Raw genomic sequence first — 72,089 nt, 5'->3', positions numbered from 1 at the left:
CCCAGACGCTGCATCCTTGCAACTCGTTTGTGCTCGCATTGCCATCACAGTCGGTATTCTGTGGTGCTACGTTTACGATGCGCGGCCCATCACAAATGGTTCACGATTATACAACGTGTATGATAAGACAATCACACACATTCGCTTTTCCCAAACCGTATGCAATAACTAATTAAGAAGATTAGCTAATCGTCGTACGAGTGTCGGACAGGATCACGAAACTTCGGACCATCGTAACATCGTCGTACACGACAACTATCGCACACGCTATTCTGTGGTGCAACATTTACGATGCATACCACATCAGAAATAGTTCATGGTTGCGAATCGTGTATGATAAGGCAACTATCACAAATGTTTAGTTTGCCCGCACCGTTTGTGATATTGTCTGACATCGCACACGCTTTGCAAACGGCAACTGTGTGCATGCTTGCACACGTTTCCTCTCTGTGAACCGTGTCGGATTATGGTCTATATCGCAAACGTTTGTGCTTTACCAACCGTGTGTGTGCCGTAATGACCTGGAGAGCGTAATTTCACCATAATTTAATTGCTGCTATTTCAAATTGTACCGGATTTGAATTTGAATGTATGCTATAGCTTTATTCATATCCATCAGGTTCAAACAACTAATGCATTATTCGATTCGTAGGTACATATGTTTAAGAATTACATAAGAACCAAATAAATAATGATGAACCACAGTTTTATACTTGTACTATTAAAGACGGTAAAGAAGGAGGCGAAATACATTCTGGTTGCCGAACAAGGTGAAGCGGAATGCCCATATTGTGCCCTCCTCCATGTAGAAGGCACACACGACTCTAGTCCAACCTCTTGTGATGGCCGACAGCCCATCCTTCACGGTATTCATGAAAATATCTAGATAATCATCGTGTTCTGGTAGAAATACTTTGGCCTTTGCTTGCCCATCAATCATGTAGTTTGAGAGGTAATCTTGAGTAAACTGCTTTGGGAACCACTGCAAAGGAAAAAGATTCAGACATTGTAATCTAACACAACTCATTATGAGTGGTAAAAAGAAGGCTGCAGAGTTCTTACTTACCATCCTACAGTTCGCTATTGTCTTGGATAAAGTGTAAACAAATAGTTTAATTGCCATCTTTTGACCCATTTTACTAACAATCTTTATCACCTTCCTTGCTTGATGCTGGTTCATCAATATCTCATTGCCCCATACTTAGAAAGGGTCGAAGCGCAGATCTTTACCAATGACATATGTACCTAAAAAGCACCAAGTTAATATTAGAAGCTAAACAACAATTGCACAATGATGTAGTACAACACCCTTTTATAATATCTTATAACATCCAATATACTCACATATTAGATGAATTAACATCTTATATTATGGGCCGGAAGGAGTTTATTGCATTTTTACAAATTATCGGCTGATTAACTGCTGCTGTATCCATGGGTTAGAGTTAGTTTGAGCTAGTCCGGGCTCAAATAGCCCTAAAATATATCCAAACATGCAGGCTAGTTTGAGCTAGTGCATCTAACCCACCCAAAAAAACTATCCCACCCAAGAGGTGCTAATTGGAGCTAGTTCTCCTAGTGCATTTATTGTCATTCGAACCCTGTCATCCAAACACCTCTTTGGATGGAGTTAGTTCAGGGTTAGTCATGAGCTAGAAACTAACTCTAACCTCTAGCTAAGTTGAGTATCCAAACAGGGTTGTGTTGTTGTTATTGCTACTACTACTCTTCTACGTATATCTAGACATCACCAGAACATTAAGGTAACACTCTTCCTTGTTGCTATGTAGCCTAGGATTGCATATTTATACATTAAGGACAGTGCATGTTGCTATGTAGCCTCAGATATACTACATATGGCCCTAGTTAACCTAATGATAAATGGGTTATAGATATATTCAGTTAAAAGTTCGATTCACCGATTAGTCCATTATCAGCCCCCGACCTATATGGTACCAGCTATCGATATCCTGAACAGTGAGTATATATATATATATATATATATATATATATATATATATATATAAAAGCCATGGGATGAAACTAACCTCGATGGAAAACAGCAGTCATTCCCAAAATTGCCCTATGTAGGTACATCGAGAGGCATGTTAAGCACAACAGGCTAAGCATCAACCAAATATATCCACGGCAGACAAAATAATCTCCAAAAGATAGATTCAGTGTGCAGGTTTAAGCACGCTAGTAAAGCAAAACAAGTGGAAAGGTGTGTTAACTGCAATAGTCCTAACATTTAACAACAAGCAAACATAGTCATTCAAACTGGTATTGTGCCGGTCTAAGAACACTGGTTATTGTTAAATAAAAATGGAAAGGCATGTTAACTACAAGATGCAGCAACCAAATGTAGTCATTCATGTTGGTATTGTTGAAACTGGTATTGATGAAATTGAACTACACAGTTCATACTTGCACATATAGAACATCACATTGTGAATAACTGGGATAAACAAGGCATACTACAAACAACCAAAGATAGCATTTGAAACTGGACATATGCTAACTACAAACAACCGAACAATCAAAAAACTTTAAAAGAGGCATATGCTAGCTATAACAGGCTTAACAACAAGCAAATATATGCATTCCTATCGGTATGTTTAAAACTAGATTGATGAAATGTACTGCACAATAAATAATTGCACATATAGAGCATCACAATGTGAACAACTGAAATAAACAAGGCATACTACAACAACCAAATATAACAATTAAAACTGGACATATTCTCACTACACTACAAAAGGGACTCGACAAAACAAATCATGGGTTCCCCCCTGTGAAGAGGCACGTTAAAACAAATCATGGGTTTCCTCACTTGTCACAGATGGGCTCGTTCCCATGGGAAGAGCACGGACCCTGGATGCGCTCCATGTTGTCGCAGATGGGCTCCTTCCCCTTGGAAGAGCACGACTATAGGGTGCCCTCCCTGATGTCGCAGACGGGCTCTTTCCCCTTGGAAGAGCCGGAGAGGGTGCCCTCCTTGTGGTCGCGTCGATGAGGTTTGACTTGGAAGCTGCGGATCCCAAGCCAGCGTCGCAGAATGTGTCCTTTAGAAATGACAAAAGGGGCTCGATGGTGATGTAGGATGGAAAATTCTTGACAACGAGCCATAGGAGATCGGCGGCGGGGCCATGGATGAGATCGACGGTGGTTGAACCCGAGGGGTTGGGGGTGGGCCACTTAACCTGTGACATAGTCAGCGTCAGGCCGTCGCTGTCGACGACCTCGATGTCATAGCCGGCGTCCGCGACATACCCGCATACTCTAGCTTGCTGATTGAGTGACTACGGCCAGTAATGGTCGTCTGCTTCCTCGACGACGTCGGGCGAAGAGACCGCGATAGACCTCTTTTGGGCCAGTCGCTCCTCGAGCTCCATGGGAAGCGTAGCCGGGCTTAGGCTGCGACGCTCTGGAGTGGGGGATGGGGATCTGTGGGAAAGGGGGCGTTTGGCAGGTGTCATCTAAGAAACTCAGGGCGGCCTGGGTATGGAGATCGGTGGGTAAGCTGCACGGGCAAACCGGCAGATGTTGACAATCGGGGCCTTGCGGTGGCGGCGGCGACCTTGCTAGGGTTTCGAGCGAGGGAGGGTGTGTGTGTGCGCGCACGCGCCCGAGGAGGTTTTGGTGTGTGTGTGTGTGGAGGGGGGCGGGGGTGTGTATGAAGAAATGACGTGGCTACTGAAAATTTTACTACGCGGGAGTCAAACGCAAGAGTGAAATGCCGGGGCTATAGAAAATTTGGATGATGGTGCATCGCACACAGTACGGAAATAACAAGCGTGTGTTATGAAACAGAAAAACCCTCGAGGCGGGCAGATATTTTCGAGGGATGCAGGCGGGAGCGGGAATAAGAAACATCACACACGGTCGAAACATAATAACCGTGTGTTATCAAATAGAAAAGCTGCAGGCGGGTAGATATTTTTGAGAGGGGAAGCCTCGTGGAGCCCAATGTACTGTGCGAATGTGTGTGAGAGGGGCACCGGCGTGGCACACGGTTAGTGTGAGTGAACCGTGTCTGTTGCGTCACCGACTTGTCTAATGTTCATAAATTTGGCGAAAAATGACACAGGAGAGGGTCAGAACACGAACACACTTGCATGTGGACTAAATATACGTATGAAAACGGTGGTTCGATGTTCAAATACCAAATGCAACTTCGATGTGGCACCTATCTCGCAAAGCGCATGGTATTGCTTGCCCTCCCCCCTCGTGTCGGTAGGAAGGGAATCCTAAGCTATGAATGCATGCCCCCCACGGAGGTTCACCTAGAAAAGTGCAAAGTAGCAGGCCCCCCACCACACACACACCCACTTTCAGTCGGCGGGCCAAAGAGGCATCTCACCAAGATGGATCGTAAAATGGACCAAGAATAATCCACCTTGGTCGTACAACCTCTCTCTTGTTGTTGGTCAAAGTGATGGCCGTCCATGCGACCCTGGAGATGGGCTAGCTCCCCAATAATCACGCAAGTAGCTAGTCCCCGAAGACAACCACTGCCTGCGTGTGGCCCAAACATATGTATGGAGAGGTGTGTTTGAATACACAATGGAACAACTTTGATGTGGCACCATGCTTTTGAACCAGAAATCTCCACACTGAGTGAGGGTTAGTTGACGATGCATATGTATGTCACACCACACTTCAAGCCGATGATGGAGATTCATGCATGCATGCGTGCATAGTATGCGCTCAAACTTAATTAGGTCTGAATCTCACCATGGCCTATACGACGATAACACGAACCAAAGGAAGAATCTGCCATGGTAACCTATCTTGTTGTCAGTCAAGGTGATCATGGATGTCCATGCGGGCCCATGAATATATTGGCTTGTCGCCGATAACCATGCGAGGGAGTGTACCGTCCAAAGACAACCACTACATGCATATGTATGGAGGTGATGCGTGCATGCATGTTGAATACCATTTCACAACATTGATGTGGCGCGCGCATCGAAAATCGTACTACAGTCCCCACACAGAGCGAGATCGGTTCATGACGTGTCGTGTTACTAGCCACTTCGACTCAATGGGAGGGATTCATGCGTACACATGCATGTGCGTGCTCAAACTGTATCATGTCATCCCAGAGCATGACCTATATATATATATACTGTATTACAAATAAACAAAAATCCCCTCCTAAGTCAAATTAACCTCTCTCGTTGTCAGGCAAAGTAGTGATGGACCAAGCGGGCCCACAGATGGAAAGCATCGATATTGCTAATAACCGCTTAAGTGGGTGCGAGAGGACAACCACCATCGCTTTCCATGTGGGCCAAACATATGTTGAATACCCAAAATGCACAACTTTGATGTGGCACATGCCTCGAAAACTATAAAGTCCCCACACAGAGCGAGGTTCATGAAGCGTACTATATATGATGGTCCCCGCCCTTACCCCTCTTCAACGCATACTATATGCTCCTACCGTAATACAACCCAAAAAGAATCTTCCTTGATGGTGAAATTAATTAACCTCTTCCGATGTAGGTCAAAGTGATGCATGCATCGACAATGGCCTCGTGGGCCCACAGATGGAAGCCTCACACGTGAGTGTCCTAGGATAACCACCGCGTGCATGCATGTGGCCCAAAGAGGTGTTGCGTGATGTTTGAATAGCCAATTTCACAACTTTGATGTGGCACGTGCCTCGAAAACCGAAAAGTCCCGACACTGAGTGAGGTGTACTTGTTCACGGACGTGTACGTATAGTATATATGCTAGTCCCCTCCCACCTCTTCGACGCGTACTATATACTCCCACCATAACACAAAAAAATATATTCTACCTTGCTGGTCAAATTAACCTCTCTGCTGGTTGTTCGTCAAAGTGATGGACGACGACCTCGCGGACCCACAGAAAGCGTCACACGCGAGTATCGAGTGTCGTGTAGGACAACCATCGACTACATGTGGCTAAAAAATGTATGTATGAAAGGGTTGTGTAATGTTTTAAATAACAAATTCCCGACTCTGATGTGGCACCTGCCTCACAAAATGGCCAACCCACCCGGTGGCTCACGACTCGTAGTGTACTGCCAGCCACCCGCCACCCCCTAGACGCACACACACACCGCGAATCCACCGCAACTACGATGCATGTTAAATTATCCCGTGATGAACATATGTTACCAAAGGAGGGACGTTTTAATTTTGAAAAAAACAGAGATCATTAAGACATTTTAGTACATTGATTGATTTTCTAGGGGTATAATGTGCAAAAATCAAATTTGAGCTATATGCACACGTGACAGTGCACCTAAATGGATGGCAAAAACACATGTGTCTCACTGGGTGCATGTTTACTCCCCTCTTGATTTTTAAATTCTAGTACACCCAAAACTTATTTGAAATTCATGAAACTTATCATGTTGTCATCTGGACACCAATACAAAGTGGCATTGTACTTTTTTTGTCAAATTTGAGACCAGTTTTGATGTAATCTTTATCTTCTTAGGAACGGGAGATTGTTAATAATTGGGAACCAATATCCCAAACGGATTATTTATTCATACCGTGAGCATTAGACCAACAATTGATACGTGCCATGCTTCGGTTAAGCAATAAAGCAGCAACATTAATCACCCAAATAGAAAAACAATGCCGCCACGCAACCCGTGTGTCGTGCGAGTAGGCGTGAGTTGACGGGATGCATGCGAGCAGTCCGCCGCACAGGCAGACCAGGAGGCATGCGTGCAGGTGTGTGAATTGATGGGAGGCATGCTCGCTGCACAGTGTCATCGGGAGGCGTGCGAGTAGCTGTGTGAAACGATGGTAGGCGTGCCAGCAGTCCGGTGCACAGGCTCACTGGGAGGCGAGCCAGCGGTTTGACCGCGACCCGCCTCTCTCCCACTACTCCATATTAATGGCGTGCCCAAGCGGCCGCACCCCCCATCCTCGGCACACACACACACACAATCCTCTCTGTCTGCTTGCATCCTCAATGCCGCTCTCAGTCCTCGAAGCCGTCAGTGTATGAGGATGCCGCCAAAGCGCCCCATCGGAGGGAGTGGCGACGCTGGGGCTGCTGAAGCACCGGAGCACGGCGCGGACATGGAGACAGAGCTTGCCGTCACCAGCGGCGACGTATCGCTGCACCCTGACATCGTCGACGGCATCGAGCTTCCATAGCCGGAGGCAGAGGTCCACACCTACTCCGATGACGACCCCGGCAACGACTCCGACCACCACTCCGGCGACGACTCCGACGACGACGGACAACTGGTTAGTCATCTATATCCATTTATGTGTCAAATAGATCCTAGGGTTTCTCTGGTTACTCCTGCTCCCCCCCTTTGGAAGAGAAATCCTATGGTTATGTTCTCCCAATCCATGAAATCTAAGTAAGTTTCGTTAGATCCGTGTAGTGTAGTGTATTGATTGTTTGAATGGTACAAGTGATAAGTTATTAGTTGTTTCATCTGTGCAAATGATTTCTGCTAGTAATCCGACTAGGGTTAGTGTTTGTGCTAATAATTCCTAGCCAGGACGTGACAATTGATTTTGAGTGACCTACATATATGTTTGTGCCATTATTTTCTTCAAGATTGGTCTGTACATAGGCGACTGTGCTTAAAAATCAAACCATAATCTCTGGATATTTATAAAAAATAGCCATAAATTCCTAATCCTACTGCACGGCATGTAAACATTGATTTGGTGCCAAATTTTGGCAACTGCCAAATGTTTGCTAGAGATTAGTTTGTAAACATTAATTTGATGCCACACTCTTTTTTACTATTTATATAGGTGCTGTCTGACGATGGGGACAGCGAGTATGAAGATGGCCAGAGGAGGTACAAGAGGCAAATCCCGAGGGAGCTTTATGTGGGAATGCGTAACAGGCATATTAGGACCTGGGACGGCGGCTATCGATGCCCATTTTGCACCACAAGCTTCATGACGCGTATGAAAGTGTTCTGGCGCATGCAAGAGGACGAGTCGTTGGCTCCTTCAATCAGAAGTATTCTCACAGGATGGCGCACGGCGCGTACGCCGAGTACTTGGAGAAGCTTCGAGATCGTGCCGGCACATGATATGAGATGTGGGATCGAACTATGTACGCTTGAGTATGCTTAATGACGGTTGAACTATGCTTGTGTACGCTTATTATCTATGTCTGAGTATGCTTAATCTATGTTTACTTATGTCTAAATGTGGGATATGGATGCAATCAGTTCGGTTGATGGAATCTACCCCCGTCCTGGTTTATTGGTCCCCTTTGTAATTTGTGTTAAATTTTGACCAAAGATTTAACTGAAAACATGTTAGTGCACGTCAGCAAAAATTATATCGTTGGATGCGTATTTGAACATAGTGCTCAATGATATAATTTTTGATGACATGCATCAACATTTGTTAGTTAAATATGTGGTCAAATTTTGGTACAAATTACAAAGGGGACCAATAAACCAGGACGGAGGTAGTACGTAAACCACAAACGGTTCCCAAAACTGGAACCGTGTGCAATGACTTTCATTTTGCCTGTTACTTCAATCACACACGGTTAGCTCTAGCAAAACGTTGCCTCCAAAATTCTTTGTGGGACAGAAAACCCTCACTGCCCAGTTCAAAAAAGAAAAAAGAAAACCCTCACCATCCTCACGTCACAAAAACCGTCACCCCGCACGCCACCCCCTCCGGTCCCCATTCACACCTGCGCAAGGTCCTTTGCGTCTATGCATGGCACCGCCTATCGCGGCGGCAATAACTTAGCTCGACGCCTGCCGCTACCGCCAGGCTGCCGGCAAATCCCACCGCATTTTGCCACTTCCGCTTGCCGCCGCTTATCGCCATCGACTTTCTTGACGCTACTCGTGGTCGACCCAGCTCCGCCTGGTTGGGGAATCCACCGTACTGAGTGTTTTTTCTCATGGACAACAAGGTAACTAATTTAATGAGATATTATCTCATCTCTTATCCCAGTTCATCTGCCTCCTTTAATCACCTGCCGAAATTGTCATGAATTCATTTTTATTCGAGCTGATTTGAGGGCTTTCTTTCATTCATAGAGTGTACAGTGCGCGGACACATCAGGACTTTGCGGCCTCCGCCAGACATCGATGGAGTTCCGTCTCACCGTACCAGATGACTTGAGGATGCGCGCGGTATGTTCAATCTCACCCTAAATCGGTTGGCAAGGCCTACTTTCCTGAACATATACTAAATATTGCTACATTTGGATAAAAGGTGCCACATGCACCATATACGTTAAAGGGGATTTTTTTCCTCTTCTTTCTATATTAGGAAAATTAATGATGTATTGTTCTTTTGATTACTCTCATATTTCCATGACATCATGTTTATCCTATTTGTTTAATTATAGATTTTTGTCCTTCGATTTGAACTGTTGTATAGTTCTTTCAATTTCGGCCCATATTTGCTTGTTACCATATTTTCTTTAACAATCCTACCATTTTCTGAGCGCATCTCTTGCTATGCAACATAATCTTTAGTGCACAATCTTTCCCTTTACATAAATCAAGACTACTGGGATGTCATACTAAACACAAACCATGGATTTACAATCGTTGCTACTGTAAGACTTGATGAACGCGGTGACTCCTATTTTGGCACTGGCCTTAGGAAAGAAATTTCTAAGTTTTATGTACTGAAAGCTGGCACTAAAATTGCACTGCACATAAAAGGGCCTGGTCATGAGATATATGCTAACTTCCTTGACGATATCATCCGTCCAGACTTTGTTCGAAGTAAGTTTTCTTTTCAAGTATCTGCATGTTGACTTACCCAGCAATATCAAATGAATTGTGTAGTATTTAAGCAACCAATTGTTATTCCATTTTTCTTACTCTATTCCTACCTACTAACTTATAGTTATCAATACACTTTTTCTATTGCCCTGTTTTAACTAAATATTCCATGTACCCCCACTTCTATCAGAAAGCGCCGCTGACAAGGAGACTCCGGAGGTGGAGAATGGGGCTGCCAACAAGCGGCGGCGGGGCGAGCAAGAACCGCAAGCGACTCCAGCAGGCCTAGACTTCATCAGCAGCCTCCCCGATGATATGTTGACATTCATCATCTCCCTCCTCCCAATCAAATATAGGGCGCGGACAACCATCCTTTCCTGGCGGCGGTGCCCCCTATGGAACTCCACCCCTCTCGACCTCATCGACACCCACGAGCTCTGCCATGGCTATCGCAAAAGCTTGGATGCGTTCTCTAAGATCCTCGGCAGTCACCCTGACCCAACCAGAGGCCTTAGAATGGGAAAGTTCCATTCCAACAGCAAGGACCGAGCCAAGCTTGACGACTGGTTCCGATCCCCCGCCCTAGATTAGCTCGAGGAGCCCACTTTTGATGATGGGCATATGCGCTCGCTGCCAATGTCCACGCTCCGCCTCGCGCCCACGCTGCACATCGCCAAGTTCAGGAACTGCGATTCCCCCCCTTAATGACGCGCCCGCTCTTATTCTACCACGACTAAAGCACCTCGAGCTCATCGCCGTCTGCCTCCCAAACGGTGACATGGAGGGCCTGCTCCGTGGTTGTACTGCGCTCGAGTACCTTCGTCTTCAGGCGATCAATGGGTTGAGTAGCTTCCACATCACCTCCATGACTCTCCGGACTATTTATGTGTGTTGCTGGTGCAGCAGGAAGACATCACAAGATGTGTACCACGGTATGGTCATTGAGGACACACCTTCACTTGAGAGATTACTTGTAGTTGATCAAGAAGGTCCAACATGAATCAATGTCATTTCTGCACCAAAATTGAGAGTGGTGGGCTACTTGTCTCACAAATACTCTGAACTTGTTATTGGATCCACACCCGTTCAGGTACAACAGCCGCCTTCTACCTCTCCTTCTAGAAATTAACATTATTTCTGATTTTGAAGATGTATGTTCGTCTGTCATCCAGAAAATGATTCCGACAAGCTTGACCCCGAAACTGCGCACAGTGAAGGTTTTGGCACTAGAATCTATCGACCCCAACCTGGAGCAAGTTGTCAGTTTCCTGAGATGCTTTCCGTGCCTGGAGAAGCTATATATCGAGGTGATGTTCCTTTCCTGTTAAATGTTAACCATAAGGGAGTTCAATTTGTGACACCTTTTTCCAAGTTTACAATGACAATGTACTATGATTTCTGGAGGATTTTTTGGAGGATTTATGTACATACTTGTCCCCCCCCATATTGGTTGCTTGATCCATATGGTTACAATCCATAAGCATTTCTCCTTTGGATTCATCTGTACTAGTTTTCTCAGGGAACTTTTCATCCACTCCAACCTCTTGTAAAGAAGGCTACATTTTTCTAGATTGTAATCAAATGCCCATGTTAATCATGTTGGATCGAAGATGGCATGTTAGTGCATTTTACAAATCCTGCAAACCAAATAGGCCTGTAGTAGTGTTCAAAACTGCATGTAGGCACTAACACGTTTTGTTCTTTTGCAGATAAGATTAGGCCCGGTGGTCGATAATGTGATACAATATAACAATCACGTTGAATGCCTAGATTCGCATCTCTCAGAAATTACTTTGAACTCCTACCGAGGGACCTTACCGGAGATTATATTCGCCAGGTTCTTTGTTGTCAGAGCAAGGGTGCTGAAGGTAATGAGGTTTGCCCTATATTTATTTCGCAAAAATGAACGGTTTGTTGATTAGCGCCGCCGGCTACGGCAGAATTGAATAGGCTCCGAAAATGCTGAATTCCTCAAATGACAGAGTAATTGGAAGTCATCATGTCAACCCCATACGTGACTTCTCAGTGGCTGACCCCTTTGCAAAATTATGAGGTTTCGAAACCAGACTTAGAAGTGGTAATATTAGTTTGAACCTCTCTGATATCCATGTTCAGTGGATCAGTGCGAGTGTTTGTAGCTGATGAGTTGAATTTCATTTCTAATATCAGTTTGAACCTTGTAATCTTTGAATTTGAGCCATATAACTCTGGAATTTGAACCTTGTAATATTTCGAGCTTTTGTGGTACAATCGTTGAAATGGCATCATACGAGACTCGTATATTGGTAGCCCTATTTTGACCTTAATATGAAGTGGACTTAGATTTTATTAACCATTCTCAAATCTGTTTACCTTGTCGATCTCATAGCACACGATTTGTATAGCTAACTCGACTGCGATCTTCGACGTTATTGCACACATTTGGTTTCTTCAACCGTGTGCCCTATAGAGCACAGAATTAATTATCGCACTCGAGTGTCCACCATCACCCTTCTGTGTAACTTTGACCTCATCACCCACGGGTAAACTTATGACCGAAATCATTCCACACACTTCGTTTTTACAAAGCCTTTTGCCAATAAACGCCCATGATTTGTCCATCTTCTAGCCGACGCGTGGCCAAATTAGCCGGGCGGGAAGCTTCTGCAGTAAACTGCGCAGTAGCGCGGGAACAGGCTCACCGATGATACATTTGGCGCCTCTTCGAGCCCACGCGTGGTCAAACGAAACGCGTGCGGTGCGGTGTTGTCAAGCGTGCACTGGAATCCTCCGCTATGAACACGATGACAAGACGTGACAATTACAGGCCGATCGGCCCCCATTTATTACAGCGGCCATTTAACCCTTGTGTCTTTTCAACCTTTCGATCACGCCCCACCATTGCAAGAAGCACACCCCACCACGCCAAATTCTTAGAGGGTATCTTGCGCGGCTCCAATGGCACTTCGAGCGGCTGCCGATGACGAGTGGCAGTTCACCATGCATGCCGTGGTGGACACCCATAGAAGGTTCACGGAGCTCTCGGTGGTGTACACCAACAACCCGGTCTGGGTGGAGCACTCCATCCACATCATGGAGTTGTTGCTTGCCGAGAAGAAGTACAAGGTGGTCGGGTTCGACCTCAAGTACATCCGAACTCGTGCCGGGTCTTATCCCAAGGTCGTCGTCGCCCAGATCTGCGTGCGCAACCACGTCCTCGTCTACCACTACTGCCTAGCCACAAGGCCTTGCGAGCGTTTTGCCAGGTTTGTCAACAGCCCCCACTACATGTTCGCTACGGTGGACATCACCAGCGATGTAAAGGTGCTCAAGAATTCGAGCATCGCCTGCAAGAATCTTGTCGACAGCCAGGGCCAATACAAGATCTGGGGCAGCAAGGAGCATGAGAAGGACTCACTGGTTCACCTCGCCGAGGCCATCATTGACCCCTACTACAGAGACATGAAGGATTCCTGCAACAAGGACAAGCGTGCCTGGCACTCGGCCTGGAAGGAGAAAGTTGACAAAGCTCACGTCGTGTATGCGGCCAAGGAGGCGTACACGAGCTACGACATGTACATGTGGGTCGTTGACATGAGGAAGTGCCTCCTTACCCAAAACGGCCAGGGATCCAGCCGGAAGCAGAGCAATGGCAAGTGTCGTCGCAACAATAAGTAGATGATTATATCCTCATTTCTCCTAGTTTAGTATGCATGTAATTGCTTACTTTGATGTGTGGAAATGCTATGTGTGTAGTCACTTGTGTAATTGTATGCTTAATTTGGTTTTGCAATGCTGCCTTTTTAAGTATATATGTTGACGCTCTGCAGGCAGAGCAAATCACATCGCACACGGACTAAACAATGGAACCCGTCGGTGATTATTTCATCAATCACTGACAATTGTATACCAGCAATCGTTTGCTCACAACACACAGGACTTGTTAACAGGAATCATTTGTGTTGTTATCGGTCTTCCCACACATTTCCGACTACAGACCTATTTGTCGCGTATCACACACATCTTGTTATATTGAACCATTTCTGTTATCTTGGCTCAATGCAAACAGTTCATCCAAGTGAACTGTTTGCCCTCTATCGCACACACCTTGATCTGGCTGACCGTTTCTCTTGTTCCGCCTAATCACAAACAGTTCATCCAAGTGAACCGTATGCCGTATATCACACACACCTTCATTTGGCTGCCCGTTTCTGTTCTTCTGCCTCATCGCAAATAGTTCATTCAACTGAACTGTATGCCCCTCATCGCACATGCAACTAAAATCTGAACCGTGTTTGATGTATCCTTCATCGCAAATGTTTTGCATCTTTTTTGACGGTTATTTTACATCACCGTTTGCGATTAATGCATCGCACACAGTTTCGTCAAAGGGTCTTTGATCGTAGTGTCACGTTAGTAGCATCTTGCAGTAGTGACCGCCTCTTCGCTCTATAAATACCCAAATATTCCAGAAACCCTAGGGGAGCAGATGAAACAACATTCCAGCCGCCACAAGTTCTAGAACCTCGAGATCCAATCTACACCATCATGGAGGGGTTCATCATCCTTATTCGTTCCTCTCTAATGATGCGTGAGTAGTTCCCCATAGACCTACGGGTCCTTAGGCAGTAGCTAGATGGCTTTCTATCTCTTTTTTTGATTCTCAATACAATGGTCTCTTGGAGATCTATTTGATGTAATGACCTTTTGCAGTGCGTTTGTTGGGATCCAACGAAGATCGAGTTTATGATCAGCTTCTATCCATGAATATTATTTGAGTCTTCTTTGATCTCTTATATGCATGATTACTTATAACCTCGTGTTTCCTCTTCGAATCTTTGGTTTAGTTAGGCCAACTACATCGATTTTTCTTGCCATGGGGAGAGGTGCTTTGGGATGGGTTCGATCTTATGCTGTCCTCACCCAGTGACAGAAGGGGTAGCGCGGAACGTATGTTTCGTTGCTATTAAGGATAACAAGATGGGGTATATTCCTACATGAATAGATCTTGTCTACATCATGTCATTGTTCTTATTGCATTACTCCGTTTCTTCATTGATGTTGGCTTGAACTACATCAGTATTTCTCCAAAGAGGAAGGGATGATGCAGCACAGCAACAGTAGGTATTTCCCTCAGTGATGAGATCAAGTTTATCGAACCAGTAGGAGAACCAAGCAACACTACGTAAACGGTACCTGCACACAAAGAACAAATACTTGCAACCCGACGTGTTAAAGGGGTTGTCAATCCCTTTTGGGTAACGGTGCCAGAAATTGTCACGTGGATGAGAGATTAATTGTAGTAGATTGGATAATAGTATTTTTGGGTTTTGGCAAATATATATCTGAAAATAAAAGCGAATAAAAATAGATCTCGAAGGCAAATATGATAAAGAAGAGACCCGGGGGCCGTAGATTTCACTAGTGGCTTTACTCAAGAACAATAGCATACGGTGGGTAAACAAATTACTGTTGGGCAATTGATAGAACCTCAAATAATTATGACGATATCCAGGCAATGATCATGATATAGGCATCACATCCAAGATTAGTAGACCGACTCCTGCCTGCATCTACTACTATTACTCCACACATTGACCGCTATCTAGCATGCATCTAGTGAATTAAGTTCATGGAGAAACGGAGTAATGCAATAAGAACGATGACATGATGTAGACAAGGTCTACTCATATAGGAATAGACCCCATCTTGTTATCCTTAATAGCAACGATACATACGTGCCGTTTCAACTTCTGTCACTAGGATCAAGCACCGTAAGATCGAACCCATCACAAAGCACCTCTTCCCATGGCAAGAAAAATCGATCTAGTCCGCCTAACTAAACCAAAGATTTGAAGAATAAATACGAGGCTATAAGTAATCATGCATATAAGAGATCAAAAGAGTTAAATAACTTTCATGGATAAAAACGTAGATCTGCTCATAAACTCAAAGTTCATCGGATCGCAACAAACACACCGCAAAAAGAGTTACATCAAATAGATCTCCAAGAGACCATTGTATTGAGAATCAAAAGAGAGAGAGGAAGCCATCTAGCTGTTAACTACGAACCCGTAGGTCTACAATGAACTACTCACGCATCATCGGAGAGGCACCAATGAGGATGATGAACCCATCCATGATGGTGTCTAGATTGGATCTATGGTTTCTGGAACTTGCGGCCGCTGGAATTGTTTTTCGTCGCCTCCCCTAGGGTTTTGGGAATATTGGGGTATTTATAGAGCAAAGAGGCGGCGCGGGAGGCAGCTGAGGTGGGCACAACCCACCAGGGCACGCCTGGGCCCCCAGGCACGCCCAGGTGGGTTGTGCTCCCCTCGGAGCCCCCCTCTGGTACTACTTTGGCCCAACAGGTGTCTTCTGGTCCAGAAAAAATCACCAAAAAGTTTCGCTGCATTTGGACTCCGTTTGGTAATGATTTCCTGCGAAGTAAAAAAAATGCAAAAACAGCAACTGGCAGTGGGCACTATGTCAATAGGTTAGTCCCAAAAAATGATATAAATGTTGCTATAAAATGGTTGTAAAACATCCAAGAATGATAACATAACGGCATGGAACAATAAAAAATTATAGATACGTTGGAGACGTATCAACATCCCCAAGCTTAATTCCTGCTCGTCCTCGAGTAGGTAAAAGATAAAAACAGAATTTTTGATGTGGAATGCTGCCTAACATATTCTATTGGGAATCGTTGCATGGAAAACAAAAAAATCTACGCACACGCAATGATATATCCATGGAGATGTATAGCAACGAGGGGGAGAGTGTGTCTACATACCCTCGTAGACCGTAAGCGGAAGCGTTTCACAACACGGTTGATGTAGTCGAACTTTCTTCGCGACCCACCGATCGAGTACCGAACGTACAGCACCTCCGAGTTCTGCACACGTTCAGCTCGGTGACGTCCCTCGCCTTCTTGATCCAGCAAGACGCCGAGGTAGTAGATGAGTTCCGTCTGCACGACGGCGTGGTGACGGTGATGGTGAAGTGATCTACATATATATAGGTGGAGGGGGGGGCGCCGCACTCGGCTAGGCAATTGTCTGGTGTGTGCTCGGGGCACCCCTCCACATATATATAGGTGGGAGGGGGAGGGGAGAGGCCAGGAGGCGCCCCAAGTAGGACGAAATCCTACTTGGGCTCTTCCCAAGCGGCGCGCCCCCTGCCATATATATCGGAGGGGGAAGGAAAGAGGGGGAGGGGAAAGGAAGGGGAAATCCTATTCCCTTTCTTTCCTTTCCTCCTTCCCCTTTCCTTCTCCACCTTGGCCAGCCCATATGGGGGGGCGCACCAGCCCCTTGTGGCTGGTGCGTTTCCCCTCTTGGACCATAAAGCCCGTATCTTTTGCCGGGGGTACCCGGAACCCCTTCCGGTGACCCGATATGTACCCGGTACCCTCTGGAACACTTCCGGTGTTCGAATACCATCGTCCTATATATCAATCTTTACCTCTCGACCATTTCAAGACTCCTCGTCATGTCTGTGATCTCATCCTGGACTCCGAAGAACATTCGGTCACCAAATCACATAACTCATATAATACTATATCGTCATCGAACGTTAAGTGTGCGGACCCAACGAGTTCGAGAACTATGTAGACATGACCTAGACACCTCTTCGGTCAATAACCAATAGCGGAACCTGGATTCTCATGTTGGCTCCTACATATTCTACAAAGATCTTTATCGGTCAAACTGTTATGACAACATACGTAATTCCCTTTGTCCATCAGTATATTACTTGCCCGAAATACGATCGTCGGTATCTTCATACCTAGTTCAATCTCATTACTGGCAAGTCTCTTTACTCGTTCCATAATACATCACCTCGTGACTAAATCCTTAGTCATTTGCTTGCAAGTTTATGATGTGTATTACCGAGAGGGCCCAGAGATACCTCTCCGATACTCGGAGTGACAAATCCTAATCTCGATCTATGTCAACTCAACAAACACCTTCGGAGATACCTGTAGAGCATCTTTATAATCACCCAGTTACATTGTGACACTTGATAGCACACAAGGCATTCCTCCGGTATCCAGGAGTTGCATAATCTCATAGTCGAAGGAATATGTATTTGACATGAAGAAAGCAATAGCAATAAAACTGAACAATCATTATGCTAAGCTAACGGATGGGTCTTGTCCATCACATCATTCTCCTAATGATGTGATCCCGTTATCAATTGACAACTCATGTCCATGGTCAGGAAACCTTAACCATCTTTGATCAACGAGCTAGTCTAGTAGAGACTTACTAGGGACACGGTGTTTGTTTATGTATTCACACATGTATTTAAGTTTCCGATCAATACAATTCTAGCATGAATAATAAAACTTTATCATGAATAAAGAAATATAAAATAACAACTTTATTATTGCCTCTAGGGCATATTTCCTTTAGTGTCCCACTTGCACTAGAGTCAATAATCTAGTTCACATCGCCATGTGATTTAACACCAATAGTTCACATCGTCATGTGATTAACGCCCATAGTTCACATCGCCATGTAACCAACACCCAAAGGGTTCCAAGGTGTGATCATGTTTTGCTTGTGAGAGAAGTTTAGTCAACGGGTATGTCACATTCAGATCCATATATTTGCAAATTTCTATGTCTACAATGCTCTGCATGGTGCTACTCTAGCTAATTGCTCCCACTATCAATATGTATTCAGATTGAGACTCGGTGTCATCCGAATTGGTGTCAAAGCTCTCATCGGCGTAACCCTTTACGACGAACTCTTTATCACCTCCATAACCGAGAAATATTTCCTTAGTCCTCTTAGGTAACTAAGGATAAATTTTGGCTGCTGTCCAGTGATCTACTTCTGGATCACTATTGTACCCCCTTGCCAAAATCATGGCAAGGTACACAATAGGTCTGGTACACAGCATGGCATACTTTATAGAACCTATGGCTGAGGCATAGGGAATGACTTTCATTCTCTCTCTATCTTATGCTGTGGTCGGGCTTTGAGTCTTACTCAACTTCACACTTTACAATACAGGCAAGAACTCCTTCTTTGACTGATCCATTTTGAACTCCTTCAAAATCTTGTCAAGGTATGTACTCATTGAAAAAATCATATCAAGCGTCTTGATCTATCTTTATAGATCTTGATGCCTAATTGTAAGCAGCTTCATCGAGGTCTTTCATTGAAAAATTATTATTCAAGTATCCTATTATGCTATCCAGAAATTCTATATCATTTCCAATCAGCAATATGTCATACACATATAATATCAGAAATGCTACAGAGCTCCGACTCACTTTGTTGTCAATACAAGCTTCACCGAAAGTCTGTATAAACCATATGCTTTGATCACCTCATCAAAGCGTATATTCCAACTCCGAGATGCTTGCACCTGTCCATAGATGGATTGCTGGAGCTTGCACACTTTGTTAGCACCTTTAGGATCGACAAAACCTTCTGGTTGCATCATATACAACTCTTCTTTAAGTAATCCATTGAGGAATGTCGTTTTGATGTCCATTTGCCAGATTTCATAATCATAAAATGCGGCACTTGCTAACATGATTCGGGCGGACTTAAGCATCGCTACGGGTGAGAAGGTCTCATCGTAGTCAACCCCTTGAACTTGTCAAAAACATTTTGCGACAAGTCGAGCTTTGTAGATAGTAACATTACCATCAGCGTCAGTCTTCTTCTTGAAGATCCATTTATTCTCTATGGCTTGCTGATCATCGGGAAAGTCCACCAAAGTCCACACTTTGTTCTCATACATGGATGCTATCTCAGATTTGACGGCCTCAAGCCATTTCTCCGAATTTGGGCATAGCTTCTTCATAATTCGTAGGTTCGCCATGGTCTAGTAACATGACTTCCAGGACAGGATTACCGTACCACTCTGGTGCAGATCGCGCTCTCGTTGACCTACGAGGTTCAGTAGCAACTTGATCTGAAGTTTCATGATCATTATCATTTGCTTCCTCTCTATTTTGTGTAGGCATCACGGGAACGGTTTTCTGTGATGTGTTACTTTCCAATTCGAGAGAAGGTACAATTACCTCATCAAGTTCTACTTTCCTACCGCTCACTTCTTTCGAGAGAAACTCCTTCTCTAGAAAGGACTCATTCTTAGCAACAAAGATCTTTCCTTCGGATCTGTGGTAGAAGGTGTACCCAATTGTTTCCTTAGGGTATCCTATGAAGACGCACTTCTTCGATTTGGGTTCAAGCTTATCAGGCTGAAGCCTTTTGACATAAGTGTCGCAACCCCAAACTTTAAGAAATGACAGCCTAGGTTTCTTGCCAAACCACAGTTCATACGGTGTCGTCTCAACGGATTTGGACGGTGCCCTATTTAATGTGAATGCAGCTGTCTCTAATGCATAACCCCAAAACGATTGTGGTAAATCAGTAAGAGACATCGTAGAACATACCATATCTAATAAAGTACGGTTATGACGTTTGGACACAGCATTGCGATGTGGTGTTCCAGGTGCGTGAGTTGTGAAACAATTCCACATTGTTTTAAATGAAGGCCAAACTCATAACTCAAATATTCGCCTCCGCGATCGGATCATAGAAACTTTATTTTCTTGTTACGATGATTATCCACTTCACTCTGAAATTCTTTGAACTTTTCAAATGTTTCGGACCTGTGTTTCATCAAGTAGATATACCCATACCTAGTCAAATCATCTGTGAAGGTCAGAAAATAACGATACCCGCCGTGTGCTTCAACACTCATTGGACCGCATACATCGGTATGTATTATTTCCAATAAGTCATTAGCTCGCTCCATTGTTCCGGAGAATGGAGTCTTAGTCATCTTGCCCATGAGGCATGGTTCGCAAGTATCAAATGATTCATAATCAAGTGATTCCAAAAGTCCATCTGCATGCAGTTTCTTGATGTGCTTCATACAAATATGACCTAAACTGCAGTGCCACAAGTATGTTGCACTATGATTATCAACTTTGCATCTTTTGGCATCAATATTATGAATATGTGTATCACTACGATCGAGATTCAATAAACCATTCACATTGGGTGTATGACCATAGAAGGTATTATTCATGTAAATAGAACAACAATTATTCTCTGACTTAAATGAATAAATGTATTGCAATAAACATGATCTAACCATATTCATGCTCAACGCAAACACCAAATAACATTTATTTAGGTTCAACGCTAATCCTGAAGGTAGAGGGAGTGTGCGATGGTGATCGTATCGACCTTGGAAGCACTTCCAACACACATGGTCACCTCGTCCTTAACTAATCTCTGTTTATTCTGCAATTCCTGTTTCGAGTTACTAATCTTAGGAACTGAACCGGTATAAAATACCCAGGGGTTACTATGAACACTAGTAAGGTACACATCAATAACATGTATATCAAATATACCTTTGTTCACTTTGCCATCCTTCTGATCCTCCAAGTATTTGTGGTAGTTCCGCTTCTAGTTACCATTTCCTTTGCAGTAGAGGCACTCAGTTCAGGCTTGGGTCCAACTTTGGGCCTCTTCATGGGAGCGGCAACTTGCTTGCCATTCTTCTTGAAGTTCCCTTTCTTTCCCTTGCTCTTTTTCTTGAAAACTAGTGGCCTTGTTAATCATCAACACTTGATGCTCTTTCTTGATTTCTACCTTTGCCGATTTCAGCATCGCGAAGAGCTCGGGAATCATTTTTGTCATCCCTTGCATATTATAGTTCATCACAAAGTTCTAGTAGCTTGGTGATAGTGACTAGAGAATTCTGTCAATCACTTTATTATCTGCAAGATTAACTCCCACTTGATTCAAGCGATCGTAGTACCCAGACATCCTGAGCACATGCTCACTGGCTGAGCTATTCTCCTCCATCTTGTAGGCAAAGTACTTGTCAGAGGTCTCATACCTCTCGACACGGGTATGACTCTGAAATACCAATTTTAGCTCTTGGAACATCTCATATGCTCCGTGGCGTTCAAGACATTTTTGAAGTCCCGATTCTAAGCCGTAAAGGATGGCGAACTAAACTATTAAATAGTCATCCTATCGAGCTTGCCAAACGTTCATAACGTCTACATGTGCTTCTGCAATAGGTATGTCACCTAGCGGTGCATTAAGGACATAATTCTTCCATGCAGCAACGAGGATAATCCTCAGATCACGGACCCAGTCCGCATCATTGCTACTATCATATTTCAACTTAGTTTTCTCTAGGAACATATTGAAAATAGGCGAGCTACAACGCGAGCTATTGATCTACAAAATAATTTGCAAATACAATCAGGACTAAGTTCATGATAAATTTAAGTTCAATTAATCAAATTACTTAAGAACCCCCACTTAAATAGACATCCCTCAAGTCATCTAAGTGATACGTGATCCAAATCAACTAACCCATGTACGATCATCACGTGAGATGGGGTAGTCATCAATGGCGAACATCTCTATGTTGATCATATCTACAATATGATTCACGTTCGACCTTTCGGTCTCCGGTGTTCCGAGGCCATGTCTGTACATGCTAGGCTCGTCAAGTTTAACCCAAGTATTTTGCATGTGCAAAACTGTCTTACACCCGTTGTATGTGAACGTAGAGTCTATCACACCCGATCATCATGTGGTGTCTCAACATGACGAACTGTAGCAATGGTGCATACTCAGGGAGAACACTTTTACCTTGAAATTTAGTGAAGGGATCATCTTATAATTCTACTGCCGTACTAAGAAAAATAAGATGCATAAAAAGATAAACATATCACATGCAATCAAAATATGTGACATGATATGGCCATCATCTTGTGCTTTTGACTCCATCTCCAAAGCATCGTCATGATCTCCATCTTCACCGGCTCGACACCTTGATCTCCATCGTAGCGTTGTGGTCGTTGATATGTCTCCAACGTATCTATGATTTTTTATTGTTCCATGTTGTTATATTATCATTCTTGGATGTTTTACAATCATTTTATAGTCATTTCATATCATTTTTTGGTACTAACCAATTGACATAGTGCCAAGTGCCAGTTGCTATTTTCTGCATGTTTTTTCCATCGCAGGAAATCAATACCAAACGGAGTCCAAACGCGGCGAAACTTTTTGTGGATGTTTTTGGAACCGAAGACATCCAGTGGGCCAGAGAAGCACCTGGGGGGTGCTCCTAGGGGAGCACAACCCACCAGGGCGCGCCTGGGGGCCCAGGCGCGCCCAGGTGGGTTGTGCCCACCTCCGGTGCCCCCTGAACCGCCTCTTTGCTCTATAAATACCCCAATATTCTAGAAACCCTAGGGGAGTCGACGAAAATCAATTACAGCCGCCACAGAGTCCAGAACCACCAGATCCAATCTAGACACCATCACGGAGGGGTGCATCATGTCCATTGGTGCCTCTCCAATGATGTGTGGGTAGTTCTTTGTAGACTTACGGGTCCGTAGTTAGTAGCTAGATGGCTTCCTCTCTCTCGTTTGATTCTCAATACAATGGTCTCTTGGAGATCCATATGATGTAACTCTTTGTGTGGTGTGTTTGTTGGGATCCGATGTCCTTTGAATTTATGATCCGATCTATCTTTTTATCCATGAAAGTTATTTGAGTCTTCTTTGATCTCTTATATGCATGATTACTTATATCCTCGTATTTCTTCTCCGATCTTTGGGTTTCGTTTGGCCAACTTGATCTATTTATCTTGCAATGGGAAGAGGTGCTTTGTAGTGGGTTCGATCTTACGGTGCTTGATCCTAGTGACCGAAGGGGAACCGACACGTATGTATCGTTGCTACTAGGGATAAAACGATGGGGTCTATTTCTACATATATAAATCTTGTCTACATCATGTCATTGTTCTTATTTCATTACTCCGTTTTCCATGAACTTAGTACACTAGATGCATGCTGGATAGCGGTCGATGTGTGGAGTAATAGTAGTAGATGCAGGCAGGAGTCGGTCTACAAATCTTGGACGTGATGCCTATATAATGATCAATGCCTGGATATCGTCATGATTATTTGAAGTTCTATCAATTGCCCAACAGTAATTTGTTCACCCGCCGTTTGCTATTTTTCTCGAGAGAAGCCACTGGTGAAATCTACGGCCCCTGGGTCTCTTCTTCATTATATTTGCCTTTGCGATCTATTTTCCTTTGCTTTTATTTTCAGATCTATTAAACCAAAAATACAAAAATACCTTGCTGCTCTTTATTTTATTTGGTGTTCGATCTATCAATATTTACAACTCTCTCATGTCCGTTCGCCTATCTCTGGTGCCGTAGCCCAAAAGGGATTGACAGCCCCTTTAACACGTCGGGTTGCGAGTATTTGTTATTTGTGTGCAGGTGCCGTTCACGTAGTGTTGCGTGATTCTCCTATTGGTTCGATAACCTTGGTCTCATCACTGAGGGAAATAACTATCTGTTGGGGAACGTAGCAGAAATTCAAAATTTTCCTATGTGTCACCAAGATCAATCTAGGAGATGCTAGCAACGAGAGGGGAGGAGTGCATCTACATACCCTTGTAGATCGCGAGCGGAAGCGTTCAAGAGAACGGGGTTGATGGAGTCGTACTCGTCGTGATCCAAATCACCGATGATCCTAGCGCCGAACGGACGGCACCTCCGCGTTCAACACACGTACGGAGCGGGGACGTCTCCTCCTTCTTGATCCAGCAAGGGGGAGGAGAAGTTGATGGAGATCCAGCAGCACGACGGCGTGGTGGTGGAAGTAGCGGGATCCCGACAGGGTTTCGCCAAGCGCAAGCGGGGAGGAAGAGGTGTCACGGGAGGGAGGGAGGCGCCAGGGCTTGGGGTGCTGCTCCCATGCGCCTCCCCACTATATATAGGGGTGGAGGGGGCTGGTTTCTTGCCCTCAAAGTCCATTGGGGCGTTGGCAAAGGTAGGGGAAAGAAATCCCATCATTTCCCTTCCCCACCGATTGTTATCCCCCTTTTTAGGGATCTTGATCTTATCCCTTCGGGATATGATCTTATTCCTTCTAATGTGGGATCTTGGTGCGCCTTGACCAGGGGTGTGGGGCCTTGCCCCCACTACCCACGTTCATGTGGGTCCCCCCATGCAGGTGGGCCCCACTTCGGAACCTTCTAGAACCTTCCCGGTACAATACCGAAAAATCCCGAACATTTTCCGGTGGCCAAAATAGGACTTCCCATATATAAATCTTTACCTCCGGACCATTCCGGAACTCCTCGTGACATCCGGGATCTCATCCGGGACTCCGAACGTCTTTCGGATTTCCGCATACTAATATCTCTACAACCCTAGCGTCACCGAACCTTAAGTGTGTAGACCCTACGGGTTCGGGAGACATGCAGACATGATCGAGACGACTCTCCGGTCAATAACCAACAACGGGATCTGGATACCCATGTTGGTCCCACATGTTCCACGATGATCTCATCGGATGAACCACGATGTCGAGGATTCAATCAATCCCGTATACAATTCCCTTTGTCAATCGGTACGTTACTTGCCCGAGATTCGTTCGTCGGTATCCCAATACCTTGTTCAATCTCGTTACCGGCAAGTCACTTTACTCGTACCGTAACGCATGATCCCGTGGCTAACTCCTTAGTCACATTGAGCTTATTATGATGATGCATTACTGAGTGGGCCCAGAGATACCTCTCCGTCATACGGAGTGACAAATCCCAGTCTCGATTCGTGCCAACCCAACAGACACTTTCGGAGATACCTGTAGTGTACCTTTATAGCCACCCAATTACGTTGTGACGTTTGGTACACCCAAAGCATTCCTACGGTATCCGGGAGTTGCACAATCTCATGGTGTAAGGAAATGATACTTGACATTAGAAAAGCTCTAGCAAACGAACTGCACGATCTTGTGCTATGCTTAGGATTGGGTCTTGTCCATCACATCATTCTCCTAATGACGTGATCCCGTTATCAATGACATCCAATGTCCATGGTCAGGAAACCATAACCATCTATTGATCAACGAGCTAGTCAACTAGAGGCTTACTAGGGACATGTTGTGGTCTATGTATTCACACATGCATTACGGTTTCCAGTTAATACAATTATAGCATTAACAACAGACAATTATCATGAACAAGGAAATACAATAATAACCATTTTATTATTGCCTCTAGGGCATATTTCCAACTGTCTCCCACTTGCACTAGAGTCAATAATCTAGTTCACATCACCATGTGATTAACACTCAAAGTTCACATCGCCATGTGACTAATACCCAAGAGTTTACTAGAGTCAATAATCTAGTTCACATCACCATGTGATTAACACTCAATGAGTTCTAGGGTTTGATCATGTTATGTTTACGAGAGAGGTTTTAGTCAACGGGTCTGCAACATTCAGATCCGTGTGTGCTTTACAAATCTCTATGTCATCTTGTAGATGCAGCTACCACGCGCTACTTGGAGCTATTCCAAATAACTGCTCTACTATACGAATCCGGTTCACTACTGAGAGTCATCCGGATTAGTGTCAAAGTTTGCATCGACGTAACCCTTTACGACGAACCCCCTTTCCACCTCCATAATCGAGAAAATTCCTTAGTCCACTAGATACTAAGGATAAGTTTGACCGCTGTCATGTGATCCCTTCTTGGATCACTATTGTACCCCTTGAGTAACTCATGGCAAGGCACACTTCAGGTGCGGTACACAGCATAGCATATTGTAGAGCCTACGTCTAAAGCATAGGGGACGACCTTCGTCCTTTCTCTTTCTTCTGCCGTGGTCAGGTCTTGAGTCTTACTCAATACTCACACCTTGTAACACAGCCAAGAACTCTTTCTTTGCTGATCTATTTTGAACTCCTTCAAAATCTTGTCACGGCATGTATTCATTTGAAAGTACTATTAAGCGTTTTTGATCTATCCTTATAGATCTTGATGCTCAATGTTCAGGTAGCTTAATCCAGGTTTTCCATTAAAAACACTTTTCAAATAACCCTGGATGCTTTCCAGAAATTCTACATCATTTCTGATCAACAATATGTTAACAACATATACTCATAAAAAATTCTATAGTGCTCCCACTCACTTCTTTGGAAATACAAGTTTCTCATGAACTTTGTATAAACCCAAAATCTTTGATCATCTCATCAAAGCGTTCATTCCAACTCCGAGATGCTTACTCCAATCCTTAGAAGGATTGCTGGAGCTTTGCATACTTGTTAGCATCTTTCAGGATTGACAAAACCTTCTGGTTGTATCACATACAACCTTTCCTCAAGAAAATCGTCGAGGAAACAATGTTTTGACATCCTATCTGCAAGATTTCATAAATAATGCAGTAACTGCTAATATAATTCTAACAGACTCTTAGCATCGCTACGATTGAGAAAGTCTCATCGCAAGTTCTTCGTGGCTGCTACGGGCTTCTAGCAAGAACCGTTCTTACCTATGCATAAAACCACAACGGTGTTTCGTCAAGTTTGTTGTTTTAACCTTATTCAAGCACTAGTAGAAAACAGGGCTTTGGTCACAGGGCAGTTTTCACATTAGTCCCGGTTCAGTCACGAACCGGGACTAAACATCCCGGTTGGTGCCACCAACCAGTACTAATGGGCTTTGAGGCATTAGTACCGGTTCATGGCACGAACCGGTACTAAAGGTCCCATTTTCAAACTCCCCCCCCCCTGTGGACCGCCTTTTCAGTTTTAGAAAAAAAAGAAAATGATGGAAATGTCCAAAAAATAAAATAAAATAAGTTTCCCATGCGATATGTGGTCTAGTTGTTCGGAAAATTTACAAATATGAATTTCGACTTTATTTGCAAAATCTCTCTGGAATTTGTAAAATGGGCATAACTTTTGCATACGAACTCGGATTAAAAAGTTTTTTATATGAAAAATCATCTACTCGAAAAGTTACATAAGAATTTATTCGGGGGAACCCCGTTAAACATTTTCAAAATCCTCAAAAACCTAACAGAAAAAAAGTTACGGCGCTTTTAAGATCTAGAGTGGAAAAAATCGAAAAAATTTCAAACTTACTAGTGGCACACCATTTGCTAGGTGCGCCACTAGTAACAGAAAAAAATATAGTTTCAATTTTTTTTTGGAAAAAATATGGTCAAACTGTGGTCAAACAATGGTCAAACTAATTATTCTAGAATATTAGTGTTACTAAATAATTATTTCAGTTATTTTGAATTTTGGTCAAATCTGGTCGAACTGTGGTCAAACAATGGTCAAACTAATTATTCAAGAAATATTAGTGTTACTAAATAATTATTGTTTTTTAAATAAAATAGTTTCAAACTCAAACAGTGAAATGTGTCAATTCATGCTCAAGCAAAACTCCTGAAGGTTAATAGGATTGACATCTTACTATTGTCAGGAAAACAACAAGTGCAGACTTGGAAACGAGGGAGAATAGAACCCGGAAGTTAAGCGTGCTCAGGCTGGGGGAGTGGGAGGATGGGTGACCGTTCGGGAAGTTAGATGATTTGGAATGATGAGGGGTGATTAGAGGATAAATGGAGCAGTGATGAGGGGTGGTGATTAGAGACTAGAGGTTAAAATAATTCAGAAATTTAAAAATAAAAAAAATTCAAAAAAAATCATAAAATTTCCTTTAGTCCCGGTTGCTGTTACCAACCGGGACTAAAGGTGGAGCTCCACGTGGCCGCGCCCTTTAGTCCCGGTTGGTGTTACCAACCGGGACTAAAGGTGGAGCTCCACGTGGCCGCGCCCTTTAGTCCCGGTTCGTGTAAGAACTGGGACTAAAGGGGAGAGGCATTAGTAACGACCCTTTAGTCCCGGTTCAAAAACCGGGACTAAAGGGCCTTACCAACTGGGACAAAAGCCCCTTTTTCTACTAGTGAAGGACCGGCCGTAGTCAAATTCGATTCAACTAAAGTAGGAGAAACAGACACCCGCCAGCCACCTTTATGCAAAACTAGTTGCATGTCTGTCGGTGGAACCGGTCTCATGTACGTGGACATGTAAGGTTGGTCCGGGGTGCTTCATCCCACAATACCGTCGAATCAAAATAAGACGTTGGTGGTAAGCAATATGACTATCACCACCCACAACTCTTTGTGTTCTACATGTGCATATCATCTACGCATAGACCTGGCTCGGATACCACTGTTGGGAATCGTTATATGGAAAAACAAAAAATATTCTACGCACACGCAATGATCTATCCATGAAGATGCATAGAAACGAGGGGGAGAGTGTGTCTACGTACCCTCATAGACCGTAAGCGGAAGCATTTCACAACGCGGTTAATTTAGTCGAACTTTCTTCGTGATCCACCGATCGAGTACCGAACGTACGGCACCTCCAAGTTATGCACACGTTCAGCTCGGTGACGTCCCTCGCCTTCTTGATCCAGCAAGATGTCGAGGTATTAGATGAGTTCCGTTAACACGACGGCATGGTGATGGTGATGGTGAAGTGATCTCCGCAGGGCTTCGCCTAAGCACTACGAAAATATGATCGGGGGAGTAAACGGTGGAGGGGGGCGCCGCACACAGCTAGGCAATTATCTAGTGTGTGCTAGGGGCACCCCCACATATATATAGGTGGGAGGGGGTGGGGAGAGGCCAGGAGGCGCCCCAAGTAGGACTGAATCCTACTTGGGCTCCTCCCAAGCCGCGCGCCCCCTGCCACATATATCGGAGGGGGAAGGAAAGAGGGGGGAGGGGGAAGGAAGGGGAAATCCTATTCCCTTTCTTTCCTTTCCTCCTTCCCCTTTCCTTCTCCACCTTGGCTGGCCCATATGGGGGCGCACCAGCCCCTTGTGGCTGGTGCGTTTCCCCTCTTGGCCCATAAGGCCCATATCTTTTGCCGGGGGTGCCCGGATCCCCTTCCGGTGACCCGATATGTACCCGGTACCCTCCGGAACACTTCCAGTGTCCGAATACCATCATCCTATATATCAATATTTACCTCTCGGCCATTTAGAGACTCCTCGTCATGTCCGTGATCTCATCCGAGGCTCTGAACAACATTCGGTCACCAAATCACATAACTCATATAATACTATATCGTCAACGAACGTTAAGCGTGCGGACCCTACGGGTTCAAGATTTATGTAGACATGACCGAGACACCTCTCTGGTCAATAACCAATAGCGGAACCTGAATGCTCATATTGGCTCCTACATATTCTACGAAGATCTTTATCGGTCGAACCATTATGACATCATACGTAATTCCCTTTGTCCATCGGTATGTTACTTGCCCGAGATTCGATCGTCGGTATCTTCATACCTACTTCAATCTCGTTAACGGCAAGTCTCTTTACTCATTCCGTAATACATGACCTCGTGACTAACTCCTTAGTTGTTTGCTTGCAAGTTTATGATGTGTATTACTGAGAGGGCCCAGAGATACCTCTCCATTACTCGAAGTGACAAATCCTAATCTCGATCTATGCCAACTCAACAAGAGATCGTATCCTATGAAACGGACGGACTCATGCACTAGGTGCACCACCAGGTTATGAGCCATTAGATTTGAAATCAAGGGGCAAGATGCATCTGCAAGGGGAGCTGTTGGTACATTTGCAAAACAAACCTTCAAATCTAGCTAAATATATCAGATGACCTCCCAAGGCTAGTTCGTCTACCTCGCTTTTCCTCTGTTCTATATTACACTACTACTACTCCAGGTTGCTCTGTACTACCGAGCTTCTGTTTTAAACAAGCTAAGAAATTTGACAAGTTGTGCTCTTGTATCAGCTAATCTACTTTTGTGTGATTGCTCATTGCTGACTTTAGCAAAAATTAAAAAAAGTTCAAATTGATTCTTCACACAGTTGGAAAGCTCAACAATATTAGGAAGTACTGTATCAGATAAGCAGAGAAGCAGATGTGGTCTCTTTCCTTAAAAAAAGTATCAGAGAAGCAGATGTTGTTTGGCAACTGAACCAAAGATCTTTAGATGCTTCCATGTAAGAACATCACGTCTTTTACATTGAGACATCACAAGCATACACATCAATTGTACGACAACCGCCCTTCTAAACTACAAACAAGCCGCATACTAAATTTTGTTACCAAGTGTACTTTCTTGCTGGTTACATGGTTCCAAAAAATTCGGAGCCTGAGACAACCAGACATGATCTGTACTAGTATGGGAGGTGACATTATCAGTTTCATGAGCTGCCAACTAGGAGACATATGAAGATGACTCCTACTCTGAAGATTATCCGGTCATGCCTTCAACTAATCGATTTGAAGATCAAAGGCAAAATATTGTTGGAGCATGAAAGATGGTCCTGAATCTGAATAATCACCGAATAGTCAGTTCTGGAGCAACCATAAAAAACATGATATAGAAATATTTACCGGCCAATGAGTGGTCGGCGAAGAGGCTTATGTGGCCTGACAATATGTATGTAAGTAATCTTGATATGTCATTCTTCACTGCAGCTATATAGTATAAACAGTCGTTATTGGGAAGCAAAGGATAGCAAGGTGGAGGAAGGGACAATAACTCAAACGAAAAACAGAAGACAAAGAGGTACAACAAGTTTGCATTCAGATTTCTGAAAAAAAAAATGATAATCTTATATCTTTTTGTCAAAAATAGCCCCAACATATTAGATGAAAACAATAAAGTGAAAGTTTACCCAAATATTATATGAAATAAGTTGTTGTGATATTACCTCAGATTAAAATCAGTCCCAATATCTAGTCAACTATAGTTTACTAAAACAAATCCTCCAGTCCAGTGGCATGCAAATAAAGTGAGCATGAAATTCTATCCACTGAAGGAATCAATTTGACAACCTAAATAAGATGATAATAAGGTACAAGGGTGTGCTTCCAAACCAAGGACATGCCACCTATGCAACCAAGAGCAGGAAATGGCGATGCATCGTTTTATGCATAATTCTTGGATGCAACAACTTTGGCTACCTGCCTTGTCAATGTCAAAAGCAGCTTCTGATTTACATAAGAACATGAAGAATTGCAGCCCTGTTCGCGGTCCCCATCTTTAGCAGATTTACCAGCTGCAGGCAATAAGACTCCATAATGACCTTCCAACATAGTAATGAGCCAAGCCAAACTTTGGAGTGAAACTAACATAGGTTATGAATCTCATAGCAATCACATAAGCAATCATAGGCAGCTCTATCCTCTATGCGAAACTAACATTGGATTGTCTTTTACTAAAAAGTTGCTACCAAATAAAACAGGGAACTGTGCGAATAATCACGCTTGTATTTCCATAACTGTTTACACATGCATATAGAAAGCCAGCCCTACATGCAGGGCACGTCCCGGATGGTGGCGCTAGAGTAGGTCTATCCCTAAAGACTACGCCTACCTTGTTACAACAGAAAGATATATACAACAACCAAACTTTACAGTGTATGTGACAGCTCAACACCCCCCGGTAGTCCGAACAGCGCCCGACAAGACGTTCAGACTGGAGTGAAAATCACAAAAAACTGAAGATGGCAAGCCCTTGGTGAAGACGTCGGCAAACTTTGACGTAGTCGGGACGTGTAACACCTTGACTTCGCCGAGCGCCACACGGTCATGGACGAAGTGCAAGTCAATCTCCACATGCTTGGTGTGCTGATGTTGTACGGGGTTGGTGGAAGGTACACAACACTAACATTATCACGGTAGACGAGCGTGGCACGATGACGGGGATGATGAAGCTCGCTGAGGAGTTGCCAAAGCCAGCACGACTCGGGCACACAGTTGGCAACTGCACGGTACTCGGCCTCGGCGCTGGAGCGGGACACTGTGTGTTGTCGCTTGGATGACCAAGAGACCATGTTGGCACCGAGAAACACACAGAAGCCCGAGGTAGATCACTGAGTGTCAGGGCATCCGGCCCAATCAGCATCACTATACGCGAGGAGATCGTGTGAGGAGGAGCGGTAGAGCTGAAGCCCATAGTGAGTCGTGCCACCGATGTAGCATAAGACACGCTTAAGCAGCTGGTAGTGACTATCAAAAGGAGCATGCATGACGAGACAGAGCTGCTGCACGGCATAAGAGATATCCAGCCTCGTGAGTGTGAGATACTGTAGGGCACCGGCAAGACGGCGGTAGTGTTTGGGATCGGAATAGGGAACCCCATCAGTGCCAGACAACTTACTACAGTGTCGACGGGGGCGGAGATGGGCTTGCATTTAAGCATGTTAGCCCTATCCAATATCTCAAGAGCGTACTGTTCCTGCGACAGGAAAAGACCGGTGGTGGAGCGATGGACATTAACGCCGAGGAAGTGATGGATGTCACCGAGGTCACTCATGGAAAACTCACCGGAGAGAGAGGGGACAAGCGACTGGAGGAGAGCGGTGGTACTGGCAGTGAGGATGATGTCATTGACGTAGACGAGCAAGTACGCGAGAGAGGTGCCACGACGCAAGATGAAGAGCGACATGTCACACTTGGACCACAGAAATCCAAGTGAATGAAGGAAACGGGTGAACCTAAGGAACCAATTGTGTGGCGTCTGCTTAAGCCCATAGAGGGACTTGTTGAGGCGACAAACATGCGCGGGAAATGAGGCATCCGTGAAGCCGGCGGGCTGCTGGCAGTAGACGGTCTCAGTGAGATCGCCATGAAGAAAGGCGTTCTTGACGTCCATCTTGCGAATAGGCCAAGCGTTAGTCGTCGCGATGCTGAGAACGACCCGTATAGTCGCCGGTTTGACCACAGGGCTAAATTTCTCCCCATAGTCGACGCCCGGCTACTATGTGAAGCCGTGTGCCACCCAGCGAGCTTTGTACCGCGCCAAGGTACCGTCGGGGTGAAGTTTGTGACGAAAAATCCACTTGTCGGTCACCACGTTAACACCTGCAGGATAAGGAACCAAAGACCACGTAGCATTCTGAATTAGCGCATTAAACTCATCAAGCATTGTGGCGTGCCAGTTCGGGTCCTTAAGTGCTGCACGGTACGATGAAGGAATAGGGGAGGGGGCGTCACTAACATGAAGATCAAGAATTTTCTTGGGCATGGCATAACCGGTTTTGCCTCATGTCCGCATCGGATGTGGGTTGGCAGGTGGTGAAATCGGGACCATACGGGGTGGTAGCTGCGGGCGAGTAGGGGACACAAGTAGACGTGGCAGCATGGTGTGGGAAAAAGTGGGCGCGCGTGTCAATCGAGGAAGGGGGGCTGGCCCGCGGGGTGGAGGGAGTCGAGCGGGGAGATCCCGATCGATCCGAAGTGGGTGGGGTCCGCGGGCGTGATCACGAGGGAAGGCCGGGAGTGGGGGCGGGACATGCATGCGGGGCGCTGGCGGTTAGGCTACGCATAGTGGGGAGTATCATATTCTAGTTTCATGCATATGATACTACTTTCATAGTCATAGTATCATAGATGACCTTATTTATGGCCATGCATGACACAAAGTAGTATAGCATTTATTATGTTACGGTATCTACCTATGTTACTCTAACCCTCTCTCTCCCTTCTTTAATTCTCTGCCACGTCATCATGTTTGCTATTCCCGAGTGCATGATACCAGCTATGATACCCCCTCTATGACCAGCCTTAGCGGACTGGGCCCCGCGGCGGGATCGGGAGGCCGTGTCGGTAGCGCGCGCGAGGGGGCCGCCATGACAGTTGGTGGTGCAGGTATGGCACGCGCGGAATCAGGTGGTGAGCACGGGTGGGATGGGTACGAGGAGCTGATATGGCGGCTGGCAGGTTTGGAAGCGGGAGGATTTTCTGCGCCCGCAGATCCTGTGTTCTCAGAAAAAGGAAAGGAAATTTCGTCAAAGGTAACATGCCGCAAGATGATGACTTTTCTAGTGGCGAGATAGAAGCACCTGTATCCTTTCTGTTCTCGAGGGTAGCCAATGAAACGCAGCGGGTGGAGCGGGGAGAAAGTTTATGTGTGGCTGTGGCAGATGCGTTGGGAAAACAGAGGCACCCGAACATCCGGAGATGATCATAGGTGGGGTGGATGCCATAGAGAAGAAAGTGAGGCGTGAAGTGATGTATTGCACGCGAGGGACGAATGTTGAGCAAGATGGTGGCGGTGTGCAGCGCCTCAACCCAAAAGGGAGGAGGCATGCCGGCTTGCAAGAGCAAGGTGCGGACTACATCATTCGTTGTATGGATGTGGCATTCCGCTTTACCATTTTGCGGAGAAGTATGGGGACAAGTGAGACGAAAAGAGACGCCGTTATTAGAGAAGTAGTCATGTAGGGAGGTGGTGATGAATTCGCCGCCGTTATCACATTGCACGCACCTAATAAGCACGCCAAATTGGGTGAAAATAAAGTGAAAGAAACGAAGGAGGGTGTCATCTGTTTCAGATTTTGTACGCAACGGAAAAGTCCAAGAAAAATGAGTATAATCATCAACAATAACAAGGTAATATTTGTAGCCAGAATAACTCACAACCGGAGATGTCCAAATGTCACAATGAATTAAATGGAAGGGGTGGTAGTGTAGGAGGTGGATGTGGAAAAGGGAAGGCGTGTATGTTTGCCCATTTGACATGCACTACATAGATGGGAAGGACGGACATCATTATTACATGCGGTAAGAAAATTAGAGAAAAACGGGAAAAAGTAGAGGAGCCAGGGTGTCCAAGCCACCGATGCCAAAGGTCGTGCATGGAGATGGTGAGGATGGCAGTTGGAGCAACGCCATTATTTCCGGAGAAGGGATACAAGTCCCCATCACTGTTGACCCTCAGAAGTACCTCCTTGGTGGCTAGATCCTTCACGGAAAATCCAAGGGGGTCAAATTCAACGGAACACAAATTGTCACGAGTAAACTTTCGAATGGAAATAAGATTCTTGACTATATTAGGGGAAAGAAGAATATGGCGTAGATAAAAGGGTTTGGATGGGAGACGAGTAGTCACTACTGCAGGATGCTGCTAACGTGACACTACGATCAGAGACCCTTCGAGAAACTATGTGCGATGCAATAATCGCAAATGATGCTGTACGAAAACCGTCAGAAATGTATAAAACGTTTCCGATGACGGATGCATCAAACATGGTTCAGGTTTTAGTTGTGTGTGCGATGAAGGGCATACGGTTCAGTTCAATTAACTGTTTGCGATGAGGAGGAACAAAAGAAACGGGCAGGCAGATGAAGGCGTGTGCGATATACAACATACGATTCACTCGGATGAACTGTTTGTGATTAGGCAACACAAAAGAAACGGTCAGCCAGATCAAGGTGTGTGCGATATACGCATGCGGTTCACTCGGCCCTTGTCGTCAGTGTGTGACCTCTGTGGCAACCGTTCGCTCCCAAGGCGCCTCTTCGTGTACCGTGGCAACCATCCACCGCCTCTTCGCCTTTCCCTCTCAATTTGGAACTGCTGTCGCATGCTCTTCCTCCCTCCATTTGCCTTCACCCTTCCTTCTGCCATTGTTCGATCATCTTCTCCATGGAGGGAACAGGCCGGAAACGACCCCGTTATTCTTGCCACGATTTGAAAGATGACGTGGTGGAGGAACTCACTGATCGGTGCGACATCATCACCTCGGCTAGCATGTCAGGTTCGTTCAAGACCATTCTCGACTCAACTAATAACATCATTACAAGGAACCCAAGGGTCCAGGAGCGGTTTGATCTCCCCTATCTTCTTCGTTGTGACCCTGCTGACTGGCGCGGGGACGAGGGAAGCCTCGCCTTGTGCAAGTTGATGCCGCTTGATAATGATACGTATGATGTTAAGATGTCATCGCTTGAGGGCAAGGCTTGGGCAGGCGCAAATGGAGATTGGGTTGTTCATATTGGGTACAACTGCGAGTGGGAACTTGTGAATGCGTACACTCGTCACCGGGTTCCACTTCCAAAAATCTCAGACGACTGCCCAGAGGTTGAGTACACCGGTATTCTACGTGAGTTCAAATACGATCATGGTGACTGTCATCTACGGAAGATAGCAATTTGTCAAGTTCCCAACCACTATTGGGATTACTCGAACTATGAAGTTGTTGCTATCTTCGACAAGCTTGTTGCCTTCCTTACTTCCATGCCTCGATGGATATTGCTCAAAAATCAATTTCTGTACACGGATGAGTACTATGATGCAATTCAATACGAGGGTCTTGTGTTTGCTGCCACCACTCATGGCACTATTTTGCATGGAATCATCATGCTTTTGGTACGTTTGTCTTCCACTGTAATTATAATTGTTTCATCCACATGCATGCGGGTTAGCTAGTTTCCCTTTACTAATTAATCAACCTTCTTGTGTTTCCAAGGTCCTGTGAACATTCCACCACCTATAATTGAAAATTTTTATAACCAAGGGGGAGATGACGATGCTGATGATCACGAGCATGAGGACGAGCTGGACCCATATACTCAGTGGCGCCTGGCAACTTATTCCGATGGATCACCTCTTCTTGTCTGTATACAGGGCACTACTGATGTTACTAAGGAAGCAGGTGTTGTCTCGCATGGTCGCACTCTCCGGACCTATCCCAACATCCATTGCAGGGTATTCGGGATGGATACTAGTGTACTAGCGCCAACACCTTCTCCCTGGTTCAGTATTGAAAGTCTTGGAGGAAACTCGCTCTTCCTTGGACAAAACTATCCAATGATGGTGGAAGGCGCTCCAGCTGCTGTTGACACAACGTTACTACAATTTATGAGAAGAAACTGTATCTATACCTTGGACATTGCTATGCTTCCCTACCGTCCCAATATGGGTCCTGACATAGGCCGCTTCAGCGTGGATGATCAGTCCTGCGTTGGTCTCAAGATTGACAGTAGCAGGCCCTTCCCAGAGAATCACTTATGGTTCAAAGCAAGCGTTTCCAGCACCGACGAGTGGTTGAACTGAAGTTCATTTCATCGCTTTGTTATTTGTTGTGTGAGAAAAACTTTACTAGAATGTTTTGTTGGAAATGATCTATAATCCAACGTGTAACCTCGTTGTCGTTGTGGGCTGATGACTTGTTGTATGTAATCAATGGTACATTTGCATATGCGTCCATCAACTCACGCCTGCTAGTGGTGTCCATATGAACAGTGCTAGTGATTTTAGTTGCAAAAATTAGATAGTGCTCGTGATTTTTAGCTGCATATTTTGACAAATCGCAGTGTTACAAGGTTGACAAATGGCAGTGTTACTAGATAAACAAATGTCAATCTTTCCAGTTTGACAAATGGCAACATACCCAAAATGACAGATATGCAAATCTTACCCAATTGTTTGTACGTGGTTGCACACGGGTCATGCAAAACAACCGTTTGCATTGAAGGGATGCAGAAATCCTGCTCGACACATTTTCCCTTGGCTTCCTGGGGAAGCTGTCGGTTTGCATCCGGGTGTTCTAACTAAATCGTTTGCGTTGAGTGTTTTATATTTAAAAACCATTGACGTTTTTTTCAAACGAAAATCATTTGATAAGTCTGTACATTAAGGTAGAAAAACGCAAGTTCGTTCAAACCATATCTTTCATTCAGTCACACTGCGAATTTATATTCATATAATCGAGAATTCGAGGTACAGTATTAAACCCCAAAAAAACTATTTCCGGCGGCGGCGGAGGCGGCATGCCGCGCCGTCATTGTCGTCCTCCGGGACGCCGTTGTTGAAGTCTTCAAGGCAGCACAAAATGTTCTTCACTTGTAAATCAAAAATCATGTCGTCGTGCGATCGATGGGCGGGGCGCGGGAGGATGGCAACTGGCACCGCTGAGAGGTAGCGGTCGACGGCAGCGTCCCATGCCGCTGGGGGGGCGCACGCACGGGCACGGGCGCGGCGGGTGCAACCAAACGCACGGGGGCCGGTGCCACGGTGAGTGGAGGGGGGCGCAAGGGCACGGGCACGGACGCTGGCGCTGGCGCTGGCATGTACACGAGCTCGCGCAGGTCTGAGGAGACCTCGTTGATGCCCGCGGCTTCCAGCTCTGCGATAGTGCTCGGCGACTAGCCCGTCAATGCACGGGGATGGTCGCTGGCGCAGGCACGGGGATGGGAGCGGGGACGGGAGCGGGGGCCGCAACCGCCGCGGCCAGCTCGTTCTGGGCCATGTCCATGAGGCCCCATTCCTCCTTATTTTCTATCTCCTCCGGCTTGGAGTCGACTTCACCAAACTTGAAGACTAGTGGCACAGGATCGTTCTGCGGCATGGCATTGGTGGAGGTATGCGGCTGCGGGAGGGAGGGGAATGGGAGGCGAACAGTAAGGCCGCCTGTATTAAACAGCGGCTCGGGCGCCATTAATGGAGAGGAAGGCGGGCGGCCATGGAAGTCAAAGGGCTCGCTTCCCAGTGAGCCTGCGCATTGGAGGACAGCTTGCACGCCTCTCGGTCAGCTTGCGCACCGAACTGCGCTCGCACGCCTCCCGTTCAGTCAAGGTCAAGCAGCTGTCCGCACGGCACCTCCTAAAGCCATTAAAACCAAGACACGTGGCGTCACGTGAATGGTTAAAAGAACGCACATGGTTTGAATTCTACAAACATTTGAGATATTAAAGTGGCAGCTATTTTTTCAAAATGCCTTTGTTGGCTGTCATTATTCGAGTGAGCCTTCTCTCAAAATGGACACGAAAAATGCCACAGCATGTCGGGTGCCATTCCATGATAGCATGCCAAGTTTCATGAATTTCAGACGAGTTTTGGATTTACTAGAATTTAAAAACCAGGCATCTCAATGTTTTGCCGGCAATCAACGGTGCCCCGGTGTTCGAAATTCATTCCCATTTCTTGCATGGGACCTAAGCATGCACCCAAGGACACATATTTGATTTTTCAACCAATTTATATGCACTAGAGCATGTGCATGTAGTTCAAATTTGAATTATGCACATAAATGCATTGAAAACTCAGTTAATGCATAAAAATATCCAAACGAACCGCGAAAAATCCCAAAAATTGACACAACACTCCTGTTGTTCTGTGTTGACACGAGAAAATTTATGAAAGCAATAAGAGGCAATGGATATCGTTTCGTACCCAAAGGTGGGAAGTTCCCTACCGAAACCATCATGCTAGTTGTGAGAAGCTCTGGTTTGTGAGAAGCGTATACCCGAACCTGCCCCGAATGGGACAATTTTTTTACCACGGCATGTTGATGCCGCTCCATGATAGCATGCCAAGTTTCATGAATTTCAGACGAGTTATGGATTTACTAGAATTTAAAAACCAGGCATCTCAACATTTTGCCGGCAATCAACAGTGCCCTGGTGTTTGAATTTCATTCTCATCTCTTGCATGGGACCTAGAAATTCACCGAAAGACACCGATTCGATTTTTCAACCAACTTTAGTGCATTGGAGCATGTACTTGTAGTTCAAATTTGAATTATGCACATAAAATGCCTAGAAAATCAAATTAATGCATAAAAATGTCCAAACGAACGCCCAAAAATCACAAAAATTGACACAACACTCCTATTGTTCTATGTTGACACTAGAAAAAATTTCAAAGCAATAAGAGGCAATTAATGGATATCGTTCCGTCCCCAAAGGTGGGACATTCCCTATAGAAACCATCATGCTTGTTGTGAGAAGCTCTGGTTTGTGAGAAGCTTACACCCGAACCTACCCCAAATGGGACAAAATTTGTACCATGGCATGTTGATGCCGCTCCATGATAGCATGCCAAGTTTCATGAATTTTAGCCGAGTTATGGATTTACTAGAATTTAAAAACCAGGCATCTCAACGTTTTGCCGGCAATAAACAGTGCCCTGGTCTTTGAATTTCATTCCAATCGCTTGCATGGGACCTAGAAATTCACCCTAGGACACACATGTGATTTTCAACCAACTTTGGTGTATTGGAGCATGTGCTTGTAGTTCAAATTTGAAATATGCACATAAAATGCCTACAAAACCCAGTTGATGTATATAAAGGCCAAGCGAACCCCGAAAAATTCCAAGATTAAACACAACACTCCTGTTGTTCTATGTTGACACTAGAAATTTTTTGAAAGCAATAAGAGGCAACGGATATCGTCCCGTCCCCAAAGGTGGTACGTTCCCTATCGAAACCATCATGCTTGTTGTGAGAAGCTCTGGTTTGTGAGAAGCTTATACCCAAACCTGTCCCAAATGGGGAAAAAATTCACCACGGCATGTTGATGCCGCTCCATGATAGCATGCCAAGTTTTATGAATTTCAGACGAGTTTTGGATTTACCAGAATTTTAAAACCAGGTAGCTCAACATTTTGCCGGCAATCAACAGTGCCCTAGTGTTCGAAATTCATTCCCGTCTCTTGCATGGGACCTAAGCATGCACCCAAAGACACGCATGTGATTTTTCAACCAATTTATATGCACTGGAGCATGTGCATGTAGTTCAATTTTGAATTATGCACATAAAATGCCTCGAAAACTCAGTTAATGCATAGAAATGTCCAAACGAACCCCGAAAAATCCCAAAAATTGACACAACACTCCTGTTGTTCTATGTTGACACGAGAAATTTTTTGAAAGCAATAAGAGGCAATGGATATCATTTCGTCCCCAAAGGTGGGACGTACGTTCCCTACCGAAACCATCAGGCTTGTTGTGAGAAGCTCTAGTTTGTGAGAAGCATATACCCAAACCTGCCCCAAAAGGGCAAAAAAAATTACCACGGCATGCTTATGCCGCTCCATGATAGCATGCCAAGTTTCATGAATTTCAGACGAGTTTTGGATTTACTAGAATTTAAAAACCAGGCATCTCAATGTTTTGCCGGCAATCAACAGTGCCCTGGTGTTTGAATTTCATTTGAATCTCTTGCATGGGACCTAGAAATTCACCCAAGGACACACATGTGATTTTTCAACCAACTTTAGTGCATTGGAGCATGTGCTTGTAGTTCAAATTTGAATTATGCACATAAAATGCCTACAAAACCCAGTTAATGTATAAAAAAGGCCAAACGAACCCCAAAAATTCCAAGATTAAACAAAACACTCCTGTTGTTCTATGTTGACACTAGAAATTTTATGAAAGCAATAAGAGGCAACGGATATCGTCCCATCCCCAAAGGTGGTACGTTCCCTATCGAAACCATCATGCTTGTTGTGAGAAGCTCTGGTTTGTGAAAAGCTTATACCCAAACCTGCCCCAAATGGGACAAAATTTTCACCACAGCATGTTGATGCCGCTCCATCATAGCATGCCAAGTTTCATGAATTTCAGACGAGTTTTGGATTTACTAGAATTTAAAAACCAGGTATCTCAACGTTTTGCCGGCAATCAACAGTGCCCTGGGGTTTGAAATTCATTCCCATCTCTTGCATGGGACCTAGAAATTCACCCAAGGACACACTTGTGATTTTTCAACCAACTTTGGTGCATTGGAGCATGTGCTTGTAGTTCAAATTTGAATTATGCACATAAAATGCCTAGAAAACCCAGTTAATGTATAAAAAAGGCCAAACGAACCCCGAAAAATTCATTCTCATTTCTTCCATGGGACCTAAGCATGCACTGAAGGACACAGATTTGATTTTTCAACCAATTTGTATGCACCGAAGCATGTGCATGTAGTTTAATTTTGAAATGTGCACGTGAAATGGCTAGAAAACCAGTTTATTGTATAAAAATGAACCCTGAATAATTCCAATTCTTTTACGACACACATATAGTTGCATGTTCACTGCGGATAAAAGGTCTAGCAATTCAAACAGCGTCCAGTGCCGCTGTGACCCCATTTTGTAATTCAAATCAAGTAGATCCCACGCAGTTTATTATCACCAACCGTGTGAGATGTAGTACAAAATATCTTGGAGCACCGTCAGTGTATAGTATGCCTATGGCTTATGCGAGAAGGTGCGTCGGCTACAGTCCACAGCCGGCGTGTTAAGCACACTAGCTCATTCCCCAAAAACTCCCGCCTCTGCATCCCTCGCAATCTCAAAAATATCTTCCGCCTGGAAGGTTTTAATGTTTGATAGCACACGATTAGTATGTGCGGACTGTGTGCGATGTCTGTTACTCCCGCTCTGCTTCCGTCCCTTGATTCAAATTTTCAGTAGCCCTGGCATTTTACTCCCACCTCTGCATCCCTCGCAATCTCAAAAATATCTACTCGCCCTTGATCCAAATTTTCAGTAGCCCCGCCTTGTTACTCCCGCCTAGTAAAATATTCAGTTGCCGCAGTATTTCCTCAAACACAAGCTTGTTCCCCCCCCCACCTCCACACACACACACACCCCAAAACCTCTGCTCACACAAACACACACAACCCTCGAAACCATTGGTAGGTCGCCGCCATCGTCGGCGGCTCCATCCTCAACCTCTGCCCGTGTGCCGGGGAGCTCGAGGAGCCAATGGACAAAAGGAGGTTTATCGCGGCCTTTTCGCCCGACGCCGGCGAGGTGGCCGCCGAGGTGTCCCCGTCGTCCTCGGAGGGCCCGATTCGCCGTCGCCGGTCCGCCGATCCTCCCGCCGCCGCACCCCTACGCCGGTTCGAGGACTTCCCCGTCCTCCCTCGGACCTGGCAGCTGACGAAGTCCTACCTTGGGGTCCGGCAGCGGCGGTGGGGGACATGGGTCGCCGAGATTACAGATCGAGAGACCCACACCCGCCGGTGGCTCAGTAGCTTCCACACGGCCGAGCTCGCGGCCATGGAGTATGACCGCTGGCAGGTCCGCTACCACGGCACGACGGCTAGGCTCAATTTCCCCTTCGGCACACGTCCGGTCCACCTCGTTCCACCGGAGCCGGGGGTGGTGAGCTTGGCTATGGCGTGGGAGGACCGCGAGGCGTTGGAGCGCCTCAAGGCCGAGGCCGCCGACGAGGCCTACATGCAAGAGCTCCACCGGTAGCACTCGGAGCTCGTGGAGGCAGAGCGGGCAATCTTTACCGGCGGGGAGGGCGGCGAGGTTATCACGCTCTCCTCCGATGACGAGGTCAAAGGCGGGGAGGACGACGGCACCGAGGGCGGCGAGGTTATCGCGCACTCCTCTGATGACGAGGTCGAAGGCGGCGGCGACAGCGGCGTGGAGGGCGTCGAGGTGGGCCCCGAGGACGAGGAGATCGACGTCTACGAGTGGAGGAGTGCCTTCCCCAATGACCCCGACGACGGTACTGGCCCGGACCCGGCTCGCGGCACACCGTACATGACGAGGAAGGATTGGCTCGACCTCTACTTCGACCGAAAGTAGTTTAGCTTAGTTAAAATTTATGTTTTATGTTCGGTTATGCAAAACTATCTATGTTTATGTTTGAATGCATGCTACTTTCAGTTGAACCTGCTTTGAACTTGATCAAATTGAAGTTTACAACCTTAAGTTTAGGGGATCGACTAGAAAAGGCCAAAAATTGCTGGAGTATATATATATCCACTAAGGTTTTAGTCCTTTAACTTTTTAAGGAGCAACTATTTGCCGTGCAGTTCAATTTCATCAATAATAGTTTCAACAATACCACTATGAATTACGATATTTGGTTGCTGTTAAGGATATTGCGGTTAACATGCCTTTTCGTTTTTCAATTGTTGTTTAGCAACATGCATTGTACTGAATGACTAAATATGCAATCCCAGGCTACATAGCAACAAGGAAGAGTGTTACCTTAATGTTCTGATGATGTTTATATATACATGAAATAAAATCTTATATAATGGGATGGATGGAGTGTTGTACTACATCATTTTTCAATTGATGTTTAGCTTCTAATATTAACTTGGTGCTTTTAGGTTCATATATCATTGCCAAAGATCCACACTTCGACCCTTTCTGCGTATGGGGCAATGAGATATTCATGAACCAGCATCAAGTGAGGAAACTGATAAAGATTGTTATTAAAATGGGTCAAAAGATGTCAATCGAACTATTTGTTTACACTTTATGCAAGACAACAGTGAACTGCAGGATGGTAAGTAAGAACCCTGTAGCCTTCTTTTCACTGCCCGTAATGAGTTGTGTTAGATGACAATATTTGAATCTTTTTTCTTTTGCAGTGGATCCTTAAGCAGTTTCCTCAAGATTACCTCTCAAACTACAAGGGGTTGGACTAGTCCTGCATGCCTTCTGCATCCAGGAGAGCACAATAGGGCCATTCCGCTTCACCTTGTTCAGCAACTAGAATGTCTCTTTCTTTACCATCTGTAATAGTAGAAGTATAGAACCCTGGTACATCATTCTTTATTTGGTGCTTATGTAATTCCTAAACATATGTACCTATGAATCGAATAATGCATTGGTTGTTTGAACCCGATGGATATGAATAAAGCTATAGCCTACTTTCAAGTTTAAATTAGGTACAATTTTAAATAGCAGCAATTAAATTAGGGCGAAATTATGTTGTGCAGGTCATTACGGCACACACGGTTGGTAAAACATAAACGTTTGCGATATACACCATAATCCGAGATGGTTCACAGAGAGGAAACGTGTGCAAGCATGCACACAGTTGCCGTTCACAAAGCGTGTGTGATGTCAGACACTATCACATACGGTGCGGGAAAACTAAATGTGTGTGTGATTGTCTACCTATCGTACACGGTTTATAATCATGAATTGTTTGTGATGTGCCAGGCATCGTAAATCTCCCGTGCCTGGAATCTACCTAGAATCTGCCTGGAAAGCTCCCGTGCCTAGAATCTGCCTGGTTTTAGGTAAAACCACAAAACTCCGACTGTGATGGCAATGCGAGCACAAACGAGTAGCAAGGATGAAGCGTTTGGGATATTCGAGATATCAGAAATGGTTATATAGGGACAACTGTACGCATCAAGGCTCCTTCTCCCCGACGGTTTCTGGGTCGTGTGGGAAGGACCCCCTTATCGCCCACACTCACTTGGCGATGGTTCCAAATGCCATCGCGGAAAGGGGTTTTAAACCGTTTGTTTAGGACCGACGCGCACCAATGAGTACCAACAGCGAGCACGGGTAGACGAGAGCCATTGCCGACAATGATATGATGAGTATAAGGCTCTAAGAGGGGATGATATGAAGTCAAGGTACCTAGATCGCCGGTGACGTGGGATGCAGCGCCCGTGTCCATGATCCACTCGGCGTTGGGCTGGAAGGCGGTGTCGTAGCTGGGGGCAGCGTGGTACATGGCCGTGGCGTCCCAGCTGGGTGGAGGTGCACCATAGACAGGACCTGGAGGGGCCGGAGTAGGCGGGTACAGCAGCGGGTAGGCCTGTGTGGGCGCACCGTGGCGGGGGCCGAGGACGCTGGCGGAGTTCGGTGGGATCCAGGGGCTGCGTGGCGGAGAGAAGGGCGCGCCCATGGGCGTGAAGTAGCCTAGCCATGGCTGAGCACCCGCACCACGTCCAGCAGGCGCATCACCACGCCCACGGCCGCAGCCGCGTCCGCGCCCACCGCGCTGGCTGCGGTTTGCGCCAAGCTGGCCACCACGACCACCACCACCACCAGCAGGGGCGCGATCTCCGCCCCGGTCGCTGCAGTCACCATCGCGCGCACCAGCACGGTCACCGGAGGAGCCGCGGTCATCATGCTGCACCGCGAGGACCTAAGCACCCTCAGTGCGGGCACGCTTGTCCATGGATAGTTCGACGAGGACGAGATGGTTGCACGCCTGGTTGAAGGTGGGCAGTGGCACGGTGGACTGGAGGATCGCCGACTGCATCGCGAACTTGGGCCCCAGCCCATCGAGCATCTGCAAGGTGAGGGTGCAATCTGTGACGGGCTAACGGACGTTGGCGAGGGCGGCCGCAATATCTTGCAGCCGGCGGCGGTACTCGTGGACGGTGAGGTCGTCGCGCACACATGCTTGAAATTCCTGGCCCAGATGCATAGTATCTTCAGCTTCGTTGGCGAGGAAGTATTCATGGAGCTGCGTCCAGATGGTGAAGGCGGAGGAGCCGGCTGCGGCGACGATGTCGAGGAGGTCCCCCTCGATCGTGGTGTAGAACCAAAGGATGACGATAGTGTCGTCATCACGCCAGGCTGGGTCGGCCAGCCGGCGAGCCGAGATGGCCCGGACATGATCCTCGGCGTGGTGCCGCGCAAGCATCAGGGTGATGTAGTTCCTCCAGCGCGTGAAGTTGCGGCCGTCGAGCGCGAGCTTGAAGTCAATGACGCCGGCGACGCTGGACGGGAGAGGTGGGGAGGGTTGGAGGAGGAAGGCAGGGTCGAGGTGGGTGGGATGGCTGCAAGAGGAAGACCATCGGAGCTAGAGGTCTCGTCAGAAACCGGAGCGCGTGGACTCGCATTGACGGGGTTGCTAGCGGCAGCGGCTGCGGCGGCGGCGGCGGCTGGATCAGCATCAGCCGTTCGCTCGGGAAAGGAGGAAGGTGGCGAAGCCATAGCTCTGATAACCAAACTGAGCGATCAATCACGCTTGTATTTCCATAACTTTTTACACGTACATATAGAAAGCCAGCCCTACATGCAGGGCACGTCCCGGATGGTGGCGCTAGAGTAGGTCTATCCCTAAAGACTAGGCCTACCTTGTTACAACAGAAAGAGATATACAACAACCAAACGTTACAGTGTATGTGACAGTTCAACACAGGGATCCCAAAGTATCACATTTATAGAATAAAAAGGTCAGTTCACTACTATATCATGTTTTTCAAACAAATTATAGGAACAATGTATGAGGTTTTGAGCGGATTGTAAGGAACACCGACATTTTGCAAGTCATGGTTTAGTATACATTGTATATAGGAGACTGAAAAAATCAGTTTTATCCAAAAGATGAACTACTGTAGATAATAAAATTAGGAAGATGAACTTGTTAATGCTTTCACGAAGTTCAGTTGAACATTGTAAAGTACAAGTTCTGTTTAATATTGTTTACGAATAAAGGATCCAAATAGGGAGTACATCCCTTGTAATTTGCATGAAGATCGTAGAAATATACTCGTAGCTCATATCTAAATATTGTGCTGACAGCGCACTATTCCAAATCTTCATCAATAAAAACATGCCTTTTGAGAAGAAGCATATAGACCTAGCTAGATCTGGATCCTTGAGCTGCTGCGGTTGGATAGTGCCACCGGCGACGTTAGTGGTAGATTGAGTATGCCCTCACAACGAGGCGCTGCTGCGAAAGATGAAATCGATGCACTACTTTCAACAAATCAGATCACCCATGTGGATTTCAATGAGACGACGCTCCATTGGTACATGATTGAGAGAGATCAAGCAACATTTACTATCCTATTTCGCCTGTTGGAGTGGTACAGAAGAAGGAGAGAGAGAATACCGATTTCGGTGAAGATCTGAGATCGGTTCTTGAGCTCGCTGGACCTTAACAATAGCACCAGGCGGCTGCACTAGTACAGAATCTGGCAAGGGGAAGAACACGATCCGGATATGGTGAGGTCAAATCGCTGCATTTAACTGCACTGCAAGGACTGTTCTGCAAATGTGCCAGCAGTCCCAGCATCGCACTGAATTCTGTCCCTCTATTTTGAATCCAATGGCCCATGTATCGCTGGAGCATCTGGTGCACTAGTTTGCTCGTTTCACCAGATATGTTCTCAACTCAACAAACACCTTCGGAGATACCTGTAGAGCATCTTTATAATCACCCAGTTACATTGTGACGTTTGATAGCACACAAGGCATTCCTCCGGTATCCGGGAGTTGCATAATCTCATAGTCGAAGGAATATGTATTTGACATGAAGAAAGCAATAGCAGTAAAACTAAACGATCATTATGCTAAGCTAACGGATGGGTCTTGTCCATCACATCATTCTCCTAATGATGTGATCTCGTTATCAAATGACAACTCATGTCCATGATCAGGAAACCTTAACCATCTTTGATCAATGAGCTAGTCTAGTAGAGACTTACTAGGGACACAGTGTTTGTTTATGTATTCACACATGTATTTAAGTTTTTGATCCATACAATTCTAGCATGAATAATAAACCTTTATCATGAATAAGGAAATATAATATAACAACTTTATTATTGCCTCTAGGGCATATTTCCTTCATGTTCATCACATAATATTTCCTTTGTAGCATGGACATTCGGACTTTTATATGATTCAAAGCAATAGTCTAATTTTGACATGAATATTTCAATACTCAAGCATATCAACAAGCAACTATGTCTTTTCAAAATATCAATGCTAAAGCAAGTTATCCCTAGACCATTATGCTCAATTATCGATCCATTCATGGAACACACTCGCATATTAGCTACACCCAATGCTCAAGTACGATCATAGTGCCCCTTAGTTGGTGCTTTATAAGAGAAGATGGAGACTCAAAAAAAATGCATAAAGTAAATAGAAAGGCCCCTCGCAGAGGGTAGTAGGGATTTGTAACGGTGCCAGAGCTCAAAGTGAAAAAGATAGAGATAAAACATTTTGGGTGGCATGCCTTTCCTGTCAACGAAAATGATCGAGTAGTTTCCAATACTTTCCATGCTAGATATATCATAGGTGGTTCCCAAACAGAAAATAAGGTTTATTCCTTTTTCCACCATACATTCAGATTCCACGGCTAACCGAATCCATGGGTGCCGTCCATACCAACACTTTCCAAGGAATTTATTATTTGACAACATAAAGTAAATTCATTTTTCATTTCGGGACCGGGCATCCCTAATACCTTTGCCATACTCTCGTGCAATGACAAGTGAATAAACACTCATCTTGAGAATAACACATCTAGCATGGAAAAATATCAGCCACCCCCTACCGTTTCATGAGCGATACGAGCACACAAAAGAGAAATTTATTTTGAAATTAGAGATGGCACATACAAATTTTCTTAGAACGGCACGGAAATACCGCATATAGGTAGGTATAGTGGACTCATATGGCAAAACTGGGTTTAAGGATATTGGATGCACAAGTAGTGATCATACTTAGTGCAAGTGAAGGCTAGCAAAAGATTGGGAAGCATACAACCAAGAAACAAAAAAGCTCATAAGCGAACATTAAGCATAACTAACACCGAATTATGCACCACAAGTAGGATGTAATTTCATTGCATAACTATTGACTTTTGTGCTTGCATAGGGAATCACAAACCTTAATACCAATATTCTTACTAAAACTTAATTACTCGTTAACATGACTCACATATCACTATATACATATCGCAAAACTATTACAAAGAATCAAGTTTATTTTGTCCAATGATCTTCATGAAAGTTTTTATTATATCCCTCTTGAATATCTATCACTTTGGGACTAATTTCATGCTATTGATAGCGAAAACAAATCTAAGTGAAGAACAGGAGCATAGAAAATTTCTTCTCTCAAAATAATCTAAGTGAAGCATGAGAGAATTTCTTAAAAAAATTACTAACTCTCAAATAAATCTAAGTGAAGCATGAGAGCATTTCTTCAAAAATACTAAAGCACACCATGCTCAAAAAGATATAAGTGAAGCACTAGAGCAATTCCATAGCCCATAAAGATTTAAGTGAAGCATAGAGAGCAATTCTAACAAGTCATAGCATAATTTTGGCTCCCTCAAATAGGTGTGTCCAGCAAGGATAGATGACACAAAATAAGAAGCAAAACATGGAAAGACTCATATCATACAAGACGCTCCAAGCAAAACTCATGATATGTGACGAATAAAAATATAGTTCCAAGTAAAATACCGATGGTCGTTAGAAGAAAGAGGGGATGCCACTTGGACATCCCCAAGCTTAGTTGCTTGCTTCTCTTTTAGATAATAGCTTGGGATGCCATGGGCATCCCCAAGCTTAGGCTCTTCTTACTCCTTATTCCTTCATCCATCGTGATCTCACTGAAAACTTGAAAACTTCAATCACACAAAACTCAACAAAACCTTCGTGAGATCCGTTAGTATAACAAAGCAAATTACTACTCTAAGTACTGTTGCAAACCCATTCATATTTTATTCTTGCATTATATCTACTATATTCCAACTTTGCTATGGCTCATACCCTCCAATACAAACCATAGATTCATCAAAATAAGCACACAATGCAAAGAAAATAGAATCTGTCAAAACAGAACTGTCTGTAGTAATCAGTGAACTTCGTATACTTCTGTAACTCCAAAAATTCTGAAAAATTAGGACAACATGGTCAGTTTGTATATCAATATTGTGTAATAAATTTAGAGCAAAATCACGTTTCTGTGATTTGTGAAAATTATTTTTCTGAGCGCAAAAGTTTCTGTTTTTCAACAAGATCAAATCAACTATCACCCAACATGAACCCAAAGGCTTTGCTTGGCACAAACACTAATTAAAACACAAAAAACACAATCATAACAGAGGCCTAATTGTGCAATCACTCAAGAACAGAAAGAAAAAGACAAAAATAAATTTTATTAATTGGGTTGCCTCCCAACAAGCGCTATCATTTTACGCCCCTTTCTAGGCATAAGGCAAGGATCTAAGTATTGTCATCTTTATTTCTAGATCCATACGATGCCCTCATGATTGATTCATATGGTGGCTTAATTCTAGTTCTAGGGAAGTGTTCCATACCCTTCCTTGGTGGAAATTGAAATTTAATATTGCCTTCTTTCATATCAATCACGGCACCGATAGTACGTAAAAACGGTCTACCAAGAATAATTGGACAAGACAGATTGCAATCAATATCAAGAATAATAAAATCTATGGGCACATAATTCCTATTTGCTAGAATAAGAACATTTTTAATTCTTCCCATAGGCCTTTTGATAGTAGAATCCGCTAAGTGCAAATTTAGAGAACATTTTTCAATATCGGTAAGACCAAGCACATCACATAAAGATTTCGGAATTGTAGAAACACTAGCACCCAAGTCACATAAAGCAAAACACTCATAATTTTTAATCTTGACTTTGATAGTAGGTTCCCATTCATCATGTAATTTTCTAGGAATTGATATCTCTAATTCCAACTTTTCTTCCAAAGCTTTCATCATAGCATCAACAATATGTTTAGTAAAAGCTTTATTTTGTTCATAAGCATGGGGTGAATTAATCATGGATTGCAACAAAGAAATACAATCAATCAAAGAGCAATTATCATAATTAAAGTCTTTCTAATCCAAAAGAGTGGGCACATCACTAGTTAAAGTTTTGACCTCTCCAAACCCACTTTTATCAATTTCCTCAACATGATTTTCACCCTCCAAATTATCAGGACGCCTTCTAGCTAAAGTTGACTCTTCTCCAGTCCCTTTATCATCAATCTTAATTTTGCTAAACAAAGAATCAATAGAAGAAACACCAATCACTTTAAGATCTTCATCATTTTTATGAAAGCAATCGCTAGAAAATGTTTTTTCTAAAAATTCTCTTTTAGCTCTAAGCATAGCGGTTCTTTTCTTACTTTCATCCATAGAAACATATAAAGCTTTAATTTATTCCTCAACCTTGGGCAAAAAAATTTCATCTTGAGATTTTCTACATCATGAGAAATTCTATCAATGCTTCTAAACATATCATCAATCTTATTCAACTTTTCTTCTATTGTAGCATTGAAAACTTTTTGAGTATTGATAAATTCTTTAATATTATTCTCAAGATCAGAGGTGTTCCTATTATTATTATAAGAAGGATTACCATAGGAATTACCAAAATTATTAGAGGAATTACTAGGAAAAGGCCTAGGATTAAAATTGCCTCTATAAGCATTGTTATTGAAATTGTTTCGCGAGATAAACTTCACATCTACGGCATCACTAATTTGTTCAATCAAGGTAGACAAAGGCACATCACTAAAATCAATAGGAGCACTTTTATTAGCAACCAATTTCATAAGAGCATCAACTTTTTCACTCAAAGAAGAAATTTCTTCAACCGAATTAACTTTTTTACTAGTAGGAGCTCTTTCGGTATGCCATTGTGAATAATTTGCCATAATATTGTCTAGCAATTTAGTAGCTTCTCTCAAAGTAATTTCCATAAAAGTACCACCTGCGGCGGAATCTAAAAGATTTCTAGAAACAAAATTCAATCCCGCATAAAAATTTTGTATGATCATCCAAAGATTTAAACCATGGGTAGGGCAATTTCTTAGCATCAATTTCATTCTTTCCCAAGATTGCGCAACAATTTCATGCTCAAGTTGCTTCAAATTCATGATTTGAGTTCTAAGGGAAATAATTTTCACGGGCGGAAAATACTTAGTAATGAAAGCATCTTTGCACTTATTCCAAGAACCGATACTATTGTGAGGCAAAGAAGAAAACGAAATTTTTGCACGATCTCGCAAAGAAAACGGGAATAATTTCAACTTCACAATATCATCGTCCACATCTTTTTTATTTTGCATATCGCATAATTCCACGAATGTGTTAAGATGGGATGCAACATCTCACTGGGAGTACCAGAAAATTGATCTTTCATAACAAGATTCAACAAAGCGGCATTAATATCACAAGACTCCGCACTAGTGGTGGGAGGAGCAATCGAAGTGCTAATAAAATCATTTTTGTTGGTATTGGAGAAATCACACAACTTGGTGTTCTCTTGAGTCATCGTGACTACGAAACAAGATTGCACTAAAAAACAAATCTAATGAGAAAACGGCGAACGGAAAAGGGGGCGAATAAAACGGAAATTTTTGTGAAGTGGGGGAGAGGAAAACGAGAGGCAAATGGAAAATAATGTAAATTGCAAGGAGATGAGATTTGTGATTAGGAACCTGGTAGATGTTGATGATGTCTCCTCGGCAACGGCGCCAGAAATTCCGTTTGATGTTGGCTTGAACTACATCGGTATTTCCCCAAAGAGGAAGGGATGATGCAGCACGGCAATGGTAGGTATTTCCCTCAGTGATGAGACCAAGTTTATCGAACTAGTAGGAGAACCAAGCAACACTACATAAACAGTACCTGCACACAAAGAACAAATACTTGCAACCCGACGTGTTAAAGGGGTTGTCAATCCCTTTCGGGTAACGGTGCCAGAAATTGTCACGTGGATGAGAGATTAATTGTAGTAGATTCGATAAATAGATCACGAATAAAATAAAGTGCAACAAAGTATTTTTGGGTTTTTGGAAATATAGATCTGAAAATAAAAGCGAATAAAAATAGATCTTGAAGGCAAATATGATAATGAAGAGACCCGGGGGCCCTAGATTTCACTAGCGGCTTCTCTCGAGAAAAATAGCATACGGTGGGTAAACAAATTACTGTTGGGCAATTGATAAAACTTCAAATAATTAAGACGATATCCAGGCAATGATCATTATATAGGCATCACATCAAAGATTAGTAGACCGACTCCTGCCTGCATCTACTACTATGACTCCACACATCGACCGCTATCCAGCATGCATCTAGTGTATTAAGTTCATGGAGAAACGGAGTAATGCCATAAGAACGATGACATGATGTAGACAAGATCTACTCATATAGGAATAGACCCCATCTTGTTATCCTTAATAGCAACGATACATACGTGTCGTTTCCCCTTCTGTCAATGGGATCGAGCACCGTAAGATCGAACCCATCACAAAGCACCTCTTCCTATGGCAAGAAAAATCGATCTAGTCAGCCTAATTAAACCAAAGATTCGAAGAAGAAATACGAGGCTATAAGTAATCATGCATATAAGAGATCAAAAGACTCAAATAACTTTCATGGATAAAAACATAGATCTGATCATAAACTCAAAGTTCATCGGATCCCAACAAACACGCCGCAAAAAGAGTTACATCAAATAGATCCCCAAGAGACCATTGTATTGAGAATCAAAAGAGAGAGAGAGGAAGCCATCAAGCTATTAACTACGGACCCGTAGGTCTACAATGAACTACTCAGGCAACATCGGAGAGGCACCAATGAGGATGATGAACCCCTCTGTGATGGTGTCTAGATTGGATATGTGGTTTCTGGAACTTGCAGCGGCTGGAATTGTTTTTCGTAGCCTCCCCTAGGGTTTCTGGAATATTGGGGTGTTTATAGAGCAAAGAGGCGATGCGGGAGGCGGCCGAGGAGGGCACAACCCACCAGGGCGCGCCTAGGCCCCCAGGCGCGCCCAGGTGGGTTGTGATCTCCTCAGAGCCCCTTTCTGGTACTTCTTTGGCCCAACAGGTGTCTTCTGGTCCAGAAAAAATCACCAAAAAGTTTCGCTGCGTTTGGACTCCGTTTGGTATTGATTTCCTATGAAGTAAAAAACAAGCAAAAAACAGCAACTGGCACTAGGCACTATGTCAATAGGTTAGACTCAAAAAATGATATAAAGTTGCTATAAAATGGTTGTAAGACATCCAAGAATGATAACATAACAGCATGAAACATTTATTTCTGCACAAAAATAACACCATGACTATTCTGGTGAAAACAGCGTCAGTCGGGATTAGTTTCATTCAAATCATACAAATTAGAGTCCAAAACAAGGGCAAAAGAGTTTGAAAAAAGTAGATACGATGGAGACGTATCAACGCTCTACAACTAGACGATTCACTCGAAAGATACTAACCACTCGGAGGGTAGTGCACCACTCAACGAACCTTTTTCACTCGACTGAACCTATCAACACTCGGACAATGAAGGCCATGAGACTCCCTAGAACTGCAACGGGCCGGACGTGCGTCCACCCTCATCAAGTGTAGTTAACACGACCGTTACCAGTAACGGGCGTCCTTAAACCCTTGGTAACGGCAGCATTCATGGGGCGAGGGTGCACTCTATATAAGCCTATCCCCTGCTCCGTGGCAACGGTTCGCAATCGTTTGTAATCCATACACTCAATCAATGGCTCCAGAGCACCGAGACGTAGGGCTATTACCTCCATCGTGAGGGGTCCGAACTCGCAAATCCGATTGTAACAACTGCGTCATAGCTGGGCTCTGCCCTCCAATTCGTACCCCCATACATTACTGTCAGACTTGCACCCACGACACTATGCAGGCTACCAAATGCCTCCGTAGAGTATGCATTCAGGCACCATCATCTTTCATGTGTTCCCTGACATGAATGTCCCACACTCAGGTACCACTTTCCTCAGGATTTTTCAAGAAACCACCCCCGCCTTTTGAGCCTTTTGTTTTTCTTTATCAGAAAAAATGCACATGTAGAGAGAGAAAGTGAGGCCGTGTGGGGGCGGGAGCCGGCTTAGCTTTATTTTCTTTATGCCTGAGCTGCTGGAGTGCTGCCTCCTCAGCGCCTCCGGCCGGCGGCCACTGCATATATATACGAGCCCTCCCCCTCCCCTGCACACTCCAACCTATCACCAGTCACCACCATTATAAACCAACGGCCAGCTAGGTAGCTAAAGTGACCTCCTGCGAGCTAGAAAAGCTCACCAAGATCAGTAGTGCTAAGCGACAGGCACTGACCCAAGCCGGAGCAGCGAAAGATGGCGTCCGAGACGAGCGTCGCCGACGAGAAGGCGCCCGCCGGGCTGAGCCGCTACGAGGCGGACGCGGAGGACGGGCAAGACGGCGGCGGCGGCGACGGCAAGTCCCGGCTGTCGGGCCTGCTGTGGCACGGCGGGTCGGCGTACGACGCGTGGTTCAGCTGCGCGTCGAACCAGGTGGCCCAGGTCCTGCTGACGCTGCCCTACTCCTTCGCGCAGCTGGGCATGGTGAGCGGCATCCTGTTCCAGCTCTTCTACGGCCTCCTGGGCAGCTGGACCGCCTACCTCATCAGCATCCTCTACCTCGAGTACCGCACCCGCAAGGAGAAGGACAAGGTCGACTTCCGCAACCACGTCATCCAGGTACGTACGCGCCTCCCTCCTTCTTCTTCCTCCATTGTCACTGCTGCATTCCAAGCTTCTTCCATGCATGTCTAACCACCATTGTTGATCTTTGCATGGCAGTGGTTCGAGGTGCTGGACGGGCTGCTGGGCCGGCACTGGCGGAACGTCGGCCTGGCCTTCAACTGCACGTTCCTGCTGTTCGGGTCGGTGATCCAGCTCATCGGCTGCGCCAGCAACATCTACTACGTGAACGACCACCTGGACAAGCGAACGTGGACCTACATCTTCGGCGCCTGCTGCGCCACCACCGTCTTCATCCCCTCCTTCCACAACTACCGCGTCTGGTCCTTCCTCGGCCTCCTCATGACCACCTACACCGCCTGGTACATCGCCGTCGCCTCCCTCATGCACGGCCAGGCCGCCGGCGTCAAGCACTCCGGCCCCACCACCATCATGCTCTACTTCACCGGCGCCACCAACATCCTCTACACCTTCGGGGGCCACGCTGTCACCGTGTAAGCCGACACGCCCCACTCCGCCCCATCGTCCCACTTGCTTACTTTTCACTTGCATGCACTAACCTTTTTCCAAAGCTGATGATCTAGTTAGTTCTAGTTTATCCATCGTACGTATACAATGTTGTAACGGTCACTGGCCACGGAGCGTGCACGCTACTACCCAGCTCGGGGTCACGTGCAACGGGAATGTCTATCGTCTGACATGCGGGGCCGTCCTGTATATATGCAACGGCCGTCAGTTGGGGACCATCTAGACCTAGACATGCACGCACGGTGCCATATGCGTACATGCAGTATATCCCAAGAACACACACGTGCTACCCACACATCAACCGAGCACAATGCTCGTGCATGGTGGAGCGGAGTGTATACGTTTCTGAATTTCCAACATAAACAAAGTTGAAACCTGAGCTAGCAGGATAATATATCTAGGATTTAGGGTTCATATCTGTGGTACTACTAGCTAGCCAGCTTGTAGGTTTAGCACAAGATTATTCGTGTACACTTTTTCGTACTCCTAGCTACCAACAGTGTTCTTGTGGTAGTACTACGTATAGCTTGTAGGTTTAGCACAAGATTATTCGTCTAGTACGCTTTTTCGTACCAGCAGTGTTCACGTTGGAGTTTGGAACATCATCAGGCATCTGCAAAGAAACACACACACTGTTTCAGAGTAGTAGAGCTGAGCAGTACTGCGAAGTGCTGAATGCAAGACTGAGTAGCCGGTACTACTGCAAAGTGCTGGACCTTTGACGCTTTGAAGCCTCTCTTTTTCCCACAGCTAGCGCTGAATGCATGCACATCTACATTTGTTCTCATGTGTCGTATTTTCCTTCGACAAAGAAAACACCACTGCATGCATGATACATCAGCTAGGTGGGCCCACTTGCTGTGGCACAGCGAGCTGCCACGACACCTGGGCCCCGTCGCCATGCTCATGCTACCTTGTCATGGCAAAGCCCAACCACGTCCACGTCCATCTCCATCTCCCTTTGTTTGTGTCGCTGTAAACTGTATATGCAATCGCTAGCTAGTGTAGAACTGAAGATTGCACGAATCTTAGAGCACGCGGGCAAGAATGTACGCCGTCTGATCCGTGTTTGTGTGCGTGTCTGTGCAGGGAGGTGATGCACGCGATGTGGCGGCCGCAGAAGTTCAAGGCGATCTACCTGCTGGCGACGCTGTACGTGCTCACCCTGACGCTGCCGTCGGCGTCGGCGGCGTACTGGGCGTTCGGCGACGAGCTGCTCACGCACTCCAACGCGCTCTCGCTGCTCCCGCGCGACGCCTGGCGCGACGCCGCCGTCATCCTCATGCTCATCCACCAGTTCATAACCTTCGGCTTCGCCTGCACCCCGCTCTACTTCGTGTGGGAGAAGCTCATCGGACTCCACGACTGCCGCAGCCTCTGCAAGCGCGCCGCCGCCAGGCTCCCCGTCGTCGTCCCCATCTGGTTCCTCGCCATCATCTTCCCCTTCTTCGGGCCCATCAACTCCGCCGTCGGATCGCTCCTCGTCAGCTTCACCGTCTACATCATCCCCGCCATGGCGCACATGGTCACCTTCCGCTCACCACACTCCCGCGAGGTTCGTCATTTCTTTTTACTACTACTACACATCTTATTACCCTTTTGCTTGTACTAGGATCACTTTCTTTTTCGAATAATCTACTCCCTCCGTCCCGTAATATAAAAGCGTTTTTGACACTACACTGGAGAGAGTAATAAACACTGTAGTACGAGATATTGATGGATTGATATACACGCCGGTGAGATTTATCGACATGCATGCATGGATTTTTGTTTGTGCATGGCTACACACCTGGGCTCCTTGGGTACAGCTAGCTGCTCCAGCAGCAGCTAGCTAGCCAGTCGCCATTGTTGCAGATGTTGTAGCTAGCTGGGAATAGTGAACTGCTTGCGCACAGTGCAAACTGTGAACACTAGGGGGGAACATGACCTGTCACTCATGGAAACTAGCCTCCTTCACAAGGTGCAGGCACAATTGCTGGCTCGTGGGTGTCTGATAAGTATGTTTCTCGATCCATTAACTGGTGACAGAAAAACATTCCACTAAAAATACAGTAATATTTAGTACTAGTAGTTTGAGTGGTACTGTAGTATAATCCACTCCGTTGGAGTATACATTGTCTGCGTATCTGCTGCTCCTGCTGCAGCATGTTATCATGTCTCGCTGAATGCAAGACAAAACCGCAGCATGCAGCATGCATCCAGCTAGCTTAGCAGTGAAGTGATCGAGTGTCAGCCAATTCCTTTCAGCACCAGCGATGATAGCTTCAAAAAAAGTACACCCACCACTCCACCATCGCGCACAGTACCGCAAAGTTGAGAGAAAAGTGCGGTGAAACGCGAGCGTGGTTTTGTATCATCTGCTGTCGGGGAGCCATTGGCATCATCGATCGATGGACGGAGCACGCAGCAGGCGCGCAGGCAGTCTGCACATAATTCTGCCCGTCCGGACACCGATGCCGCCGTGTCTAGAAAGCAACAAAAGCAGCAGCAGCAGAGTGCTAGAGTAGAGTAGAGTGCTCCGCCACTTGAGCGCTTGGGGCTCTCAGCTCCACGGGCCGGATGCCCCCTTCACCTGTGACATCATTATTACCGCCATTTTCACATTCCCATGCCATTTTGTCATTATTACCGCCATTTTGACATCATTATTACCGCCATTTTCATACTGTAAATACTACAGTATGAATTTATCTTTCTCTGACGTGGGATGCAAAATAATGCAGAACGCGGTGGAGCGGCCGCCGCGGTTCGCCGGGGGCTGGACGGGGGCGTACGTGATCAACTCGTTCGTGGTGGCGTGGGTGCTGGTCGTCGGCTTCGGGTTCGGCGGGTGGGCCAGCATCACCAACTTCGTGCAGCAGGTGTCCACCTTCGGCCTCTTCGCCAAGTGCTACCAGTGCCCGCCCCACCCCGCCGTCGCGTCGCCGCTGCTGGCGCCGCCCATCGCCCCGAGCCCGTCCATGCCGTTCGGCTTCAACATGACCGGCATGTTCGCCCCGATGTCCGCCCCGTCTCCGGCTCCGGCCCCGGCGCCGATGCACTTCGGGTCCCTTCACCACCACCACCGGCACCACCGCCACGGTCTGTGATCGATCGGAAGGACGACGCGCGCGATGGATGGTTCGACCGGCCGGAGGAGTTCGATCTACGTAGTTTCTAGCTAGCTAGTTAATCAGCAGTGTTACTTCGATTAGCCCCTAGTAAAATCTCTTCTGTTGTTGACTTGTTGTGCCTCTCTTGTTCTCTTCTTGTGCTGGTGGCATGGCTTGCTGTTAGTCGGCAGCTAGTGCGAGGTGGCCTTGGCTACCCTGTGTCTGTGAGCTGCTTTTCAGGCAGAAAGAAGAATGTAACCCCAAGGAGGGAGATGCTCCTGCTCCTGCAAGTTTTTCTCAATAATAAATTCACGCCTATTGCTGCCTGCCTGTTTGATTCGTGAAGGGACCAAAGTGTTGTTGTTCTCGGGTCGATTTTAAAGTGCTGTTGTTCTTGGATGGAATTTTGCTGAATGAAAAAGCTATATAAAGCTATATGCAGTATATTCCAAAAAAGTCTGAAACCAGGATATGCCTCCCACGCGCTCCCCTCCCACTCCCGCGCCGCCCCCCCCCCCCCCCCCCCCCGCGCGCCGACCACGGATTCGCCTCCTGGTTCATGCCCCTGCCTCCGCCTTCGGTTGGTCGTCCGGGGGCGGTCGCGCTGCTGCGGAGATCTTTTCCTCTCCTGCGTTCATCCTCCCTGCCACGGCCGGATCCAGTTTCAACGAGCTACGACCAGTACGGTGTCTTGGCCTCCGTGGAGTTTGTCCCTGACTCGCAGCCGCCCGTGGCGTCGGTCCGGGCTGCGGTTGGGTCGGCTCAAGCCCCTCCTCCTGCGCATGCCGCGCGCCTTGAAGTTCCGGTCGGTGGAGGCATTAACTGCTCGGGTGCGGAGCAGCTGGCCGCCTCCATCCCTCCTACCTCTGGTGCGCCTTCTATGCAGGCGATACGGTCCGACGCGGGGCGCGAGGCTGAGGTGACCGGAGGCTGGCAGCTCGTCGCGTCGCGTAAAGGCCCGCGCAGTCCGGCTTTGGCCGCCCCGGCATTCAAGCCGGCGCCCATCCCCCGATGGCTCCTAGGCCGGTGCTGTAGGTGTCTCCACCGCGGGCATAAGGCTGAGGCGTGCCGTGACCCGCTGCGCTGTTCACGCTGCCTCCAGAATGGCCATAAATCTCGTGGTTGCAAGAACCAGTGGAAGCCATTAAGCTTGCTGGACTCCCCCGGAGTGCCTCCACCCCCTCTCCCTCGGCCTGCCGCTATTGCTGTCCAAGTAGCAGCTCCTCGCTCTGGTCGTGGCTGGGAGAATCCTCTGCTGCCTACTGCAACCTCTCCAGCCACGATGCTCCGCCTCGGTGATGCGTCGCTCCGTCCGGAGGAGGACTACGTCGTCGTCCCTGCAACGCCTGAGATGCAGGCTGAGTCTGCTCTCCTCTCCACCAACGGGGCAGTTGCCTGGCTAGAAGGCGCCAGGCAGGACGTCTCCTGCCAGCAGGTGGCCTCCGAGCTGGCAAAGGCCTTGGGGGCGCGCCAGACTGATGTCGAAGTCGTCAAGCACTACCCCGAGCAGTTCTTCGTCCGCTTCATGTACCAGCACCACTGCGCCCTGGCGGTCTCCCTTGGCCATCTTCCTGGCGCTGGCTACCTCATCTATGTGAGGGAGTGGCAGCTCGAGGCGCACGCCGACAACGAGGACCAGCTACACCATGTTCGCCTATGCTTGGAGGGCGTCCCACTACACGGATGGAACAACTACGTCGCCACCTTTCTCATCGGCCGTGGCTGCTCCCTCGACTCAATCGAGCAGCGCTCTCTGAAGAAGGAAGACACGAGGGACATGGCTCTGGGCATGGACGGCCGACCCCAACACCATCCCCAAGGTCAAGTGGCTCACACTCCCTGCGCGTGGTCACCGCCGTCGGGGGCGCCGTGGGCTTCGGCATCGCGTCCTCATTCATCTTGACCTCCATGAAGACCACACCAAGGCGCGCGACGATGACGACAACCCACCTCCGCCGGAAGTCCACGAGTTCACTTGGTACCGCAAGAGGGTCGATGGCACCTACATCCCAAGGGAGCGTCAGCAGCCACAGGGTGGTGCCGCTCGGCGCCCTGACAGGCGTGATGATGATGATGACCGCGACGGCCGACGGGGTCGAGATGGTGACCGTGCTCGAGAGGGCTGGGGCACCGGGGTGCGTCGCTCGCCCTCCCGCAACGCGCGCGATCGCTAGCGCGACGAAGGCCAGGACCGCACCAGAGAGCGCGTCGGTGGCCGTCGGCATGATGGAGGCGTCCCTAGCAGCGCGCTGGCCCCTTCTTCGGCTGGCGCTGCTCCTGCTGTTCTGCGCGGCTCTGGGTCGGGCAGCGGCGTGGCTGCGCGCGCCCTGGAGCTGCTGGCCATTCAGAGGCCGGTGCTGACTGATGGTCGTGGTCGTAGCCCGGTGCGGCAGCTCTCGCCGCGCTCCGCCAGGCGCCGTTCTCAGGATGAGCGAACCCCGCCAGTGTCGCCCCCGCTCTCCCCGACCTTAGTGTTGCCGCCCAGCCCCGTTTCAAAGCGTGCTGAAGCTTCACGCTCTCCTCTGCTGCAAGAGGCACCCAACCAGCCGTTGCTCCAGCTGTGCTCGCCAGTTTCGCTTCAAAGGCCTCTGCTCTCGCCTTCCAGGCCGCCGGGGTTTCAGACATCTCCTACGCCGCCGCTGGCTTGCGACGGCCCCCTGCAGCGCACCCCCTCACCGGTGCATGGTGCGCAAGCCAAGGCCACTGAAGATCTCCTGGAGCCTCTCTTCGAGGTGAGGCAGCAGAGCATTTTTGCCACGCCTCCATCACCACCCCCACGGCCTCCCACAGCTCGCCGGAAGACGTTGGCTGGTGTGCACATATCCAGGAAGGGAGGGCTCTCACTCCAGAGGAACAAACTTACTGGTGCAAGTGTTGCTACGATGCCAGCGACCAAAGTCGCCGAGAAGATGGTCTGCCGCACGCTCGGAATCACCAGAGATGGCAAAGATGTGACGGAGGCAACTCTGGAAGAGTTCACTTCCAAGTTCAAGGACCAGCTAGCTCCAGAGGTGATTATGGCCATGAGGGAGTTCTTTCATCTGGATGACCCAGCGGTCAACGGCGTCGAGGACGCACTGATTGAGCACGGTGAAGAGGGAGCACTGGAGCTTGCTCAAGAGGGAGGTGTAGCTATCCAGGATGCTTGAGGTTCCTAGTTTGTCTGTTAGGGTACTACGGATCCTTATGTTAGTCCACCCTCTTAGTGCTCCATGGGGTGATCTGTGTGTTGTTCGTGTTGTGGGTGTGCGTTGTATCAGGCGTGATAGTGTTGTGGGTGCTCGCTGTTGCATGAGAGAAAAATCATGCACTTTGGTTGTCGGTCTGCTGTGTTGTTTTGCTGACGCTGGAGTAGCTCTCCTCTGCCTGATGACCGTGCACAGCTGCTGTCGCTGCCAGAGGTCTTGTGTTTTTTGGTGTGACCCATGACGACACAGGCCATCAACACGTTAAGTTGGAATGTTCGCGGTCTAAACAACCCGGGGCGGAGGTCAACTGTTAGTGCGACGATTGCAGCCTCCTCATGCCAGCTTGTATGTTTGCAAGAGACTAAGCTTGGCTGCGTTGATAAATTCGTTGCTGCCTTCCTTGGTGGTAATAGGCTTCAAGGCTTTGCTGAAAGTGCAAGTATCACTTAGATTATATTTTGGTGTGATGACAATGTGGTTAGTGGAACTAATGTTGGTTGCTAAAGTTTATCTCAAGACATTGGTTCCAAGGTGTCCATTGATGGAGGTGTGCGACCCCCCAGTCCAAAAAGATCAAAGGCGTGGTTACCGGCGACTCGAAGGTTTTTCGTTTTGGTTCAATTTGAGTCGTAGGTAAAACCGCACTATCAAGAGGGGTCTTCGTGGAATTAGTGTCGTGTGGGAATGCCTCCAAGACAGATACACCAGCCCTCCTACACCTCCTCAGATATTCCACTTGTTGTGTGCTTTGCCGTGGTGTCCTGTGATGTTTTCATCAGAAATCTTCTGGACACCCCGTGTGCACGGGGTCTCTAACCCCCATGCGCACGGGGTAGTCAGAATATTTCTGGACACCCCGTGCGCACGGGGCTGACTTGGCCCATGCGCACGGGGTACCTCGAAACTCACTGGACACCCCGTGCGCACGGGGCTGACTTGGCCCGTGCGCACGGGGTACCTCGCATCTCACTGGACACCCCGTGCGCACGGGGCTGACTTGGCCCGTGCGCACGGGGTCCAACGGGCAGAAATCCCCTCCCGGCCAAGAACACTATAAAAGCCCCCTTCTTCCTCCTCCATCCCTTAACCCTAATGTCTTGTTGAGCTCCTCCATTGCTACACCCCATTTTGCTCACTACTCTCAATCCCTCCACCCAATCTTGTTGAAACTTTGGGGATTGGGAGAGCAAGACCCGATCTACACTTTGACCAAACCAAATCGCATTCCCCGCAACATTCATCCACCATGACTTGTTACTCTTGGAGCTTGGGCTCCTAGGCGGTTAGAGGTTCCTCCGGAAGCTTCCTTGCTTGTGGTGTGCTCCGGAGAAGTTTGTAAAGGTGTGGTGGTCGCCTTCAAGACCAACCCCGAGTGATTCGAGGCTCATCCGTTGGGGGTGACTCGAAGGAGATTACGGTGAGCCTTCGGTGGCGTTCCGCAAGCTTTGGCTCCGGCACCGCTCCAAACGGAGAGTAGCTCTTCCCCAAGGAAGAGTGAACTTCGGGATAAAATCCGCGTCCTCGTCTCACTTGTGGTTAATCCTTTCCCGCACTTTACTTAGCCTTGTATGCTTGTTGGCTTGCTAATTAGTTTGTTGCCTAGCATACTTAGCTTAGAACTTGCTTGTCATATAGGTTGTGTTCACCTAGTTGCATATCTAGTGAACCCTTTTTATCCGCTAAGCCTTAAAATTGACAAGAAAGAGTAAAATTTGTAGTCTCCTATTCACCCCCCCTCTAGTCGACCGTATCGATCCTTTCAATTGGTATCAGAGCCTCGTGCTCTAATATAAGGTTTTACAACCTTAGAGGATATGGCCGATCTAGGGAATGAGGGAGGTGTCGCACCACTTGCGGAGGATGGTCAAAACCTACCCCCCGCCGCGGCCGACGCACTTGTTGCTCCGGCCGTTGCTCCCGTCGCCCCCATTAACCCGGGTGCCCCGTTGACCGCGGCCGATATTCTTTCAATGTTTGCGGACCTCAAAACTTCTATGTTGAAAGAAGTTCGCTCCTCGGTCAAGGAGGAAATTGATGCTCGCTTAAAGCCCTCGACATCCGCCTCAAACTCATTTGATCCAAATGCGGTTCATGATGCGGATGATTCGAGAGAACCTCTTGCATCCCCGGCTCGCACTCAAGTTCCCAAGTACAATGCCGTGGAACCATTTTACTCACCACAACCCTTGCAGCACCCTCGCATTAATCCTGTGGGGCCTCCGCCCCCTTTGAAAGCTAACGCGTTTGCTAAGTGGAAGCTAGATATGGAGTCTCATATTCGCAGTGCATCTACACAACTATGGTGGATTGTGGTCAATGGTTTCAACCCCAAGGATCCCATGAATCTCACTCCAAGAGAAGCAGTTGATGATCAACTCAATGCTACCGCCCACCACATGTTGCGCACCGCGGTGACCGATGACTATAGTGACTCCATTGCTCTCCTCAAGACCGCCAAGGAAATTTGGGATTGCCTTGAGGAGGCCCTCGAAGGTGATGAAGCAATTCGAAGATCTCGGTTGGCTTTGCTCAAGCAAGAAGTCAACCTATTTGTGAGAAATGAGGGTGAGTCCGCGGAAGAGGTATATCGAAGGTTGAAGTCTCTTGTGCTCAATTTGAGAACCTTTGGGTGCACTTGGGCGAATGATGATTTCATTAAGGACAAGTTCATTGATGCTATGGTTCTCACGGAACATACCATGGTGATGATGATACATCAACGCCCGGACTATCAAAAGTTGACCGCGGCACAAGTTGTATCCACCTTCTCAACTCATGTTCTTTTGGAGACCAAGTCCAAGAAGACCTTTGCCATAGCTCAAGCCACCAAGAACTCAAATCTTGCATTGAAGGCCAAGAAAGTAGTTGCCCAACCCTCAAGGGATGAAGAAGTTGTTGAAGAGACTTGTGAGGAAGATGTTGACACCTCATGCCCGGCAAATGACTTTGCGGAAGACTTGGCTCTCTTGGTCAAGAAATATTCCGGGACCATGGCAAACAAAGGGAAGAATCTGCAAGGAAGATCGTTTGGACGAAGAAAATGCTACAATTGTGATAGCCCAAGACATTTTGTGCACGATTGTCCTTATGAGAGACGTGAAGACAAGTCCGAGAAGCTTGTGCTCAAGAAGAAGAAGTTCACCAAGTTTTCCAAGAGGAAAGATGACAAGGCTCTTGTTCATGAGGAGTACATGTCCGGAGATGAAGATGACGGTGATGATGATTATGTGGGCACGGCCGCCATTGCCATGCATGCCACTACCTCCTCCTCCACCACCGGCCTCTTCGACTCTCCCAACGAGGACAAGCCGTTCACTCATCATTGCCTCATGGCCAAAGAGGTAAAAACAAAGTCCAACTCTCAAAAACCCTTCATCCACACTCCCAATGTTTCATGTGAGATAGTGGAGGATGAGTGTGATGATGGTGTGGATAATGATGAGGAATCCTTGATGGCTTTCATGAACACTCTTCATGGTGAAGCTCGTGCTCGTTTTAGTGATCTCCTTAAATCACTCGCCGAACGCGATGATTTTATTGAGAACGTTGAAAACCTCCTCATAGAGGAAAAAGAGAGAGTCGAACTCCTCGAGCACGAGCTATATGAAGAGAGTGTCATGAGAGCATCACTTGAGGAAGCCTTGTCTTCTCATAAAATTGACTTCGTTAAAACCGATGATGCGTTGCAACTTGCTCTTGAGAACAACGATGCCCTTAAAGTAAGGGTTGAAAAGCTTCTAGTTGATCACACGAGACTTGTTGAGGAACATGAGCTCCTTGTGACTAGTTCCAAGGTTGTCAAAGGTGACCTCATTGCCCTCACCGAGTCGTATGCTCAACTTAAAGCTACAACCATTAAGGCTCTTACTTCCGTCCCTCATATTGATTTAAATGATGAATCTTGTACGGCTAACTTTGCTCATGATTGCACCTCTCTCCAAGAGGAGAATAAGAAGTTAAAAGCCCAAATTGAGAAAGGGCTTGTGTCGTGCATTCAAGGGGAGAAAAACCTCAATGACCTCTTGAGCAACCAAAAGGAGTGTGTTGCCAAGGAGGGAATTGGGTTTGACCCCTCTTCTAAGAAGAAGAAGACCAAGAAGAAGAGCAACAAGAAGAAGATCGGTCCTACTTCTCCTCCCCAACAAAAGATAGCATTTGTTCATGAAGGACACAAGGAGAAGGAGAAGGAAAAAGGGAATGTCGGGGATGGCAAGGTCACTAGGGACAAGGCCATTCCCAAAGAGTTTGCCGGCAAGAACAACCCATCTTATGTCCTCATGAGAGGAAATGATGGTCATACCTTTGCTAAATTTGTTGGCACTAACTATGATGATTATGCTTGGACTATTTGGGTTCCTAAGACCCTTATTGCTAACTCTCTAGGACCCATTGCAAAATGGGGACCTAAAATCAAAGCTTGATTCTTGTAGGACTATACCTCCGGTGGAACACAATGGGTGATCGATAGTGGTTGCACCAATCATATGACCGGAGAGAGGGAGATGCTTGTGGAGTTCATTGATTCGGTCAAGGCCACTTCAAACATCTCTTTTGGTGACAATAGCAAGGGCAAGGTATTGGGTTTGGGCAAGGTGGTAATCTCTAGTGATGCATCACTTAAGAATGTCATGCTTGTTCAATCTCTTCACTACAATTTACTTTCTACGATTCAATTGGCTCGTGCCGGTTATGATTCTCATTTCGGTGAATTTCATGTGACCGTCTTTAAGAGAAGCAATCTCAAAGTGGTCTTTGTTGGGCATGTTGAAGACAACCTTTACGTGGTTGATTTCTCAAATGAGAAAACTTATCTTGCAACATGTCTAATGGCCAAGGCCGACGTGGGGTGGCTTTGGCATCGCCGGCTAGCGCACGTTGGCATGAGAAATTTACAAGCTCTCTTAAAGGGGGAGCACATCCTTGGACTAACCAATGTGTCTTTTGCCAAAGATCGTCCTTGTAGTGCGTGCATTGCCGGAAAACTTCATGAAAAAGCTCATAAGGTGTCAACTATCATTACCACTTTGAGGCCTCTCGAGCTCATTCACTTGGATCTCTTTGGGCCTCCATCTTATGATAGTTTGGGAGGGAGGAGGTATTGCCTTGTCATTGTCGATGACTATACAAGATATACATGGGTGTTCTTCCTCAAGACTAAAGATGAAACTCAAGACACCTTCATCAACTTTGCCAAAGAAGCTCAACGTCAACATAATTGTGAGATCAAGGCAATTCGAAGTGACAACGGCACCGAGTTCAAAAATTACACTATGAACGAGTTCTTGAGCGATGAGGGGATCAAGCATCAATATGCCGCGCCATACACTCCCGAACAAAATGGTGTTGCGGAAAGGAAGAACCGGACTCTCATTGAGATGGCAAGGACCATGCTTGACGAGTACAAGTCTCCATACAAGCTTTGGGCCGAAGCCATCAACACCGCGTGCCATGCTACAAACCGGCTTTATCTTCGTAAGCTCAAGAACAAGACTCCCTACGAACTCCTAATCGGGAGAAAGCCTAACGTCAAATACTTTCGAGTATTCGGTTGTAAGTGTTTCATTCTAAATAAGAAATCCCGTTTAGCTAAGTTTGCGCCTAAAACTTATGAGGGCATATTTGTTGGATATGCATCAAACTCGCATGCTTACCGTGTTCTCAACAAATCCACCGGATGTATTGAGGAAACGGTAAATGTGGAGTTTGATGAAGATAATGGTTCCCGTGCGGAGCAAATTGTTCCTAGTGTTGTAGGTGATGAGGCTCCTTCACAAGCTATAAGGACTATGGGGATAGGCCACATTCGTCCACAAGAAACACCCCAAGTCCAAGTAGAAGAAGAAGGAGTAAGAGCCCCTCTTGTGGATTCTCCACAAGGGAAGTCATCACCGCCACCACAAGGTCAAGATGCTATGGAAAATCATGAACCTATCCAAGAACAAGATCAAGTCCCTCATGTTCCCGAGCAAGATCAAGGGCAAGCCCAACCAAATGACGAAGAACCAATCCGTGAGGCCCAAGGTCAAGCTCTTGATCAAGATCAAGATCAATCCCAACCTCAAGTGTCTTCCACATCATCACATCCAAGTGATCAAGAACTAGAGGTTGTGAAGAGAAGGGTGTCTCCAAGGCTAAAGCATTCTCAAGGCCAAGCTTCTTCCACAAGTTCAAAACCAAGTGAAGAAGAGCTTACCCTCAAAGTGCAAAAAGCGGCCGCCAAGTTAAAGCATCTTCAACATCTCACCGACAACATTTATGGAAGCATCAACAAAGGGGTAACTACTCGTAGACGTTTGGCAAACTTTTGTGAACATCACTCGTTTGTCTCTTGTGTTGAGCCCCTTAAGGTTGAAGATGCACTTGACGACCCGGATTGGGTAAATGCCATGCATGAAGAACTCAACAACTTCACCCGCAACAAAGTATGGACTCTTGTGAAGAGACCCAAAGAACATCATAATGTCATTGGAACAAAGTGGATCTTTAAGAACAAACAAGATGAGCATGGACAAGTCACTAGAAACAAGGCAAGGTTAGTGGCACAAGGGTTCACCCAAGTTGAAGGTTTGGACTTCGGTGAAACCTTTGCCCCCGTTGCCCGTCTTGAGTCCATTCGTATCTTGCTTGCATATGCTTCACATCATGATTTCAAATTGTATCAAATGGATGTGAAGAGTGCATTTCTTAATGGTCCTCTTAAGGAGTTGGTGTATGTCAAACAACCTCCCGGTTTCGAAGACCCCGATCACCCCTCTCACGTTTATGAACTCCATAAGGCGCTCTATGGACTTAAACAAGCACCTCGTGCTTGGTATGATCACCTTACGGCGTTCTTAAGCGAGAAGGGGTTCCAGATCGGGTTAATAGATTCCACTCTCTTCACGAAGAGGGTAAAAGGAGAATTGTTTGTGTGCCAAATATATGTTGATGATATTATTTTTGGTTCCACTAACCATGCTATTAACGTTGAGTTTGAGAATCTTATGACCAAGGAATTTGCCATGAGCATGATGGGAGAGTTGAAGTTTTTCCTCGGATTTCAAGTGAAGCAATTGAGAGGAGGAACCTTCATCAACCAAGCACTTTATATTCAAGACATGCTCAAGAGGTTCAAAATGCAAGATGTCAAGCCCATGAAGACGCCCATGCCCACAAATGGCCAACTTAATCTTGATCCCAATGGTAAAGATGTGGATCAAAAGGTATATCGCTCTATGATCGGTTCTTTGCTTTACCTTTGTGCATCTAGGCCGGATATTATGTTGAGTGTGTGTATGTGTGCAAGATTTCAATCCGCTCCCAAGGAGAGCCATTTTTCGGCAGTGAAAAGAATCCTTCGATATTTGGTTCATACCCCAAACTTGGGCCTTTGGTACCCCAAAGGAGCAACTTTCAAGCTATTAGGATATTCGGATTCGGATTGGGCCGGAGACAAGGTAGACCGCAAGTCCACTTCCGGGTCTTGTCAATTCCTAGGGAGGTCATTGGTAAGTTGGTCTTCAAAGAAGCAGAATTGTGTGTCCCTTTCAACCGCCGAGGCCGAGTACATTGCTGCAGGAAGTTGTTGTGCACAATTATTATGGATGAGGCAAACTTTGATGGATTATGGTGTCAAATGTGACAAAGTGCCTCTATTTTGTGACAATGAAAGTGCAATCAAGATCGCCGACAATCCAGTGCAACATAGCCGAACCAAACATATCGAGATTCGTCATCACTTCATTCGAGATCATGTGGCCAAGGGAGACATTGATTTATTCCATGTCAACACCGAGAAGCAACTTGCCGACATTTTTACCAAGCCACTTGATGAAGCAAGATTCCGCGAGTTAAGGCATGAGCTGAATATCGTGGATATAAGTAACTTGGATTGAGGTTCTTGCATACACACACATACTCTACTAGTATCTTGTTTTAGATGTAGGCACCTAAGTAGGGGGAGCTAGCTCAACTAATGAGCTATCTTATCCTACTAGTGCATAAATTGATCAAAATCTTTCACATTAGCCATTTGAAGATGGCATTTGTGCTTCAAAGATGAGTATTGGTCTTGGACCCAAGGTTCATATCTTCGCGGTGCCATACCAAACAAACTCAAACATGGTGGCTTCGGCCACCGCCCTCCGTTGGAGGTTGGATCGTTTTTGTCTTTTGTTTGTGTGGTTCTTCTTGTCCTTGTGTTCGTGTTTCCGTGAGTGTGTGTTTTCTCGAGTCTCTTCCAGTGCAAGTGCTACACATACTCCTTTCTAGTAGTGTTGGATTTCCTCTGCGACGTGTTCAGAAGTGAGGCGGGAATGCTCTTTGGGGTCTTGGTAAGAATTTGCATTCAGCCATAACCCAACAAGCTTCCTCCTGTCAAAATCCTCTGGATACCCCGTGCCCACGGCCCTTGTACCGTGCGCACGGGCCCCCGTGCGCACGGGGCCTTTAGCCCGTGCACACGGGGTCTGCGGTTTCTGGCCCTGAAGAGGTGGGACGTGGGGGGTTTGGGTTCTTTCCCACCCAGTCGCCCCCTCCACGCCCCAGATCGCCTCCAGGCCGCCGCCGTCGCCTCCTTGTCGCCGGTGCTCCTCCGTGCGCCGTGGGACTTCGCTGCTCCGTGGAGATCTTCCGGGATGGGGTCCTCCTCTGGTATCTCCCTCCCCTTGTTCTTCTTTTTCCTCCTTTGGATCCGTTTTAGTCTAGGGTTTCCTCCTCTACTAGTCTAGGCCAGTCATTCCCGTGTGGTAGACTAGGGGCGGATGGGCATTACTGTGGCAGTTCTCCCTGCCGCACTCACTCCCGGATTTCGATCTGGAAGTGGTTGCCGCTGGGCGAACCCCGTGTCCACGGGCCTTGTACCGTGCGCACGGGGCCCCCGTGTCCACGGGCCTTGTACCGTGCGCACGGGACCCCGTGTCCACGGTGGTCAGACCCCCGTGTGCACGGGGTACACAGTGGTGCCAGTCCTCCTTCTTCTCTGTCTTCCATTCCTCGCCAGCTTCTCGAGCACTTGTACTTATTTGTGTCTCTCGTGTTTGTTGTGCTTTGTTGCTGTTGTGTTTCAGACTCTGCTGACAAGAGGTCCGAGCTCCGTCGCAAGCGCACCAAGGCAGGTTCCAGGGAATTCTCTTTGGCTCCTCGTCAGCCGTCCGAAGGAAGTGGTCAGGG

General features: G+C 46.4%; 1 protein-coding gene across 1 annotated transcript; it reads left to right on the top strand.

Annotated features, from left to right (window-relative positions):
- The first annotated feature begins 55,619 nt into the window (after nt 1-55,619).
- LOC123180334 (auxin transporter-like protein 3) lies at nt 55,620-60,077 on the top strand. Its single transcript, XM_044592367.1, has 4 exons — nt 55,620-56,128; nt 56,231-56,625; nt 57,749-58,214; nt 59,383-60,077. The coding sequence occupies exons 1-4, from the start codon at nt 55,766-55,768 to the stop codon at nt 59,746-59,748; spliced, it is 1,590 nt and encodes a 529-aa protein (XP_044448302.1). The 5' UTR covers nt 55,620-55,765; the 3' UTR covers nt 59,749-60,077.
- The last annotated feature ends 12,012 nt before the right edge of the window (nt 60,078-72,089 follow it).

This window comes from Triticum aestivum, chromosome 1D (genome assembly GCF_018294505.1).
Source record: "Triticum aestivum cultivar Chinese Spring chromosome 1D, IWGSC CS RefSeq v2.1, whole genome shotgun sequence".
Taxonomy (NCBI): Eukaryota; Viridiplantae; Streptophyta; class Magnoliopsida; order Poales; family Poaceae; genus Triticum; species Triticum aestivum.
The sequence above is the reverse complement of the archived record's forward strand: the minus strand, read 5'-3'. Positions and strand labels throughout refer to the sequence as shown.

Bases quoted from the DNA above. Each gene is read 5' to 3' on its own strand.
- LOC123180334 (XM_044592367.1), top strand. From the start codon at position 55,766: ATGGCGTCCGAGACGAGCGTCGCCGACGAGAAGGCGCCCGCCGGGCTG. The intron at 56,626-57,748 runs GTAAGCCGACAC...GTGTCTGTGCAG, and splicing joins GGGGGCCACGCTGTCACCGT to GGAGGTGATGCACGCGATGT. The intron at 58,215-59,382 runs GTTCGTCATTTC...AAAATAATGCAG, and splicing joins GCTCACCACACTCCCGCGAG to AACGCGGTGGAGCGGCCGCC.